This window comes from Siniperca chuatsi, linkage group LG2 (assembly GCF_020085105.1).
Source record: "Siniperca chuatsi isolate FFG_IHB_CAS linkage group LG2, ASM2008510v1, whole genome shotgun sequence".
NCBI lineage: Eukaryota > Metazoa > Chordata > Actinopteri > Centrarchiformes > Sinipercidae > Siniperca > Siniperca chuatsi.
Genome location: NC_058043.1, coordinates 1,160,136 through 1,232,224, shown reverse-complemented (window position 1 = coordinate 1,232,224; position 72,089 = coordinate 1,160,136). Strand labels below are relative to the sequence as shown.

At 42.0% G+C, this 72,089-nt stretch overlaps 2 protein-coding genes across 3 annotated transcripts; one reads left to right on the top strand and one right to left on the bottom strand.

The window, feature by feature from the left end:
• Positions 1-41,538: 41,538 nt before the first annotated feature.
• LOC122866179 (nuclear factor 7, brain-like) lies at positions 41,539-43,973 on the top strand. Its single transcript, XM_044175503.1, has 2 exons — positions 41,539-41,656; positions 41,886-43,973. The coding sequence occupies exon 2, from the start codon at positions 41,903-41,905 to the stop codon at positions 43,289-43,291; it is 1,389 nt and encodes a 462-aa protein (XP_044031438.1). The 5' UTR covers positions 41,539-41,656; positions 41,886-41,902; the 3' UTR covers positions 43,292-43,973.
• A 24,451-nt stretch (positions 43,974-68,424) lies between these two features.
• On the bottom strand, positions 68,425-70,631 carry LOC122886514 (nuclear factor 7, brain-like). 2 transcript variants are annotated; one of them, XM_044218824.1, is made up of 2 exons: positions 70,477-70,631; positions 68,425-70,383 (listed from the first exon to the last, which is right to left on the bottom strand). In XM_044218824.1, exon 2 carries the CDS (start codon positions 70,364-70,366, stop codon positions 68,978-68,980), a length of 1,389 nt encoding a protein of 462 aa, XP_044074759.1. In that variant the 5' UTR covers positions 70,367-70,383; positions 70,477-70,631; the 3' UTR covers positions 68,425-68,977. The 2 variants fall into 2 exon arrangements, with proteins under 2 accessions (XP_044074759.1, XP_044074768.1); XM_044218833.1 differs by having other exon boundaries at positions 70,595-70,617.
• Positions 70,632-72,089: the final 1,458 nt, after the last annotated feature.

The window sequence follows — 72,089 nt, the reverse complement described above, 5'->3', positions numbered from 1 at the left end:
CCACAGCTGACTCACTGATACCCGAATCTGTCCTTTTTGTAAAAAAAACCCCCAACATACAGTTTTTTGACATTAAGATGTAGACAGGAAGGACTTGTAGCGTGGCATTCGATAGCTGTAATGCAGCCTGTTGTCTCCTGCAGTATTTTCGTATATTTGTTTGTTTCACTCAAATTGGAAACAAAATCACACCAGAGGTGCCAGTGTTGCGGGAACACATCTGTGAATTTTCAATATGTCAGAGCTTCTGTTTATGCTTATGCTTTTCTTCTGTTGTTGTTATACCATCGGAGTGATTTGTTAACTCTTCTGTCTCAGTACCTGTGATTCAGAGATGGTGGCAAACACAGGAAACACAAACTGCATCCCCCCTTCTTTCACCGTCTCTCTACACAGAAGCTATGTGATGTTGCGAGGCCCCCAGAGATTCACCACAGTTATGCAAAGAGGACATATTTTTAGACTGGTTGTATGAATTTCAAATGCTGCATCCATCCGGTGGCTGGTTGATGATGATGATCAGCCTGGTGTGATGACTGATTTAGAGACTGGACAGGGCTTTGGACGTGACACAGTTTCTAAAAGCTTGTCACCCGATACAACAGCAGTGCTTCCAAATCGAAGCGCAGATGTAGCAGTGAAGTGGAGATATGTGTAAGTTAGTGTGCAACCTTCGTTAATGTTCCTCCTTTTTCCTCCATGACAAATTAATGAAGCGGATTTCTGACAGCTGGGAATGTAGTCACCTACAGCTGATGGAGGAAGCACCCAAGTACATAAGAAATGTAAAGTTCAGTGAAAGCAGTTACAGCAGTTTCCCATGATCTGAGATGCATTTAGCAGCGATTTATTACTCTTAAAGGGCAAGGTGAACTGTGATCAACCATTCAACCTGAAGTGACATATCTATCTTGAAGGAAGTGGTTTGTGACAGCATGAAAAAGCCCCAACTAATTTAACACCACTGACTTCTTTGATGAGCATCAGAACAATGGAAACAAACTGCAGTCTTTTTCTGAAGCACCAGAATCAATGTCAACACTCAGATTCAGGAGGTTCAGGAGAACGTCCAATGACAGGATTTCATACACGTTTTTTTCACACATATTTTGTGTGTGGACGCCTTGTATTATGCTGGTGCCCCCTTTGTTTCCAAAGGTACTGATAGTAATTGAAGATAGGTTAGGAACCAAGCATGGCATTTTATTAATCATCATTTATCACCTCATGTGTCAGGGAGGTGGTATTTTGAGATAAACAATACGGTCGGTCGCTGTGCGACATACAGACCCAGATGGCTGTTCTGGGAAATGGTAAATGGACTGCATTTATATAACTTGTAGCTTCTACCTTAATGGACAAAGCACATTACAGTCTTTGCCTCTCTTTCACTTATCCAGCTGCGATCAGTGGCTGACCTGCTCCGCCTCCTGAGCCTCAGCCGCCCCAGTAGGGAGGCCGCTGTGCGCTGCTCTTTAATGGAAGTGGGCCGGTTAACCAGACGTGCATTTGTCAAACCAACCGGTCAGTCTTCATCCTAGAGGTTTTAATGCTTTTAAAACTGAAAAATACTGTTTGAAAACTCGTCCGATAAAGCAAAAATCTCACCTTTATGTCGCTTGTCAAAGTTTGTTTTGTGGAATTGAATACTTTTTGTCTTTTATGCTTGACGTCTTATTATGTTTTATATGCTGCACATGTTAGATATTTCTCTTGTGTCTTGTTCATTTTACTTTGGTCTCCTACAGAACCTGAAGGAAATATCTGACTCTTAAAGCTGTGAGGGCGGGTGCTGAGCAGGTTGGGAGGGCTGAGACTGTGAGACCACATGGAGAAGCTGGCGTTGGTGATATTTCTCTGTGGGTTTGTCGCTGTGACTGACCCCTTTCGCATTACACGTGGTCATTTGATCCATTGTAAATGTAGAAACATGCAAAAGTGCAGCTTTAAATTAGGCTTATATCCATAGCTGTAGTCTATGTGATATGCAGGTATTTGCAATATGCCCACATCGTTATGCGGATGACACTCGGTTGTACCTCCCTGTCGAGCCCACTGACCTCAGTACGCTGAGTTCTCTGCAGGACTTCCTGTCTGACATAAAACACTGGATGTCGATAAATCTTCTTCAGCTCAACTCAAATAAAACTGAAATCCTTGTTATTGGGCCCCAACACATCGCTAAACAAATACTGCCATCTACTGGTAACATATCAATATTGTTGTGAAGCACTTTGTACTTTGTTTTGATAAATGCTCTATAAATAAAGTTTTATTTATTTATTTATTTAAGAATTTTCCATATGCCAGCTACATAATAAACTTTTTTTTTCAACATATTGTGAAGTGTGGGACAGTGTAAGGTGTTCAGAAAGTGTTGCCAGATGTCATGAGTAACAAGTGACACAGATCTCCATTTTGGTGCCGTGCACAAGAACTACATGCCATCCGTCACAGAGGCGACTGCTTGCGAGTTCGTGGCTCCATGATGCAGAAACAGCAGAGTGTTTTAATAAACGTCCTGCGGGGTAGGACGCCGAGGCTGGCAGCAAAGACGGAGGATCAACAGTGTGGGGAGAGCAGGTGTGTGAGTCAGCAGAAACATCTGAACCGCGGAAATGTCACAAAGTCACGCAGTCGGGGGAGGCGGGAGGACCAGCTGAGCTGACTTACTGCTGGAGAAGGAACCCACATCTGGCCACTGTGTCACTGTTGGTTAGATAACGCTGCCGAGGGCAAAAGGAAATGTGACATTTTGGACAACGTTCTTAGACAAACATTTGGGAGACAAGTTTCATCAAGTTAGTTTTAAGAATAGCAAACAGCCTAAAATATGGACTAAAACTAATTTCATCAGTGAAAATCTGTGTGACGGCACGAAGGACCCTCGACACTTTTATCTGTATTTCCTGTTTCAGACGTTCTAAAGCGGTTTGGCTGTAAGCAGTTCAGTGTTTGCGTCGTTAACTCGTCATCCCCCTCTCTCTTCACCTCGCTTGTTGTTGTGTGTTGATGCTCAGGTTAATGGCACCCTGTCAGTTCTTTAGCACGAATAAACTTTTAAACTGCTTTTTGTTTCTTGCTGGGTTGAACTTGGTGAAGCTGCTCTGTAGTGTTTTCCCTTCTGGTCATTAGGAGCTCATTCAAGTCAAACGCTTTATGTCTGTGAACTATCTTTGAACTGTGTGTCATTTGTGTGTGTTGCCATAGCAACCTACACCCCGTGGCTTAAATCTTCCTCATTTTATCTACCGCTAGTGAACTATTATAATGTCCTGTCATCTGAACTTAAAAACTGGAGAAAAATCATAAAAATCACTGGTGACTTTTATTGGTACATCACATGTACGTGTCGATATGGAAGAGACAGGAGTCTTTGTCAAGTGTCCTGTAACTTAAAAAACACGAACCTTTAATGGAGAGCAATCATTCGCGTCTTTCTGTATGTTCTGAACCTCTCTGCACTCCTTTTCTTTCACTCTTTTATATTCCCGTCTGTCTCTCCCACTCCCTCACACACACAGCCAATTCACAGCACATTGTCTCCTATAATTATAACTGAATTATCGTCACAATCAAAGGCTCCATTATCACTGTTGATGACTTTGGCCTCTTAATTTCTCCCTGTCGCCTTCCCTCTCTCACTCCCACTCTCTTTCAGCTATTATCAGCTCAGAGTGATACTCGGTGGTGGGAAAGACGGACGGATACAAAGATGGACGGAGGGGGAGAGGAACAGAGAGACACCCCCGCCCCTCGTGTCCTTGCCTGGCAGACTGTGGCAGTAATGAATGTATGTGATTCCACGGCACTCGGCACTCCTGGCACTTTAATTGAATTTTTTATTTCTGTACTTCAAGAGGACTGGGAGGGACAGGGACAAGGATGAGTCAGAGTGTGTGTGTGTGTGTGTGTGTGTGCAGGCAGGTGTGTGTGTGTGTGTGTGTGTGTGTGCAGGCATGTGCCTGCTTCTGTTGAATAAAAATCTTAAGTCTGAAATTCATAGAGGAGGAGTGACGGATGAGTCAGTGTGTGTTTGCAGTGTACACGACTCCCCGGCTGTGCTTTGTCCAACTAATTGAACGTTTGCTGAGTCCCTCCCCCGAAAAGTGATTATCCAATCACAGCTTAACAACCATAACTAGTCGGCACAGCAGGCCTGTCAGCGTTCGGTTTCTCCACGTTGAAGCGACGTACATGGAGCAGATTCCCTGCTTTTAAACAACCAACAGTCCGAAACCCAAAGATAATTAATTTAACGATATGAAGCAATGGAGACCATTCAATGAAAAGGTGGAACCAGCGAATGGAACAATCAATTGATTATCAAAATAGTTAGCAATTAATTTTCTGTTGATCAACTAATTGATTAACTGATTAATTGCTCCAGCTCTACTTTGGTTTATGACCAGATGGATGGATACATGGATAGACAGATACTTTATTTATCCCTGGGGGGAAATTCTCGTGTCACAGCTCCACGAACGAACCACACTGAACAAAGAATAGTGCAAAAAATAAATAAATATATATCAAAAACACAAGTCCTAACATTAAAAAGGGGAGCATATCTATGTTGCCATGGTCCTGTGTTCCCCAGCTCCATATCCTCTTAATATGACAGATAGAGGAGACATTTCAAAGGGTTTTATGTTCTCAGCTATTTTTTCCCCTATGAATGTACCTACAGCTTATAGCCTACTGATGTCATACTCCTTGAAACCTACGCCCTCAAATTTGCTGGCAAGACAGTTTTCTTGACTTTAGACATTGATATCTCCACAGCGGCTGAACAGATTTTTACCCTTCAAACTGCTTTTACACACATGCTGGAAACATCGGACCCTGAGAACAGAAACATCGGACCCTGAGAACAGAAACATCGGACCCTGAGTACAGAAACATCAGACCCTGAGAACAGAAACATCGGACCCTGAGAACAGAAACATCGGACACTGAGAACAGAAACATCGGACCCTGAGAACAGAAACATCGGACACTGAGAACAGAAACATCGGACCCTGAGTACAGAAACATCAGACCCTGAGAACAGAAACATCGGACCCTGAGTACAGAAACATCAGACCCTGAGAACAGAAACATCGGACCCTGAGAACAGAAACATCGGACACTGAGAACAGAAACATCGGACCCTGAGAACAGAAACATCGGACACTGAGAACAGAAACATCGGACCCTGAGAACAGAAACATTGGACACTGAGAACAGAAACATCGGACCCTGAGTACAGAAACATCAACACTGAGAACAGAAACATCGGACCCTGAGAACAGAAACATCGGACACTGAGAACAGAAACATCGGACCCTGAGTACAGAAACATCAACACTGAGAACAGAAACATCGGACCCTGAGAACAGAAACATCAACACTGAGAACAGAAACATCGGACACTGAGAACAGAAACATCAACACTGAGAACAGAAACATCAACACTGAGAACAGAAACATCAACACTGAGAACAGAAACATCGGACCCTGAGTACAGAAACATCAACACTGAGAACAGAAACATCGGACCCTGAGAACAGAAACATCGGACCCTGAGAACAGAAACATCGGACACTGAGTACAGAAACATCAACACTGAGAACAGAAACATCGGACCCTGAGAACAGAAACATCGGACCCTGAGTACAGAAACATCAACACTGAGAACAGAAACATCGGACCCTGAGAACAGAAACATCACTGGACCCATGAGAGAACAGAAACATCAACACTGAGAACAGAAACATCGGACCCTGAGAGAAACATCAACACTGAAACATCGGACCCAGAAACATGAGAACAGAAACATTGGACACTGAGAACAGAAACATCGGACCCTGAGTACAGAAACATCAGACCCTGAGAACAGAAACATCGGACCCTGAGAACAGAAACATCGGACACTGAGAACTGAGAACAGAAACATCGGACCCTGAGTACAGAAACATCAGACCCTGAGAACAGAAACATCAGACCCTGAGTACAGAAACATCGGACCCTGAGAACAGAAACATCGGACCCTGAGAACAGAAACATCGGACCCTGAGAACAGAAACATCGGACACTGAGTACAGAAACATCAGACCCTGAGAACAGAAACATCGGACCCCGAGAACAGAAACATCGGACCCTGATTAAACATGTGCATGCAGTGTGCAAAAATACCTGCAAAACTAGTGACATTCCCATCAGCCTCAGCTGTACTTTGTGTTTAGTGCTAATTAGCTAATGTTAGCATGCTAACATGCTAAACTAAGACGGCAACATGGTAAACATTATACCTGCTAACTGCTGATAACATCTGCATGTTAGCATTGTCATTGTCATATTAGCAGGCCAGTATTAGCATTTAGCTCAGCCTCACAGAGCAGCTAGCGTGGCTGGTTTTAGTCTTGTGTGTGAGGTGTCTTTGTAGGTTTCGATAATCTCATGTGCAGGGTCCATGTGCATGCATTCGCAGGTACAGGTGTGTGTGTGTGTGTGTATCTTGTCTCCAGTGTTGGGCAGTAGCGGCGCTACAAGTAGCGGCGTTACTAGTTTAACTACATTTCTCAGTAGCGTATTGGTAGCGTCGCTGTTTTCGGAATCAAATAGCTTTTCAGTAGCTTAGCTCTTTTATTGATCAAGTAGTGCGGTAGCGTCCACACAAGCTAACGTTACATCTCCCCAAGCGTTTCTGAAGCTCAAGCACAGCGGAGCTTTCTGCTGCGCTCTGAAATCAAACTGCTAAGGATCAGAATCAAAATCAGAAATACTTTATTGATCCCCGAGGGGAAACTCTTCGTTACAGCAGCTCACTGTCAGTCAGTGCACACAGGAACAGAAGTGCTAAACAAATCAAAATACACTAAATACAGGTCAGATAAATTAAGTACAAAGTGGATAGAAAGTATAAAATGAAATTAAGTGTAAAGTACAAAGTGGATTTACCGGTTGATGATAAGTATGTACGGTATAATAATAAAATGTAATAATATAAGTAATAGGTAATAGTCGTAGAAAAGGTTTCAGTCGTAGTCATCTGGACACTGTTTTCAGAATCAGGTAGGTAATAGGTAATAGTGCAATAATGACTACTGTCAAGTTAAGTGTAGCTTATTAAGATGATTATGAGATGGTGGATTTTGCACAGCAGTAATAGAAGTATGAATAAATATCAATAAATTCAACTGAAAACAGAGTATATTGCACCGGAGTATTAAACACAGAATATTGCCCAGTTATTTATTATTATAAGTATTGCAGGTAGTCTACAATCCAGGACATGAGGGGGGCCTCCACCTGCATCGCTGCCAGCTTCTCCCCCAGCAGGGCAGGCCAGGTGGTGTTGAAAGCACTGGAGAAGTCAAAAAACATGATCCTCTCCGTGCTCGCCGGCTTGTGCAGGTGGGTGTGGACGCGGTTCAGCAGGAAGATGACGGCGTCCTCAACTCCCAGCAGCACCGCCGTCTATACGGACGACAGAAGCACTTCTGTATGAGGGTGACATCACGTACCAATCCTTGGGCTGATGCCATGTTGCAGTAGCTTAGCTTGCTACGTTTCTCTGGGGGCAGCTTCAACTTCCAAGCAGCTTGCCCAACACTGCTCGTCTCTGCATGTGTGTTTGTGAAATACTTAGGTTAATAAAGCAATAAGACAACAGCTGCTTGAGAAGCTTGAGGGTTATGCTCTGACCAGTAAATCCCACCTCTAATTTTCCATATTCATGTCTTTGTTTATTAATGCTGCTCGGCTTCAGACTAATTTGATGTGTGTATGGCAGAAGGAGAGTGGCAGAACAGGTACGCTCCTCTTCATTTTCGTACTTTCATTTGATTCTCGTCGAGCTCCCGTCTCTGACTGACAGACTCTTTCGATCTGGGAGGCGATGAACAGAGTTGTTTTTCACTTTTCCTTTCAGTGTGCTCTGCAGGGCGTCGGGGAGTTTGCATGCGTGTGTCTCTTTATCCGTGTTTTACTGGGAATAGCTGTTTGTGCCTGTACCTTTATGTCCCTGCATGCGCTGGCTCAGTTAATTCATCTCTGTATTTATGTGTGCCTAAGCGTGTGTGTGTGTGTGCTCGGCTATTAAGTGATAGTTTACACACTCAATCGATGCTGATCAGTTGGACTTTACCCCTCCTTTCACATTCACGCAGAATTACAAATACATCTCTGTGTGTGCGCTCTGAGTGTGAACATGCATCCCCTGGTAAAGATCTGACTTTAAGGGTGGAGATAAACACGCATGTGGTGTTATTTGTGTTATAAGCCAGATAGGGAATCCAGTCCCACAAGACAACAAACACAGTTAGAGACCCTGCGTGAGAAGCCCAATGTTTCTTGCTCATTTCCTTCACTACAAATAACAGGGAGGAAGTAAAAAGGAGAATAAGAAATAGGTAGCGAGAGAATTAAAGCCTGGAGAGACAGGCATTAAAGCAAAGAGAGCAAAGATGGAGGGGAGAGTATGATTGCAGTGAGGAGGTTTAGGTGGAGCATGCAGCAGCTAAAGAGCCAGATGTTTCCCTCAGGAGCCGCTGAAAGCCAAACACAGAGCTGACGGAGAGAAGACCGGACTGATGTCCATCAGGAGACACAGACACGCCTCCTGATGAAGGATCATGCTGCTCTGTAGCTGCTGGGTGTCTGACATATCAACTTTGTATTGTGATAATCTGTCTGTTATTGCTGCACTGACCCTAAGTGACCACAGTGCACGACATAGAGTCAGATCACACACAGAGGCTCACACACTGTAAGCTGCGCTGGGGAAACCGTAGCAATCATTATTCTGTGCGACTCTTTCACTACACACACGATGGATAATATATCGGTGTGAAACCACCCACTGTGTGAAACCTTATAATGAATGTTTACCATATTACAAAACATTGTTAGTGTTACAGTGATTTCAGAACTTTTTTATGCACATTTGTAGCCGTGCTGCAACACGCCTCTACGGATGGCAGCCGGTCCGTAGACTGAAATATCTCAACAGCTACTGGATGGATAGTCGTCAGTTTTTGTACAGATATTTGTGGTTCCCAGAGGATGAGCCCTTCTGACCTTTCATCTGCTGCCACCAGCAGCTTCCCATTAGTGGCCTTCAGTAAAACTGTGATGAAACTTCATCGTTCATGCTCCCCTCAGGATGAACTGGAATCACTCTGCTGATCCTCTGACTTTCCATCTAGCGCCACCATCAGGTCGACGTGTTAACGTGTCCGACACTTTGGTTTCTGACCAAATACCTGCAGAGCTGCTGACGCTCCCATCAGCCTCGGCTGCACTCTGTGTTTACTGCTAACCAGCTAATGTTAGCATGCTAACACATTAAGCTAAGATGGTGAACATGGTAAACATTATACCTGCTAAACATCAGCATGTTAGCACTGTCACTGTGAGCATGTTAGCATGCTGACTTTAGCATTTAGCTCAAAGCCGGTATCGCTGTAGATTGTAATGAAGTTAGCCGGTGCGGCTACTACTGACCAACTACACAGTTTGTAAGCCCTGTAGCAGTATGACGGACGACAGCGGTACAGTTAGTGTCTAAGTGACTCACTGAAATATCTGCAAAACCATGTCCTCTTACTGGCCAGTCATGCAGGGTGGGGGTGGGGTCGCATGCTTGCTTGTGTGTTGTCATCTGCAGCATCGACACAGTACTAAGCTTGTTCGCGAAGGAGAACAAAAACGCAACACACAAGTCAGCCAGGAAAAAGACATTTGTAGGCATAAGCACAGAGGTACTTTTGAATTAAAATAGTGAAATACGGTGCCATAAGCAGTTGTCCTCAACACATCCATGGTTAGAACATACAGGCCATTAAAATGATCTCGAGAAGACGAGTCAGAGATGGTGTGGAGGGAAGTGAGAGAAGGGAAAAGGCGATGGAAAGCTGAAGGTACCCGGAGGAGAAGTAAAAGAGGAGAGGAGGAGGCGAAGAAACAACCCCACAGAGTAAAAAAAGATCGGAGAGTGAAAGAGTGAAAGAGTGTGAGAGCAGACAAAGAGAGATTGGTTTTTGCAGGGGTTTTAAAATTCCTGGCTGTTTGGGGGCTCCGTGGATCAAAACTGCACCCAGGTGAAATTTCAGTGGGTTGATTCTCAAACCCTGAAGACTGTTGAAGATCCAGGTAATTTTTTCCAGCATATTAAATTGAATTGCATGTCCAAAATGACTCCTGCAGGGAAATTCCATGACCTCAAACTACTGTGTTAAAAGTGTGTTGAGTCCTATTATGCTCCCACTGTGTGCGCATCGGAGACAGTGGTGTGTGATTGTGTGTTTGCATGTGTTTCTATTCGTTTGTGCCCACGTGTCTGTCTGAGGATACACGAATCCCACTGCGTTTGTGTTTATTAAGCCCTTTTCAGACACGTAATATGTAACATTGCTGACTTCATCGCACTTCAGACACATCTCAGGATCAACTCTTGTACTAGAACACTGACAACATTTGTCTCCCAACAAGAAAACTTCTCACTCAGAACACAGTGACCTAAAAACAAGTAACAACCGAGAGCATTACAATACCTATCTTTTTTATTTTTCGCATAAACCAAGACCCCATTACAAGAAAAAGAATGGCACGTCTTTATTGCGTGGATTGTGTTACCTTACAGTGTATGTTACAGAAATCAGAAATGCTGTAATATGCTTCGGTGGGCTTTATTTTCCTGAACTAAAGTAATTCCTGCAATACAAAACACATATACAGTACAGTGTATATTCACTAGACATACTTGTATAGGAGAGCCAGAGATATAGAAATACAACAGTGCTAGCAGGTAGGCCGGTGCCACATCCAGTCAGTGTGATTTAATGCAGAAGTGAAGGTATCAAAAAGGAATTCCTACTTTGCAGTTAAATATTTAACAATTATTGTATTGTAACATAAAATAAAGCAGTAAAAAACGCCTTGACAAACATCAGTGCATCTTATTCTGGTGAACACAGGCGAATTCAGTATAATATAAAGCATGTAATGGTGTAAAATGTGTATTTCTGGTTTTGTTGGGGAAACCAGGTGAAGATCAGGAGGCGTAAACATGAAGTGCAGTTAGTGCCGTTAAGCTGCTATCAGACACTTGAATGGACATAAGCACTGAGTCAGGTGCTCTGAGGTGCAGAGAGAGTAAACGGACTGTACTTAAACGCCTTTCTAGTCTTTCTGACTACTCAAAGCACTTCAACATATCACATTCACCCACTGATGGCAGGTGCCAACTGCTCATCAGTTGAAAGAAACTAATCATTCACACACACTCACACACCGAGGGGGGCGCAGCCCTCGGGGGCAATTTGGGATTTGAGGTCCTTGCCCAAGGACACTTGGACATGTGGAGTAAACTCCTCAAACTTGAATTGTACTCAAAAATAAACCGACAACCCTGATAACCAAAACAAAACAAGAGGAAATACCCAAAATAAGAACATAAACTATGCTGTAAATATCAACTGACGTCTCACACGTGGAATCATTTGAGATTTGTTTTAAAATGTCAGCTATGCAGATCGCTGTTACTGTTGATGTAGCTTAGCACAAGCAGCACCTGGCAGTGGGCGGAAATGTCAGTCGTCTCGTCTGCTTGTATGCCGACAAAATCAGCGCTCTTTACTTCCTCCAGAATATAATCCTTCAGCACTGACAGCATGCAGTCCAACAGCTCGGTTTGTACCGTCTTTGACCGCCTTTAAAACGGTAAGTTAGCCGTCAAGCTGCTCCTCCAGCACGCTGTCTAGGGAGGGAACAAAATCCACCAGTCCCCTGAAAGCGGCAGGGTTGTCCGAGGAGTCAGTCTCGTCATGCCCTCGCAAGGCCCGACTCAAAAGCCCCGCAAAACTTCACACAATCACTTATTTTGGATAAAAAGTGCTTGTTCTTATGCACCTCCTCACTGTGTTTCCTCACCGCGAGGCTGCGTAGCGATGTTCACTCTGCCTAATGTGGCTAACGTTAGCTTGACAGAATTATCCACGTGTGCCCTGGTGTTCTCATGCTTCCTTACTTTCTCAGACAGGGAACCGAGTCGTACTAGGAGAGAACCGGTCTTTTTATCTTTGTGCCCAGATTTCTCTGCCTGCCCTAAACCCACCCCCCTTCACGTGAACTGTGTACCAGCAACATTACCACTCTAGTCACAAACTGTCTGCAACAGTGGGTCCACTCGATTACTATCCCTGGCGTCACATCCGTTGAGTTAAAGAGTTTTCTAATATTAAGTGTTGCATGAATTGCTTTCAAGGCAAGGCAACATTATTCACATAACACATTTCATACAGAAAATTCAAAGCAGTAAATTCACTGACAAAGCAGAGGGACATGGTGTCAGCTTCTGTAATGTTCACAATGCAGATCGTTGACATCAGGTCTGGCAATATGAGTAATTTAGTGCTGCTAACCCTAGTCAACACATGCAAAATACAATTATATTGGTGGGATGTCTAAGTTTGAATCTGATCCAAATCATTATCCCAGTGATTATTTCGCAGATAAACATAGTGACCCCCGCCCCCTAAAAAGAAAGAACGGCTCTCTGAAAGGAAGGGAGCCATAATTCCCATCATTTCGCCTGATCCAACCCTGCCAACCTTATGCAAGTTTGTCAGGCGATCAAGACAAGCTGTTATTTTCTCTCTGTGACGTTAACCTCGTGCCGCTGCAGCCTTTACGTTGTGTTAATCTGACAGCGTTTAATTCAGACTCGTGCTGAAAGAAATGTTACCGGTCCGGGCGCTTATTCAAACTTTAGACTAAGAGGTAAAGTTATGTTATGTCATTTATGTCATGAGGTGCACGTGTGACAGTGTTGCAGTGCCTGTTTGTGTGTGTGTTTACGTGTATGTATGCATTTACATTTTTTTGGATGAGTGTATCTGCATTTGTGGGACACAGATGTGTGTCAGCAAATTAGCACCTTTGTGTGTGTCAGTGCATTAAAGCATTAAAGTCCATTAGTACTGTATGTGTGTGTGTGTGTGTGTGCACAAGTTGACCTCTACTGTATGCATGGATGTGTGTTTATATATATATATATATGTATATCTATGTAGTGTATTTGTGTCTCTTAATACTGTACATGCCTCTGTGTGTGTGTGTGTGTGTGTGTGAATAACCTTACTAACCAAGTGCAGGAATAGCACTAAACAGAGGCAGGACTCGCTGTACTCGACTGTAGCCATAGCAACGTGGGTTAAGGTGAATCTCATTGTTGCCGCGGTAATGATTTGAATAGCTCAGAGGTTCGTGCCTGCGCTGTATCCATCGGGGAATATGGGACGTATTGATGCTTACACAGAGCAATAGATCTCAGATTGTTATGTTGGTAGCAGGAGATCAGCAGGCTCGAGTGTTAAAGTAGGAAGTTTAATGGGAAAGTTTGGCCCTCCACTGTAAGCCATCGTTTTGCAGCATGTGCTGACTCTCCGTTAGCAACATGATGGAGCCTGAGAGACACGTTTGCCAGAAATAAAGCACTTTTATTCACATCACTGTCAAAGGGTCAGCAAGACGTGAGCAATGATATAGTGAATTAAAATAAGTAACACTTGAATAAGTTGGCTGAAGGTTTGAGACAGCAAAGGCCACAGACACATTTTAGAGCGGTGTTAATGGGTCGGTTGGACTCTTGAAACTGTATGCTAGCATTGTTTTATTTCCATCATGCCTGTTTTATTAAGACTTCATGTTATGATTAATGACAGACAGACAGGATGAAAAAGAGTCTGTGTATTTAGGCAGTTAAAGAGTAAGTGAAGTGTAGCAGCCACACAGAGTGGGACACACCTCTAACTCCTTTTCACTCTCTGATTGATGGGGGAATGTGCATATGTGTTACCACAGTTACCAAATGCTTTGCATAAATATATAGTTGCTTCCTTGAAAGCGCATGTGCAGCAGATGGATTGAAAAAGAGTTAATCTTTTGTATTCTTGCTAAAATCACACATCTATCATCATAACATCCTGTTTTGTTTTCTCGCCACAAACAAACAGCTGAGCTGCAAACAGGGATTACCTGTTCAGGTAATCTCGCTCCGGCTGTTTGGTCCGCAGCAGAGTCTGACTGGCATGTTTCACACCAACCCCATGCTAACACGCTGATGTTTAGTAGGTGTGCTGTTTAGCATGTTAGCATGCTAACATTAGCTAATTAGCACGGAGCGCAGCTGAGGCTGATGGGAACGCCATCAGCTCTGCAGGTGTTTGGTCAGAAACCAAAGTGTCGGACACGTTAACATGTCGGCCTGATGGTGGCGCTATTTCTAAAATAGTACATGTGACAGCCTTAAGACAGAAATATTCATTTTCTTTAGCTTTCGTGTTATTGAAGTGATTACGTTTTCACTAACTGTTTTAAGTTATAATGTCTAACAGAGTGTAAGCAAATCGGGATTATAAATAGTTTCATTTGTTGACGATTTTCACTGAAAAATATCCAGATTTGAGAGATCGATTGGCAGAAACTGATTTTCACTTGGATTTTACATCCTCAACCATTAGTTGTTTGTCCCGCTGCAAGAAAAAACTTCATTTTACAGTAAACGGGATCCTCTTGTGATGAGGGCAGCTCCAAATATTCGTCTGTCAATAGAGAGAGAGAGAAAAATGTGAAGAAAAGACGAACAAGCTGCTGCTAATGCTGCAGATCAGCCAGAGCCCCTCGAGCCATCAACGTCTTTTTACTGATTTGTTTCCTTTAAGTGGAACGAGCACAAACAATGACAAAGTAATTAAGAGGTAGACTGTGAAAGAGAGACGGGGGAGAAAAGGATGGAAGGAAAAGAGCGAGATGCAGAGTGAACCTGTATGAAGTGATGATGGACACATCGCGTCTCAGGCCCTCATCTTTTATTTAACTTGGGGGAAGAGAGACAAAGAAAGAGGAAACAGAGCAGGAGACAGAAAAGAAGAGATAAAGATTTAAAAAACAAAAGAAGGCAGGAGGTAACACGAGCAAGGAGGAAATGAGAGAGGAAGAGGAAGTAGAAAGATAGGTGGAAAGAGAGCAGAAGAGGAAGTGAGAGAGAGGGGCTATATTAACGTGAGGCTCTTCCATAGTGGGAGGCAGGTGTGCCGAGCCGGTGCGTGCCTGCTTTCCACCGCACAGCACAGCTAGCTGAAGTTGTTAACCTCGCTGAGGTGTTGGAACCACAGCGGCAGTCGCCTGCAGCTCTTCGTCTGACGGATCGCTGACCAAATACTGCAGAATATGTCCAAATCCGGTTGAGTAGACCTGTTTTATTAAAGAATGGCGCCGCTAATGAAGCTCCTCTAACTAGGCGACAAACGCAGTGCATTTCCTATAACCTTCGTCACAATAAAAGCATCCCACCGGAACGTTTTTAATGTGAAGCAGCAACGGCAGGAAAGGTTCAGTTTGCATCAGCAGTAACTTAACACGGCGGAAAGTGATCAGTAAACAGTAAAATAAGGTGACATCTGAAAGTACAAAGAGACTTTTATAAACCCAGGTGGGCCCTGCTAACGTCACAGCGGGGCCACAGGTGCAACCCCATAAGGCCGGAGCCGTGACAGTGTCACTGCAGCCCGTTGATGAGCTCCCACGTTCCAGTTTCCTGTGGCTGCCATTGGTTTGTTACAGACCCGCCTGCTTTTCTTTCAGGAATATAACAACTTATATGCAAAGACAGTTACATTACGATGCATTCAGTTAAATGAGTTATATGACCCATGTTGGAGAAAAAGCAGTACATTAAACGGTAGAAACGATGGATACAGCGGCAGCGTTCGGACAGTTTGGTATTTTCCTGAGCTTGAAATGCTCTTTGTCCGTCTGCGCGGAGGCAAAACACTGCTGTTCAACTTTTGTATTTATTTTAAAAAATGTATTCTGTTTTATTCTTGAGGTGCACACACTGTTGTGTCACATAAATCGCGATATGACGGGATCATTTACGACGTGGAATCCAGCAGAATTATGACTGAAACAGCGTCGGATTGATGCAATCGTGCAAATGTCAACAAACGTTTTTATTCTTCTGTCATCGCTGAACTAACAAACTGTTAAGAAACCACACGCCTGCAGCCTTCTCATAAGATCTATCAACATGCTGAAGGGATGAACTTCTTATCTGTTCTTTCCCCGTTTCGATCGTTGTCGTCTTCACTCAGCTCAGTGGATTTTTGTTTCTCTGTGGAAAGAAGTTTTTCTTCTGTATCTTGAGCCGATCTACTCGATCAATATGGAGGCACAGCCGGCTCACTTTAAGAAACGCTGTGACAAATTCACCAACAGGTGTTTTTGTGTGGAATTAAGATGTAGATCTACATAAACTGGTGGCTTTCACAGTCTCTGGTGAAATGACTGAATGAATAGCTGTCGCATGTGTGTGGGAGTCAGGTGTAATAAGAGGGCAGCAGAGTGTTTTTGTGTGAGTTTGGTAATTTTATCAATTAAAAATGTTGCATCCTGCCTGTGACACGGCATGTAAGAAACATCTCCCTTTACTCTGCTTTTTCTTACTGTTTCGGGGGAGCACAGCAGCAGATGTGGCTGACAGGAGTGAAGTTATAGCCTGAGACGGAGTATGTGACACGTCACCTCCAGACATTCTCACGTATACAGATCCAGTCACACCGAGGTAAGAGAAGGTCTGTCTGTTTGACTTTCAAAAGCTGTTTTTCCGTGAAACCAGAGGATGACATGAGCTGAAGAAGGGAGCTGGACTTAAATGTGCTCACATGCCGCTCTCATATCTGCAGACTTCCTCCATCCTTTCCTTTCTCGCTCACAGAGAACAACAGTGAAGCCGCAGGCCGGAAAAACCAAAACAATGAGCTGGAAGATCCTAAAACGCTCTGTAGAGCTGCAGTCGGGGGGAAGATTCACTGTTTGTTGACACCTTTCGCTCATTTCATCCATTGTCAATATAAAAGTATCGGTTGGAGCAGCTTCGGGTGTGAGCCTCAGGGTCAGGCGAGGGAATGACAGTGGCCGTGGTTAAAAATAGGTTTGAGGTAGTCTGGGCCATTAGAGGGGCAATTTCAAAACTTAGTTTTCTTATTTTGCATGCCAGCATTCAGCAATCCAAAAATACAAATATGATATTGTAATATTGTATTGTGCTGTCTAAATCTTTTAAATATGATACCTTATATTTCATGCACTGACAGTCAAAAAAACATTTCCCTCAAAAACTACTCATTTATAATATATATAAAATACACTTGGCACAGTTGGACTTGCCCGAATTGCGCATTGGGATTTGTTAGGTTTGGGTAAACTGCTCTGGCTTCCTCATCACCAGTAGAGAGCTGGTTTCCTAAAAAAAGACCTTTCACAATAAAGCCTCTGCTCATTTACTTTCAAAGAGCCAGACAGTGTAATGAGGCAGGCTAAGCCGGCATCATTGAAGTTCCTTCAATAGGGCCGGACTGCTTAACTGGAGAGAGAAAGTTCAAGAAATCCTACACATGGGCAGGCAGACTCTCCACAGGCTACAGTGCAAGCATGGTTTACTTTCTTAATGATCTTTGTTGGTTTAGAAGTGATGTGTTGTTTTAGAGGCAGGGACTGTTAAACTGCTCTGGGCACAGCTGAACGTGTTTTGACTAAAAATCTTGAGCTTTCAGTATGTTCTACAGCCGTGATTCCCAACCAGGAGCTACTTCACGGTGCGTGGAAAGCTTGCAGAGTACCTCAACTAATTTGACAAAATAGAAATTAGGATTTGATTAAAAATATAAATCCACATATTGAACTAGCTGTAACACCTGAGCGATATGTTGTGATTGAAAGTGCATGAAAACTAGTTGAAATAGTTAGCTAAAAGTAAAAATGCTGAAAGTAATGGATCAGTGTCCAACAGGACCAAGCTGAACTAAACATCGGCAGTTCACTTGTATGAAAACAATACTGTAACAATATCCACGTTTTTATCATTAACAATTAATGTTAATACCATCCAATTTAAATCAATTCAAATGACTATGTTTGGAACGTGACAGGTGGCGTCAATGGAGACTTTGGATCATGTGACAGGCCTGTGAAAAACCACTGTTCTTCGGCAGTGTCATTGTTCAAAATGTTAGAAGAAAGGCTCAGATACTAAGCTGCTGTCTTTCAAACAAGTGTTACCTAATGATTTCCTCCACACAAAATCAAATGCTACACACATGCATTTAAGGAAAGTGCATATTCTTGCACGTGAACAACACGTGTCGCATTTTGCTGTAAGCAAAAGCCTTGCCAGATATGTTTTAACAATGGACTTGTTGAGAGTTGAGAGCCAGTCTCCTCAAATAATGTCTTACACAATACTCCCATCCCATTTGCTTCAAAGAGCCAGACAGTGTAATGAGGGTCCCGAAATTCTTTCAACAGAGCCGGAGAGGTAGTCCTGTGAGAGAGAGTTCCACATGATGAAACAAATCCTCCAAAATAAGGGAGACAGCAAACCTTAAGGGAAGACTACAACCATGGAGATCATTTTTTATGGTTGATGCATTTGGATGGAATGACTATAAATAGCAGCATGCTTGTCTTTGTGTTGGGAGTTAATCAGACGGTTGTCAAATTCAAAGTGCTGAATTGTCTCAGAGAGTGAAAGGTATTGGTTTGCGTAAAGATAACAGAAATGAACAGTCGGCGCAGCACACTGGTGGAATTGATAGTGTGATCGTTTAATTAGTGGAGACCGACGCTTGAGAAGAGATGAGCTGAAGCGACACGTGTGAAATGATACACAGTAAGCACCTGAGCGGCTCATATGGGATCAATCAAACAAAACCGTGGACCATTTCGTGCCCGTGTCCTGTAATTGCTCAGCTGGTCGCCTGACAAGTGCTGAGAGCCAAGAAACAGTTCGCCACATAAACCCCCGTAAACAGAGAATTGTTGTTTTTGCAGTTCGGTTTCTGTAGTGATTAAACAAACGCGATATAATCACTTGACAGAGCCAGACCAGCTGTTTCCAGGCTTCATGCTAAGATAAGCTAACCGGCTACTGGCTGTGGCCTTATATTTAAAGGACAGTTATGAGAGTGGTATCGATCTCCTCACTGAATTTTCTGCCAGGAAGCGAAAAGTGTATTTCCCAAAACGACGAACTGTTCCTTAAAGGGTGCACTCACTTTCAGTTTGCCTGTGTTTCCTCTTCTGAATGCTATCCTACACACTGTAAAAGTATGTAGGATTCCTCCTCTGGGGAACATGAATGTCTGTGTCTGATTTCATAGCAATCCGTCCAACAGTTGTTGAGATATTGACCTCAAAACTGTAAATGTGAACCGCGTGTTGGTGCTGGAGGAAAAGCACTGGTTGTCCTTTTGCTTTAATGCAAGAAAAAGTTTAGCAACTCATTGGCATATCTGACCAGATGTTGCCTCAAAAGACTTTAATAAATAAGTAATAAATCCTGCTCTTTGTAATGTCATTTGCTGTTTGAACGATGATGCCTTTGCTTCCACAGATTCATGGAGCCGTGCCTTTGACAGCCGTCCTGATGTCGCCTGTTCCTGAAAACAGATTGCAAAGCCTCTACAACCCGTTCTCATTCCCAGGGCGTCACGCCCCTCTGCGCTGTGTACAGACCCACATGGTACCCTTTAGCGTCTGTAGGAGACGCCCTCAGAAACGACTTGGTAAGGTAGTGGGAAGTCACGTGACATAACTCACAAACTTTTAATAACTCAACGTTAACTTTTGGTTTCACACGGGACACGGACCTGGTCTCCTGGGTGAAAGTCCTGTTTGTTTGACCCGCCCGTCCACCCCACTTCCTCGCTCTTTATGTCACCTGACTTCCTTCAGGCTTTCTGGCAGCCCTGTGCGTCCCATACAAACGCTAAAGGGTACCTCGTGCATCTGTGTCCAACGGCGAGGGCCGTGACGAAACGTCGCTGCATGGGAATGAAGACGGGCTGGAAAAATGGTATCCCAACTTGTTGGGTGTTACATAAGTGGCTTACGCTGACTTTAATTGGCTCACAAGGTAGAATACGCAATTTAATTTAAAGTTCTTGCTGAGATATTTATGTGGATGTCAGTTAAATTGGGTGGAGTAATCTGGATTAGAATAGCAAGCAATTAAACAAATGAGGCCCTGAAAACACTTTATTCCCCTCATTTAAACTGAGAAGCAGAGAAGTTCTTAAAACTGAAATACACACGAAAGGTTGAGCTGTGTGAAATGGAAATGGCTGCCCAGATACTCACCTAGAATTTGCATGTTGCTTGCTTTTATTATTCATCATAAAACTGCACCAGAGTGGTTTCACCCATGCCAGCACAGAGCGGCTCAGATTAAGTGCAATAATGATGAAATGTCATCTCTGCAATCAGAAGCGTTTGTATCTTCCAAGCTGAGTGATTACATTTGTGTTTTACATTTTAAGAAATCTAGCTGACTTTCTCATTCAGAACAAGTGAATGTCCAGACAACGACGTGTGATGCGAGATGTACGGACGGCTGTTTGATGAGGACTGCCACTATCCGGTCTAGATCATCGTTCAGTACTGTTGACATTTAGTTCACAGTTACCTCTATCATTCTGCAAGGCATGTAATTCAATTCTACAGCATCAGACACAAATGTGACAAACTATGTAAGAAAACGTGTTTTTGGTGGAGACCAGTATTTTCCTGTGGGTGTCAGGAGATTTACACTAAACAAAGAACACGCTTCTATAATGGACGATCGCTGTCTCTGTCGGCTCACTTAAAGGAACAGTTTGACATTTTGGGAAATACACTTTTTTGGCTCTCTGGCAGAGAGTTAGATAAGAGGAGTGAATCCACTCTCATGTCTGTGTGGTAAATAGGAAGCGACCCAAAGTAGTTAGCTTAGCTTAGCTTAAAGACAGGGGGAAACAGCTAGCCCCGCCCCACCTGCCAGCAACTGGAAAGATGGCTGATTATCACGTTATGTCTTGTTTGTTTAATCTGTATAAAACCCGAAGTGTAGAAATGACGATGTGCTGTCGTACAGGGGGGTTATGTGCCAGACTACTTCTTGCTTCTGAGCAGTTGCCAGGCAACCAGTGGGGACTTTACTGGGAAGTTACTGCTCCCAGCCAAGAAATGGGACAGACATGAGAGTGGTATCAATCTTCTCATCAAACTCTCTGCCAGAAAGTGAATAAGCGTATTTCCCAAAAGGTTGAATTACTCCTGAATTAAGAGCCCACTCACTTTCACGCTGCCTTTGTTTTCTCTTCTGAATAACTTTTGGGTTTGTGTGAACACTGTATACTCATCTGACAGGACAGGAATACGGTCCAAGCTGTAATAAACCAGAATTATCCCTAAACTTCCTTCTAGCAGTGGAGATGTTGCCGTAGTGGGTGGTGTTGAAGCAAACTGTCAGTGAAGTCAAACAGAATGACAAGTAAATGTCAAGATAGCATTCATCTACAGCATATTGTTTAATAATGTTGCTGTGTGTATCTGTGTGTGTGTGTGTATGTGTGTGTGTGTGTGTTTAGGGACCTGCCTTGTCAAGTTTTAAATTGAACTCTGAGATGTCACAGCTTGTTCAGAGCCTGGCTCCAAAATCCAATGTGGTGTTTGACAAACGACGCCGCTGAAACGCTGGAGCAACCAAACAGGAGAAGAAAACAATCAAAGGATAAAGTAAAACAAGCAGGAAATAGATATGCTCATAAATCTCCTCCGGAGTTACGGATTAAACAAACAAGATATAACATGTTAATCAGTGAGCTCTGGAGGTGCTGCTAGGTGGATTTGTTTACCTTTGGACAGAGCTAGGCTCGCGGTTTCTAGTCTTTATGCTAAGCTATGCTAACTGTCTGCAACTTCTCTTCTAACTACCTGCCAGAAAGTGAATAAGCATATTTCCCAAAATGAAAAAACTATTCCTTTAAACTAAGCAATGAGAAAATCGGCGTATCTAGTGTGTCCCTAATTGGTTATATATTTAATTTCAGTAATTACAGACTGCTTGTACTTCTGATTATTGTATCAGGACTGGCAAAAATACCATGTTACAATAATACAACTGCTTCCATGCTACTGATTAGTGACTGTGGGAGGTGGAGAGCAACACATTGAAACCGTATCAATCATTCCCACCACCCCGTCACAACTTGTAGTCGTGGTGGGATTTGATGTTTCTCACATGCATTTTCCCCTCGAGTGTTGCAGAGCTGCGACTCACAAAGCGTGAAGGCTGTAATTAAAGAAAGTAGATTTGACACTTTTAGTGCTTTACCGTCCAGCATCTAAAAACTCAGACTTTTGATTTTATGACGTATGCGCGACTAAAACCTACTGCATATTCCTGAACAATAGTAACCACAGTAGAACTGTGAAGTCCCAATGTGATGGAACAAAACAAAGCAAGCCAATAATCAACAAGAGTAAAGGGAGACTTGTGCAGCTGGCTCATTAACAGTCACAGCTCATTTGGGCCGGCTTAATCAAAATCCAGAAACCATACTGCGCTCCCAACAAATTACTAATATTGTGAAAGCATAATGAGAGCAAAAACAAGGTGTCAGTTTAAAGCGAGTTCTAAACAAAGAGCTTTAGTCGTGTCCGTGAAGCTGAAGTGTAGAGCGGCGTCGTATTGAGGCGCCCTCCTCCACCACCCGTGATAGTCTGTCAGTGGTGGAGCATCTTGCCTGAAGCTGAGCGAACCAGTAACCACAGGCACTGCGGAGGAACGCTCAATGCAGCCAATGTGCACTTTTAAATTAGCACTGCTGGTTTTTAACTAATTTCTTCTTTTTTTCTTCCTGCTCTCTGCCAGTGTACAGCGGCTGTTGCTCTGCGTGACTTCCCTCCACCACAAATGTATTGCACCAAAAAAACACCTTCCGAACAACACTGGAAGGACAATTCAGCCAAACAGGTGAGTCAGGCTGCTGTGACACATTAAGCAAAACTCATCATATTTCCCATTGATTTGTTGTTATTAGTATTAACGAGACTAAATGTCTAAAATCACGCTAGCAGCTCCATGACGCTGTACTAAATGCTAACATCAGCATGCTAACATGTTCACAGTGACAATGTGAACATGCTGATGTTAAGGTATAATCTTTACCATGTTCACCATCTTAGTTTAGCGTATTAGCATGCTAAAATTTGCTAATTAGAGCTAAATACAAAGCTGCTGAGGCTGATGGGAACGCCATCAGCTCTGCAGGTATTTGGTCAGAAACCAAAGTGTCGGACACGTTAACATGTCGACCTGATGGTGGCGCTAGATGGAAAGTCAGAGGATCACCAAAGTCATGGCATTCATCCTCTGGGGACAATGAATATCTGTACAAAATGTAACGCTAATTATGCAATTTTGCATAATATATCTTTAAACAAGATATTAATGAGCGTAGTATATCGCTAAGAGAAATGTCAGAAGGTGTAAACAAATTTTTACTTTACTGGAAGTAAACAGTCATAAGTTTGATTCTAGTGAAGGAAATTACATTGCACTTATCTGTACACAGCTGTGGATGATAGTGTCAGCTCTGCTCATTAAGTATCACCATAGACGCACATAATTTTTCAGCTTGGCCTGAATAAAGGCAAAAATGTGTTCACATGCCAGCAATGGAGTGGGGGTTAATGGAGGGTCTGTAGAGACTAGAGCTGCACAACCAGTTAGCTGAAAACACAAAAACCTTCCAGCTCTGCGTGGTGATCTGTGTTAAAATGCAGCCAATAATATTCATAGATGGTTCGGGGGAACTGCAAAGCCAAACACAATACCACTCGGTTTATCCTGACAAGGACACGCATACACAGCTACAGCAAATACAAGCAAACATAAATCCCAGCAGACAAAAAGAAAGGTCATCCTTGTTTTAAGAGAAAAGAGGGTGTTTTCTGAATTTACAGTAAGCTACACAAATCAAAAGGGCTGTGTGATGTTGCTGTGGTTATAGTTGCAGAGACAAAGATCCCAAAGAGATCGCCCGAGATCTGGAGGGCAGATCCTCCTCTTGGAGTTTTCTCTCTGTGTTTATCGCACACACTCAGCCCTGTGGGAGGCCGAGGTCCGTCTTGGGATGGCAGCAGAGTCCCCCTCTCTGCTTCTTGGAGACAATAGCCGGGCTATTATATTATGTAAATTTCAGATCCGTCTGTCGGACTGCTGGCGATGATTAATTGCCATCTAACCGCGAGCCACAGAGGGACAGGGAGCTTTTTTATTTCTTTCTTTCTTCCGGCAATAGCGGGTGAAGTGGCAGTGATACATAAACAGTATACACATACTTTGTACATGAATGTCATGGTGATTGAAATGTTAAAATACGTATATATATATACACAAAGTAGTTTTAGATTATTATTATTATTATTTCTGTATTTTGCTGACATACTCAAATGATGCATTTCAAAGCAATAATTAAGGACATTAGACGACACCAGCGCTCAGCATCTAAGGATGCTTCCACACTGAACCAGTCTGGCTTGGTTTAATTGAACTCTCGTGCGTTTGCCCTCTGAGTTCGGTTTGTTTGTGGAGGTGTGAAAGCTGTCACTCAAACTCTAGTGTGGACTAAACAATCGCACCGAAGAGGACGGTCTTTGTTTGCTTCCAGCTGAACTCTGGTGCTTCGTGTTCTGAAAGCAAAGCAGAGCGACCGCAGGATTTCAGCAGAACTTCAAAAGCGAAACTACTATTTAATCCATCCAATATCACTCAAACAATCATCACCATAAAACCGACATAATACCTAAATTAAGACAAATGAAACAGGTTCTTTCAGACTTCTTGTCCATTTAAACCAGTTTGTTTAAGAAAATCAACTTTATTTTGATTTGCAGTTTGTAGTTAATCAAAATAAAACAAATCCCAGTTTTTGTGTTTCTGTTCATCGTAGTTAATATTTATGTTGAAATCAATATAGTGAATTAATTTACAAAGTAATACATTTAAATATGTGATTTAAAGGTAACTTAACCACACCAAGTCACTAACACAAAATTAGTCAATAGATGATTTAAGCTAAAATATATATTTTTTTACTATCAGTTATTTTTGTTTGTATTGAAGTGTATTTTATATGTACAGACAAAATACCGGTGTACAGGTGTTTCTGCGAGACTGAAAATGGCTGCCTGATGCTGGAAACTGGGCTGGTGAGAGCTGGGAGACTCAACCATACAGTAAACATGATTGTAGAGCTGCAAAGTTAGGTATTAATTCTCTGTGGGTTTGTCATGACAAGCGACCCCTTTCACATTAAATGCAGTTATTTTACTCAATGTTTATATAAAAATAATGTCAATACAGTTGATATTTAAAGTCTCTCCCTTTGCATTTTTCCTTTGTTTGAGAGGAGCAGATTTGTTCTCACCGAAGGGAACTACTGAGCGCACTTTCTCACCAAATTTAAAAGATTGCTTATTTCCATGGCAAATTATCTATGTGCATTCAAGTGTGTGGTTTCCAAATTACTGACTGATGTTCACAGCCGGCAAGCCCTGGTGTCGCGGCCTGCATACAGACAACCAACCAGAGGAGGGATTCAATCTGCACTGAATGTAAATGGAGGGAAATCACCTGCCTAATAGCCCTGCTGGAGACGATCTCTGTCTTAACACAAACGTTCAGACAGTGAACTGAAGATGGGATATAACTATACCTTTCTGTGAAGAAGGTTTTAGCAGGTGATTTTGAAGCATTGGCAGAGTTGGAGAAAATGCACTGTTGCTAAAATAGCACGAGCCTTTCAGTTAGACAGTCAATCCTACCAACCTGTTCCTAAGTCTGTAGATAAGACTGCAACAAAGAAACCAATTCTTTGTCAGCTACAAAGAGGGATGATACGGCCAGTATTAAGACTTTGGTTGCAACCGGCTGCTGTCGGTCATTGATTGATGGAGAAGTTAAGCAAAAAGTTAAGGGGAAAAAAGACATTCAGACATGTTTTAAAGAAACTGGTATGTGATGCATCTGGGACAAAGCCAAAGCCAGCACAGCTAAATCTTAGGCCATGTATCTCTACCAGAAATCACTGACCCTGCTAAAGAGGGGGAAAGCTGCTTTCAGGTGCATCAGGCTTTTATTCACAACTGAGAGTAAGGTGGTAAGAAAGTTGATTAATGAACGGAAGGTCATTCATTTCAGACAGAAAATAACAAGATAAAATTGCCGTTGTAGAGACTAGAAAGTAGTTATACTAATGTATAAGGTGTTACTAACAGCAGTTTGTGAACCTTCATGAAGTGTCGTTCACACATGCAGCGTGTCAGAAATAACTTTAGCCATTAACCTCATAAACAGCTCTTGTATAGACCTAGATTTGCACTGAACTGAATGTAACGGTGGAGCAGCAACAGACTGAACTGAAGACTGAACGCTGCGGCCGTATGAACGGTGAAGCGTTCACTTACTGTTGTATGTCCTGAAATGCATTTGAACAGTGACGCGATAATGTAGCTTAGAAAAAAGTGAACACACCACACAGTCAGTGACTAAGTGACTAAATCTAATTGGTTTGGCCACCTATTGAAATCTACTTTTAAAGTTATGAATATCAGTAAAAACAACTTATATGCGTGGATAAATCTCAGCCTTACCGATCAATGAAGCCAGTTTACTGCAGATGCAGACTAGAAACATATATACAAAAAATATATCAAGTAGGAGCGTTAGCAAGACTTTGGTTTAGCAGAGAGGCGGAAATGCAGACACACTTATCAATGGCGTTAAATAGCAGATATATACTGTAGGTATCAGTGAATATGTTGTTCCAAAAGATCAAGAAATTACAGTACAGAAATGTCCAACTAGGTCTGAGATAATTTACTGTGGCTCCATTACAGAGTTTAGTGCACCAGGGAGCGCTGACGAGTTTAGTTATTTTTGGTCACAATTTTTAAAAAAGGGGGGGGAGGAGAACAATTCGTGTTGTTTATGTTATCGAATTTTTTCAACTCCCAATTATCAGTATCTGTGGTAGTTTAAGGTTTTTCATCTCCTGTTTTATTTTGAAGTATTCTCCTTCCCTGGTGTGTCTTGTGGTTTTACTTCCTGTCTTTGTTTTCCCTCCAGTTTTGATTGTTGGCCCTTCCTTGATTGTTCGCACCTGTGTCTCGTTGTCTCACCTCCCCTAGGGTATTTAATCCGTGTCTCTGGCTCTGTCTCAGTTTTTGGATTCTTTGTCTCCCTTGGACCTTGGATGGATCCTGGATTTTGTAACTTGCCTGCTCCCTATTTGAACTGTTTTGCCACCTTGGACTCACTTCCCTGCTTCCACCACTACCAGCCAATAACCTATCTGCCTTTTGCCTGTTTGTTGCACGGTCTGCCTACCGGTCTGCCTGTACCTGCCTGTACCTGCCTGTAAACCATCAACCCCAATAAACACTGTAGCCATCTGGCTACTTCACCTCATACCACTTCCTGGTCATCTGCATTTGGGTCCACATACAACTACACAACCCATACGACAGTATCGGCCTCAAAAATCCAGTTTCAGTCAGGTTATACTAATCATGCACACTATAATTGGCATCACTGTAAAATTAAACCCATTATGTGACGGTGAAGGAAGCATCAGCACTTATTCAGTTCCAAACAGCTGATTTCTTCAGACGTGGCCCAAAACATACCTGAAAATATCTGATCTGACCCTTAAACCCAGAACCCTGAAATCTGATCTTTAACATGAGGTCGATCAGTGTCCTGAACAACACTGTGAAGACGAATCCCTCTTCTTTCTTTATCTTTCCTGAAATCAATACTTCTGATGAAAGACAGAAAGGTGCAGGTGTAACAAAGCTCTGTATGCTCTGTAATTCTGCTGACCACATAGCTTGATTTGGTAGACCGGCTGCATGAAGTTCACAGCTGCATTCACACTAAGAAGTACAACATGTATCCCCCACAGTTATTAGGCATGATACCTACACACACAAAAAAATCACACTCATTATTTTCATATTCAGATCCAGTAAAAAAAATCCATCAGCAGGGCTTTATTTCATGTAGACTGATGGACTACTATTTGATTTATTACCACAGTCGTTATTCTTTCATTTGTCTGAAGGCGGAGATTTATGCTTCTGTAAGTCTTTGACCATATTTTCACTTATAACTTCTAGCGTAAAGGATAGCTTCTTTTGGAATCATGCTAATGTGTTATATCACACAGCATTAGCTCCGCAATAAAAGACAGAATGGATTATTTTCAGTCCAATTTCTAACATATGTCACTAATAATACTGTGCAGTGAAGGGCGAAAAAATAAGTCTCATCACTCTGAAGTGTTATAGTGTATAGTGTTTTAGATTATTATTATTATTTCTGTATTTTGCTGTCATACTCAAATGATGAATTTCAAAGCAATAATTGATTCTCGTTACTCCATGGAATAACTGGGGGGTTAAAAGATCAACACAACTTGTCCCCGGACATTAGACGACACCAGCGCTCAGCATCTAAGGATGCTTCCACACTGAACCAGTCTGGCTTGGTTTAATTGAACTCTCGTGCGTTTGCCCTCTGAGTTCGGTTTGTTTGTGGAGGTGTGAAAGCTGTCACTCAAACTCTAGTGTGGACTAAACAATCGCACCGAAGAGGACGGTCTTTGTTTGCTTCCAGCTGAACTCTGGTGCTTCGTGTTCTGAAAGCAAAGCAGAGTGACCGCAGGATTTCAGCAGAACTTCAAAAGCGAAACTACTATTTAATCCATCTGCTGGTTGTGTAGGAAGTGATTTTATAATAAGCGATCTGTAGAAGCAGCAAAGCGTCGGCTCTGTACCAGCAGCCTGATTTCCAGTATAGTGACGTCATCTCAGACTGGAAATGAGCGTTTACAGTATATATACTATTTACCATGACCACACTCTTTCTCTAACCTTAACCAAGTGGTTTTAGTTAACTTAACCGTACTGATGAGAGAGAGAGAAAAGGCCGCAGTAAAAGAAGTGAAAGGCAAATGAAGGTATTATTTTTATTAGCTTGTTTTCTTGTTTGCAATGTACAAAACCAAGTTAATAGTTAATAGTTGAATGTTCAGCGAAGCAAAACTTCAGACTTTTGGAGGCTCCTTCCTGTTGGTCTCAGTTGTAGGCGGACTTTGGATGGATTCAGCGTTCGACTTACACTGTCGGGGGTCTGTTTCCTCGGTCCGGACCAAATGAACCGAACTGCAGGGGTGGGAGCACCTTAAACCTTTTCAGGTCCCGTATCCTGAGCACAGCGGTTTCCGTACGTCTGAGCTCCACCTGAATGTTGTCATGGAGCTGTCAAGTGACGTCACTCACATCGCAGTTTGGAGCGAGTGTCCTCGGCTACCTTCATGTCGGCTCAACAGTATCGACAGTGGGCATGATGGTGGGCTCAGCAGCCATCTGCTTCCTGCTTTAGAGGGGCCCTCTGCAGCCCTGATGGACCTCAGCTGAATGTTAATTAGGAAGGAAGCAAATTGTTGCCTGCGAAATGGTCACAGATGGGAGCTGCAAAATCAAGTGGAAGTCCAGCTGATATAATGGACTGGAATAATTACTGTCTCTTCTTCTCCCATGTTGGTGGAAATGACATTTTCTTGCAATTCTACCCAGTTTTATTTGTTGTTCATAACCTCCCACATTTTTACTCCACAATAAAGATGAATCTAAAACTGCTATTTTGTCTCAGGAGCTAGACATTTGCAGTTAATGTGTAGTTAAAGCGATAGAGCTGCATATTTCAGCAGCTCTGTCTAAGCCCCTCTGCTGTTGAAGCACATGGTGTTGGTTTGAGTGGGTGAAACTGGGTGGGTAATTATTTTCTTTCGGTCGTGGACACAGAGAGCTTTGGTTGAAGGTTGTTCTCTCACCGAGCTGCCGGCCGTTTCTGTGTGTTTGTCTGTTTCTTGACAAGATGAGTGGACCAAAATAATACCGAAGGAAAAAAAACAAGATACAACACACGAACAAACACTATGATTCAAAAACAAAACAACCATTTCATTATTTAACTACATAAGAGTGGAAGGGGAAACATTCCTTTCCACAGGAGGATATGAATGATAACGTGATATCCACTGGAAGAGAAGGGAATTGAATTGCACCTGCTGAATCTTAAAAATATAAAACAAAATGAAAAACATGCCAAGAGCTGCCTGAACAGATATGAGGTAGCAGACTCAACTTCAAACTCAATTTTTGCCCAGACTTCCTCTCATCAGACCTAATAAATCAAAATAGGTTTTTGTGTGTAGGCTGATGGAAACTAATACGGTTTAGTTATGCCGATGGTAAATTCATGTGCAGGTATATGAACTATAATCAGGTCCAGGAGCCGTTTTCACAAAACATCCTGAGGCTGAAAGAGCTCCCGGTGGCTGAGAAACTCCTGGTTTTGGTTGCAGTGGAATTAAGGAGGCTGTATTTACAGCAAAGTGTAAGAGAAACATGTACGAGCAACTCTCAAGTGATCACATGATTAATCACATGTATGCTCTGAGCAGGAACAGCCAATCAGAGACAAGGATTTGCCCAACATCTAAATGAAATCCTTAGATTTTAAAGCATGTGCATGCAAAAACATGTTTGTTTGTTTTTTAAAGTTTCTTAATATCTCCAGTAGCAATTAAATGCGAACTTAAAAACAATCCAATATATTTCTAAGACATAAACAGAGAGGTGCAGCTGGTGGAAGAGGTAAGAACGTGTTACCAAAACATGAAAAGAAATCATGTTACAGAGAGAATCTAGTACCACAGTGACAGGTGCTGACATTAAAGATGCACTGAAAGTGACTGCAAGCAAAGTCTCTTTATCACTCGAAGAAAACGGTGTAACATCTTACTAAATGTTCAAATCAATAATGCCGTTTTACACAAGGTGAGTGGAGTTTGTCTTCATGCATATCCCAACCAGACCAACACAAAAACAACAATCCTTCACACAAACGGATGCTTTTAGAAAAACTCAACACACTTTTTAAACAAGCCACCAGGGGACTTTGGGGCTCCTGAGAGTTCTGGTGGGCGACGTGGATGTAACACCAGCCGGCGTCTCCTCACCGGCTGATTATTTGGTGCCAGCAGCCAAGCCATCGACCTCTCACCCGTCTCTAACCAGGCCGCTTCTGGTGTCGGCTAATTATTCAAATTATTCCACGTCCTTAAAGCAGCAATCATAATGCAATCTTTGATTTAGTTTTATCCGACTGCTGTTCCTCCTCCAGCTGTATATTTCAACGCAATGACAGCGAGAAGACTTGTGACTCAGGCTGCTTGGCTAATATCGTCAGCGGTAAAATGAACTCTGCCTTTTCACATGGGCGCTTCGGGCAACAGATACGGTAGATTAAGTAAGAAAATATCCGTTGCATAAATGGAAATAATAAATCATAAACTATTGCTTCAGCCCTTACAGACAATGGCGAAAGCAATCCACATGCTAAGCGAGATGCAGCCCAGAGCCCTGCAATTAACTGAAATGGGCCGTGTGCATTTAATAATGTATTTAAACAGCCACTCTTCCACCCTCAGCTACTGAGCACGGGTCTTATTTACTTCACACTGATGTTTAATGTCATAATGTTAAGGCTGCCGCCACTCACTCCACTTACCCTGGAGGAAAAGGGAGATACTGTTAGAACGTCTCAGAAGAGAGTTGATTTGCATGAGTCGGTCTGAGCAGAATGAGTAATAACGATGGTTTTTAAAACGATTAAGAACAGCAGCAGTGGGAGTCTGTGATTCAGACTCTGCTCAGGCACAGAGTGGTAGAGTTTCACTGTTTGTGCTTTTGTTGTTTATCAAACTGCTAAAAAAAAGGGTGAGATAAAACATAAAGATGCAGATAAAACATTTGACTTAAGAATAAAAGCGATTTATCAAATGTCTTTTGAGTAATCGAACTTCTGATCATGTTTTGTTGTTATTGTAAATATCGTTGATCCTGATGATAAAACATTACAGAAGTTTTAGCCGAATATTCGCTTTGGCTTTGAACGTTCGACAGGATGTTACACCATTTTTACTGCAAACAACAATAATAAATATATTGTATGTTTATTTGCAATGTGTTACTCAGTGTAATGTTGTATATATATATATATATATATATATATATAACATTTTTAAACTTCATTTTATTTGTGTGAAATGTACCTTTATGAGATACATCAGAGAGAACAGATAGGGGAAATTTAGTACCACACTGTTGACTGCAGGCAATGAGGTTGTATGGAAACGCAGTCAGTGCAGCTTCATTCTTGATCCACAAAAACGTGATGTAACATCTGATCAAACGTTCAAATTAAATAATAGGCTCAAACTAATCTTCAGCTAATGCATTAGTCTAAAATCTGTCTCAGAAGGTGTTTCTGCACTGCAGTGATCTCGGATTAACTTTAAATCAATTTAAGAGAGAATTTTAAAGTCAGAAGAAATTGGATGAATAGCTTTTATTCACTTAAGTCCAAAATGTAACTTTCAGCAGTTTGATAAATATTAGCCCTGATCAAGTAAGGTTTCACTCCTAGCTAGGCTAATATGAGACTTTTTATTGTAAAATTCCCTCAGTGTTTCCTCGCTGGGTGCTTTTGATCCCAATAAAACAAATTAAAACAGAAACAGAAAACAATGATAGTGAAAGTCATCAGGAACAAATTAAAGTCATGAAAAACTGGAACAATAAAATAAAGCACCTGTGAGACAAAACGTTCACCTCTGGGGTCTGCGGGTACCAGATGAAGGTTCAGCACGAGTTGAAACACACAATAACAACAAACGCTGGACGGAGATCAGATCGCAGTTTGCATTTCGGTGAGCACACAGGAGCTGTGTCATGTAGTCTGTCAGGAACGGGAAGTGGATTCCATCTAACCAACAGCAGCTATCGGTGTGTATTTGTGACGACATGCGTGACCATCCGTGTCCTAATCCGTGTGTGTGTGTGTGTGTGTGTGTCAGCTAGATAAGATTGCAGATCCAATCATCATCTCTCTCTGTTGTCTGTTGTCCCGTGTCCAAAGTGAAATGCTGCCAAGTTTTCTTCAGTTTGACTGAATAAACACAAAATGTCAAAAACGTTGCACCTGAAGAAACTTTTCATTCTACTATTCTGTTTTTTTCTGAGACTGATTGGTAGCCATCAACAGGTGGTGTGTGTGTGTGTGTGTGTGTGTGTGTGTGTGTGTGACAGCAAGGATTGTGGGAAGTCACAAATGAGACACCTGTTCTGTCCTGCATGGTATCAGTGTAGAACAGAACTGGGGGGAGAGTAAAGTGTTAATCAGTCACTGCAGCCCCCAGCTGGACCCCCCAATGGCAAAGTGTAGTTAGAACTGTGTGAGGGAGTGAAAGGAAGACACAAAGACACCAGAATGGGAATTTGTTTTGTCTTCATTCTCATTGAAATCACAAAAAGTGTGTGTGTGTGTGTGTGTGTGCCATTGAGCTGCACACTGTAAGCTAATGCGTTGATGTTGTGGTGTAAATCCTGTATGACAGAAGATATCTGCAGGTGTTGATATCGTCCCTCAGGTTATGATCATAGTCTGTAGCCTGTCAGTGTAAATTAGGGCTGCACGATCTGGTAAAAACAAAAATCATATTGCGATTATTTTGACAGATATTAACGATGGCGTTCTGATTCACGATTAGTGGGAATGATCATTTCTGCATCACAGTTTTCCTTTTCTCTGAAAACAGTATTCAGATCCTGATGATGTGACTTTTGTTTGGTCGGTACCAAACAGACATGTTTCCGTCTGTCGGCCGCGGCGTCGCTGCAGCTCTGCAGCAGGTCATCGTAACGCTGCTTTGTCTCACATCTCACCTTCATCTGAAAACTGCAGCTTCTGCATTTGGATATTGCACTTGGCCACATTGCGATTTCGATAATATTTCGATGAATTGTGTAAATCCTGAATAAGCTACAGGTGTTTCAACAGATAGATTGGGGGTGTTTGGTCTGACCGTGTCCTGGATGTTGGATGGGCCTGAGCCATTCGCAGCACAGTAGGCAAGTACCAGCGTCTTGAATCTGATTGGAGCCAGAGCAGGGGGCGGAGGAGCGGTGTAGTGTGGGAGAACTTGGGGGGGTTGAAGCAGCCGGGAGAGAGGGGCTCTCGCCTGCCAGCTCGCTCCCTCACAGTGTTAAATGTCCATTTAAGCTACATATACGAGACGTTTTTAACAGCTCGTCTTCAGACGCTGTCTCCACAGATATCACCAAAAACTGTTCCTCTCTGGGAAAAACATGATGCACAATAGCTGCAGTAACATTTTAGATTATATTTCCGAACACAAAAAGTAGAAGGATAATTCAAATTTCACTTTGAAAAGCGAAAATGATCCAATTTCCTCACTTCCTGGTTTCTTTTCTGACTCTCGTGAAGGAAAATTCAAGCTTATCACAACCCATTTTCACACTATTCTAATAACCGCTGACAGATTGACAGTCAAGATTTGTGAAATCAGTCGGATGTAGAACGAGAACAAAACTTTCTTGGCAGCCATCAGGAGACACATCTGTGTCAGGTGGGAACGGACTGTGAACACACTGACGGCAGCACGGGTGAGTGTTTCACTGTCAGCAGCTGCAGCACGATGACGTCCATTTGCATGTAAAAAAACCTCTAACTAATTTATTAAATCTTCGTCAGGGGAGCAGGTCTAGATTTTCCTCGTGTTATGCTGACAAACGTTTAATATAATGTGACAACAGATCTGTTGTTGCAGCCAAAGGTCGTGCTTTTTATATCATTTTGCTGCCACAATAATCATCAACATCTATAGCTTAAGCTAAGCTAAGTCTTACATGTGTTGTTGCCTTTTCGTAACGTGGACATGTTGGTCCAAGCTCTTCCACAGTTGTTGATTTTTGATCATCTACATGTTCTCTAGGCAGAGAGTCAGTGAGCCTGAACCCCGCTGAGGCTTGTGACCGAGTCAATACTGTAACTGGACGACATAAAGCGATTCCCTCTCCATTAATGGACTGCCACTGATCTTTAAACCTTTATCTGAGTTGTCTTTATTTATTACCGTGCGCTCGCAGCAATTAGGCTTAACCAGCAGCGAGTGACTATGTTTGCCCTGGGTTTTGCCTCTCAGGCAAGTAGAGGTTGCCATATCTTCATACCTTTGTCATATAGTGTTCCCTGGTTTTATGTCATTCGACTCCCTCTTATTTGATATATTTTATTTAGTTGTTTTAACACCAACTTGTCTTTTTTTACTCTGTTATGCTGGGTTTTTTTTGTTGCTTTATTTTGATATTGCATTTATGTTGTAAAGCACTTTGTAATCTTTGTTTAGAAAAATAAGATTTGCTGTTATTGTTAGTATTGTCTTCATGGTGGAGGTTGTTGGGGCCCTTTGCAGCCCAAAGCAACTATATCACTTTGTCTCTGAAGAAGAGATAACAAATATCAAACCCCGGTCTCCCTCCCCGGTCGGGTCTGAACCCACCGGGTCGGTCTGGGTCTCGGTTTTAGGCCCGTGCAGAACTCTGCTTTGTTGTCTGCATAGCCCTCCATTTGACTGACTTTGACGTGATTTTTTTTTTTAAAGACGATACAAATTAAAATAGCCACTGATTATTAATTTGTATCTGAACAGATTCAAACTGAGTCTTGGATTAACACAACTAATTTCAAACAAACTAGATCCATTTCAGTTCAGCTTTCAAGAGCTAAAAGAAAAATGTATGCATGCTTGGCACAATGCTTCTGGTGTATTTTTAATTTTGTTTTGTTTATTCTCTTTTTAAGTTAGGGGATACATTTTCCAATAAATACAGAACACACAGTTACGTTAACAGTAGACATGATCTCGGGGGGAAAGCTTAAATCTGTCCGCTTTCCTACTGGAGGGCCCAATTACTCGACTTCACTGAGCGATGGCTCCGATCTGAGAGTCATCACATCCAGCTGACCTTCAGATCGTGCCTTCAATCTGCTTCTCAAAGTTTCCCACAGTCCCAGGGGTTTGGGTTTGTATCAGTACACTGACTCACATGAGCCTTGGGAAGTCCCAGTTAGCGCACAGACAGAGCAGCCGGTCTGATGATTTGCAAGGAGTCAATAAACTATCTACGACCACAAGGCTTGTTCTGAAAAGCTGGATGGGTTAGCGTGTGGTAAAACTGGATTCCAGCAGTCAGGGTCTCAGTGTAATGCAGTCACATACTGTAGCACTAAATCAGCAGACTGCTGCTCAGACGTAAACACAGACAAACCTTGACAGTCAGTCCTAGTTAATTTCAGTGGAATAATAGAAAGTGACGTTGTTGTATTCTCGTGGTTGGGCTTTTATTGTTGCGGCAGAAAACAATGATGGACTGCAGCAGAAGAAAACTGAAATCTAAAAACAAATATTTGTGAATTGCCTGCAGGACATCTTCATTTAGCTGAACCTTTTTTGCATTAGTCTCAAAAAAATGCCACTTTATTTCATCGGTCAAAATATAAAATTGAACTCTTGTCTTATTTGATCACCACATAACCATTAACCAACATTATTGTTTGTCAGCCTTTGTGCTGCCATAATTATGGATATAAATCACAAAACAAATCAAAGTTTGCTGTATGACTTTAGACTGCAGCATATGTATGTAAAACTTGAAAACCATAATTGCATGTGCTCACACATATTAAGTGCCTTGTGCAAGGGCCAGCTGTTCAGGGAACAGAGCGGACAGATGTGCGAGGAGGGAGGTGGAATTTGTCCTCTGTGAGAAAAATGATGGTTTCATTTCTAAAACGGTGATTATGAAATGTGCCTCCTTCCTGAAAGAGAAAGTGATGTGATGAATGCTGAGTCATCAACATGTGTTGCAATAAACCAATGTTCAGCAAAAAGCTCAGGCGCTGCAGACACAATGCCTCTTGGTTTCCTGTGTGTGTGTGTGTGTGGGTGTGTGTGTGTGTGTAATAATGACAACTTTTAAATTTATCATCATTTATTTGTAAAATGGTAGCGAGGCAGAGGTGTGTCTGAGTTTCACTCAATGAATGTTTGTATTTTAGTTAACTGTAACCGCGATCTTTCCCTAACTGGAACCGTAGTTGCCATGATGTGCAGATATTATAGAAAGCGTGAAGTTGTAAAACATTGTCATTGGATGCAAAAGAACATTGTCATTTATCATTGTCTGGCGTTTCGCAGAATCATCCAATTTTATTATTTTAAGGGGAAGTTTCACAGAGAGGATCGCCCTGAATGCACTCCCACCTGGAAGCTGCCCAGCGCCACTCGAGCGGTCGGGGTTAAGGGCCTTGGTGGTGATGAGGGAAGGGCAAGCGCTGCTTTTTCACTTTCCCCTCCCAGATTTATCTGGCCGGTCCGGGGATCGAACTGCCAACCTTCCAAACACAACCCCGCTTCGCAAACCTTGAGGCCAATATCGCCGTTCGTGTCTGGCAGTAGGTTTGGATGTGTGGGTATTGAAGTTGATAGTTTTTAAATTATGTTGCGTCCTGCTCCCATCTCAGTTCCAGTGCTACCAGCGGTGCAGATTACATATTTAATATACTGTAAATTTTCTGACCAGTCAGCATCAATGAAGTTCATCTAATCTATATTTCAACAGTCGTCCATTATCCGTCTTCAATCCGTCTAAAAGTAATTTCGGCACCATCGGTGAAGCGGTAGGTGTTTGGTTTGTGATCATCTTACTCCTGATGATCGTTTCGTTAAAGTCTTAATGTCACCACTCACTGTTTCCAACCGGTACTTCCTCAGTGGAAGTATGTCCATGTTTAAGGCTTTGGTATCATCTGTGGATGGGGAAGTGTTTTGAACTTTATTAAATGGGCTTGTGCTTGTGTGTGTGTCTGAGAGGAAAACAAGATGCTCAACATGATTCAGAGAATGTGTGAAGGTTCAGTTCCCAACACGTATCATTAAGTCGGTCATACCCCTTTAAGCCTAACGTGGAATGAAGCTGATGTGAGTGCTGCTGCTCTTCACAGCTCCGCAGGGCTGAGATAGCTCCACTGCATTTCATGCTTTCAAAGTATATCCACTTATAGAACCATTCTTACCCAAAGAGATAGCCAGTAGAATGGTTCTTAACAGGTTTCTGAAGAACAATTAAATTTATAGAGCTAATAGTTTTTATTTTATTAATCAACAATTATAACGATTTTAATCCAAACTCAGGTAGATGTTATTGATTTGTGTACACATTTCCAGTCAGGGCTGTTATGATATGACAGATATGGATTCTTTTTCTACAAAAACACCAGGGAACTTGAGGAAAACTTTGAGTTTAATGTTCACTGTACATGAGTATATGTTTTGTGCAACTTCAAACGCAAACACCGAGAAGTTAAATTCCAAGTGAAGGACTTTGTTTTAGTTTCAAAGAACAACTCTTTTCCAAAGACAGTTCTGCTATAACACTTTCTGCTTGGAAAAGCCTTTTCAAAAAGTCTCCTTTTCACGCGGCTCTCAGTCACTGTGTGCTTGTTAGAAGAGTCAGAGCGATGTCTCCCAGTCGTAATGATTTTTCTGCAACAGAGGAAGGATTTACTGGATCATCTATCCAATGAAAACAGGCAACAAACAGCAGCAGGCTGATCTCTTCATGTTGTGGCATTCATTCTGCTTCTGTCTCTGTTTCATCCACTGTGTTCTTTTCACATTTATTTCCCATCATTCTTAGTCTCCATGTATCTGCATGTCTATTTTTTAAATTATGTACACCCCCACTGTTACTCTCTCACTCCATCTCTGTCTCTTTATGCCTCTCTACATTTACTTTACAATGTCTTAATGAATAATGGAGCCAGCTATTGTCCTGCTGTTATTGGTGCCTCGTCATTTGCTGACAGAAAGTAAGACAGTATATTGTCTCTATTAGAACATTTATTCATTCTCAGTAAATGGGAAGAACCCTAACAACTGAATTATAAGAAAGAATTAATAATCTCGTTTTTGCTAATCACTGCACATGGCGAGGGAAATTTAATTACCTTCTGTGTAATTAGAGCAGGACATCCCGGTGCAGCCTGTCTCCTGTTCAGATCACTGAGATTCGCAGTTAACGACTCAATGCTTTTGGCATTAAAGAGCTCTTTGAACAAAGGAACCTGCTCAGAAATGTCCTCTCCTTAAACTATAAACTATGTTGTAATAGTTGAGTAGGGATGAAACAGAAACAAGCCACTTTATTTTACCAAGCTGTTTGCATATACTGAGGATGTTTTATGAGTCTGTGGTGGCCGGTGCTGTCCTGTATGCTGTTGCATGCTGGGGCAGCAGGCTGAGGGTAGTGGACGCTAAGAGGCTCAACAAACTGATCCGTAAGGCCGGTGGCATTGTGGGGGTGGAGCTGGACTCTCTGGCGGTGGTGTCAGAGAGGAGGATGCTGGGTAAACTACACGCCATCTTGGACAGCGTCTCCCACCCGCTCCATGACGTGCTGGTCAAACAAAGGAGCACCTTCAGCGGAAGACTCATCCCCCCACAATGCACCACAGAGCGCCACAGGAAGTCATTCCTGCCTGTGGCCATCAGACTCTTTAACTCCTCCCTCTAAGTGTCAGTCTGTTTGACCCAAAGTCAATGAACTGGACATTGATCATTAACATCTCTGCAATACTTGATTAATTGTGCAATATTCTCTGTGTACTACTCCTGTGTAATATTTAGTTTTCCTATGTTAGTTTTTCCTATTTATTGATATTGATATTATTCATACCTCCATTACTGCTGTGCAATATCTTAATAATCTCAATAAGCTACACTTAACTCGACAGTACATGCACCACTGCTTATTACTTATATTATTACATTGTATTATTATACTGTATTATCATCATCAACCGGTAAACCCACTTGGTACTTCACACTTATTTTATCTCATACTTAAACCCACCTGGTACTAAATTTATTTTCTGACCTGTATTATAGTGTATCATATCGTTTGCTAGTACTTTCTCCTGTGTGTGCTGACGTAAAGAGTTTCCCTTCGGGGATCAATAAAGGATTTCTGATTCTGATATACTGGCTTTTATTGGGAGCATATCGCTCAACACTCAGTGGCCACTTTATTAGGTACACCTGCACACTCTCATGCGGTCCGATACAACTGTTTTTCCTGAAACTTTTGATGCCTATAATTTTCAGCTTTTGTTGACACTGTCGTAGAGGTGTTAATTCGGTTATCTTTGTTTTAGCATTGAGGTCATAGTTTCAAAGTTTTGTCCTTCTCATTTGCATTCATGAGGGGGGCAGAATATTAGGAGCACTCCTCAATAAAACATAATCCAGTACAACATCACCAAAACATCCCAGGTGAATCTGCCAGATACGTCTTCTGTTGCTTCCCGCCTCAAATGTTTTCAGAAACACATTTTAGTGTACCGTTGAGCTGTGATTTGAAAAAGTTCGTGACCAGGCCGCCATTTTTTTTCCTGCGGACCAAGCAGCGCCCCAACTTGCATGTGTCGCTCAGCGCTACGTCACACGTTTCGTTGCTCTGATGATGCCAGGCCGCCAAAACTGAACAGAAACTTAGTAAAGGTAGAATTATGGCAGAGCTGTTGTATTGGATTGCAACAGATTGTACAGGCGTACCAAATAAAGTGGCCACTGAGTGCATATCTACACAGTGCTGCAGTACTCCAAGCAGTAATACAGGAGAGGAAGAACCATTGCCACGTGTTTTGATCTGTCAGTTTCACATATTGAAATAATCGTGATTGTAATCGGTCTTTTGAACCTACAAGAGAAACTTCCAGTATTTGTAGACTATAGTATAGTTGAGTCTAAATGGAGCCATCGTTAATATTATTAGTTATTAGTGGGCAGCCTAGTGGGCAGCCCCTCCCGTCTCTGCCCGGGCCGTGTGTGCGTGATGCCTTCAGGAACGTCTCCGGAGCTCGTAAATAGAAAAATGAACAGATTCAAAGTAAACAAACAGAAAACCTTATTAATCCAACAGGCACCACAGAAAACGTTATTAGTTCATTACAATAGAACTGAGAAATATGACTCGAAGAATAAGGAATTGATAACATTTCATTAAATTAAGGCTGTAAATAATTACACAAACGATTTGGGATAAACAAAGAACCAAAAAAGTTAATTACTACAAACAAAACAACACAGCGTGAAGGTTTTCTCCAGAGTGAAAAGTTGTACCGATCATTTTTACATTAAACAACGTGTCAAAAATTAACTAAACATTTTAAAAGTTACTTCACATTTTTAAACTGTCGGACAGAACTAACATTTTTTTAAAATATGTTTTAAATATTAGTAAAATATCCGCAAAGCATCTTGTAGGAAGTTAAATAGGAGATACCATTTTTGAAAATACTCCAAAATGTTAATAAAATATAAAAAAATATATAGAAATATCTGAAAACCATTCGTAAATTATCAGAAAAATGTAACGAGAACATCCAAAAGATATTAGTGAAATGTAACTTTGACTTGACTTTTATTTAGTTTAGTTGTTGTTTTATTTATTTTCTTATTTATTTACATGATTTTAATAAAGAATCACAGAAATAACTGAAAATGAATTTGTGTTTTCTTACTGCTCTTTCCATGAAAGTCATGTTGACAAAATGACGCGTTCTCAAAGCGGTGTGATGGATCATATTCATCATATTTATCATCTGTTCCCTTTAAGATGAAACAGTGGTCTGACAGAGCTCCACCCCCCACCTGACTCACCTGAGACAAACCAGGAGACAGTCAGTTCCTGTTCAGTTCTCAGTGAGAAGAGACGCAGCGACAGACAGACGGTAAGATTCACCTTCATTACAAAGCTGTGACTTCAGCTGAGGGAGGACAGTTACAGGGGGGAGTACTGAAGAACTGAAGCACTGAAGTAGAGAAATACTTCAACTGCAACCTGCTGCTGACTGAAAAACACTCAGAGACTCAAAGTGAAAGTAACTGAGGCAACTTTCTACAGCAGGGAGGGGAACACAACTGACTTCCTGTTGTAACGTGCTGTCTGCTGTGTTTCAGCTTCACTCAGAGACAAAATGGCTTCCAGATCAGAGGAGGAACTCTGCTGTCCGGTCTGTCATGAGGTCTTCAGAGATCCTGTTCTTCTGTCATGTAGCCACAGCTTCTGTAAAGACTGTCTGAAGAGCTGGTGGAGAGAGAATCCAGCACACGAGTGTCCAGTTTGTAAGAGAAGGTCTTCAAGGTCAGAACCACCTTTAAACCGGGTGTTAAAGAACCTGTGTGAGGCCGTCTTACAGGACAGAGATCAGAGAGCTTCAGAGGCTCTCTGCAGTCTGCACTCTGAGAAACTCAAACTCTTCTGTCTGGACCATCAGCAGCCAGTGTGTGTCGTCTGCAGAGATTCAGAAAAACACAGCGACCACAGATTCAGACCCATCGATGAAGCTGCACGACAACACAAGAAGGAACTTCAGGAAACTCTGGAGCCCTTAAAGAAGAAGTTACAGGTTTCTGAACAAGTTAAAGTGAAGTTTGGTCAAACAGCAGAACACCTGAAGGTCCAGGCCCGACACACAGAGAGGCAGATTAAGGAGCAGTTTAAGAAGCTTCACCAGTTTCTAGAGGAGGAAGAGGAGGCCAGGATGGCTGCACTGAGGGAGGAAGAGGAGCAGAAGAGTCAGGTGCTGAAGGAGAAGATGGAGGCTCTGAGCAGAGAGATAGCAGCTCTTTCAGACAAAGTCAGAACCAGAGAAGAGCAGCTGAGAGCTGAAGACGTCTCATTCCTGCTCAACTACAAGGCTGCAGTGGAAAGAGTCCAGCAGCGCCCCCTGCTGGAGGATCCACAGCTGCCCTCAGGAGCTCTGATAGACCAGGCCAAACACCTGGGCAACCTGACCTTCAACATCTGGAACAAGATGAAGGACATGGTCTCCTACACTCCTGTGATTCTGGACTCAAACACTGCGGATCCAAACCTCATCCTGTCTGAAGATCTGACCAGTGTGAGAGGAGGAGAGAAGCAGCAGCTTCCTGACAATCCAGAGAGGTTTGGTTCTTACTGGTCTGTCCTGGGCTCTGAGGGCTTCAACTCAGGGACTCACAGCTGGGAGGTCGAGGTTGGAGACAGTACAGACTGGAGACTGGGTGTGTTAGCAGAGTCTGCCCATAGAAGGGGACTCATACTGTCTGAATTATGGGGAATATTGTTATATAAAGGTCAATACTCAGCACGCTCACCATCAGCTCCATCCACTGCTCTCCGAGTGCAGAAGAAGCTCCAGAGGATCAGAGTGAATCTGGACTGGAACAGAGGAACGCTGTCGTTCTCTGATCCTGATACTAAAAGACACATACACACCTTCAGACACACTTTCACTCAGAGGATGTTTCCATACATTATGACTGGGGCTGAACTGCAGATATCAGCAGAGAAGGTCTGTGTGACAGTGGAACAGAGCAGTTAGAGATAAAGAGGATGATTATATTTATGATGATGTTTATTTCTTAAAGGGAAAAGTCTCTGAATTGAACCTGTGAAGCTGCACCTGTCCTCCTGCTGCCTCATTATTCCAAACGTATGTTGATCTTTGTTTCACTTACTGTTTTTCATTGGTTTTATTTCTTTTTCTTGTTATTTAGTTCGACACTTTTAGTTTCTGTTGTCGACCTTTTCATATGTGAAATGATTTCACTGTTTCTATATGTTTGCTTCGTTTAGCCTTTTCTTTTTTATGGATACTGTATCATTTGAAATAATTGTCCATGTTTTATTATTTGGACTGGTGTGTGTGGAGCCATGAAGAGCAGCAGCCACTCTGTGAAGCTGATGAGGATCCAGATAAAGAAACAACAATCAGTTTATCAATAGCTGCATGTTTGAGCGGCCAATCATTGTTCAGATCCAACAGCCTTCATTTTAAATTCTCGTCCAGATTATAAAGTTTCCAACATTAAAATCAATGTTTAATTACATGTATGAGATGTTGACAATATATAAAATATAAGTTTCATAGGTGGACGTCGCAGTTTGGGTTCAGACTTTATGTAATGTTGGTGATTTAAGAACATAAATTAACATTAATACTGAATGTACATGAATTTCTATATTTCTATCTTTTTCATTTTATTATGGCATATTTTCTCCTTATTACTAGATATGAAATTATTCCATTCTTATAAGAAACTTTTCTTGTTATTACAACATATCACTTTGTCTTGTTATGTCACAAAAATGCTGGGGGTTTTTTTTCTCAAAACCAACGTATCTCAGTAAAACAAACTTTTCATGTAATAACATGATAAGCTGAAAATGTTCAAGAAACTGAGTGTGACATAATTTCTAAAGATTTCTCATCAGTAGAACGGCACTCAGTACCTGGAGGAAGAGATACTCAGATCCTTTACTTAAAGTGGTGTGAAAAAGTGTTTGCCCCCTTCCTGATTTCTTTTTTTTTTTTGCATGTTTGTCAAACTTAAATGTTTCAGATCATCAAACAAATATGAATAATAGTCAAAGATAACACAAGTAAACACATAATGCAGTTTTTAAATGAAGGTTGTTATTATTAAGGGAAAACAAAATCCAAACCTACATGGCCCTGTGTGAAAAAGTGATTGCCCCCTAAACCCAATAACTGGTTGGGCCACCCTTAACAGCAACAACTGCAACCAAGCGTTTGCGATAACTTGCAATGAGTCTTTTACAGCACTGTGGAGGAATTTTGGGCCACTCATCTTTGCAGAATTGTTGTAATTCAGCCACATTGGAGGGTTTTTGAGCATGAACTGCTTTTTTAAGATCATGCCACGGCATCTCAATAGGATTCAGGTCAGGACTTTGACTAGGCCACTCCAAAGTCTTCATTTTGTTCTGCTTCAACCATTCAGAGACCCCACAACAACATCCAAAGAACTGCAGGCCTCACTTGCCTCAGTTAAGGTCAGTGTTCATGACTCCACCCTAAGAAAGAGACAAAAATGGCCTGCATGGCAGAGTTCCAAGACGAAAACCACTGCTGAGCAAAAAGAACATTAAGGCTCGTCTAATTTCTGCCAGAAAACATCTTGATGATCCCCAAGACTTTTGGGAAAATACTCTGTGGACTGACGAGACAAAAGTTGAACTTTTTGGAAGGTGTGTGTCCCATTACATCTGGCGTAAAAGTAACACATAATAAATGAATCCGATTGAGATGCTGTGGCATGACCTTAAAAAGGCAGTTCATGCTCGAAAACCCTCCAATGTGGATGAATTACAACAATTCTGCAAAGACCCTAACCCCACAGCACTGTAAAAGACTCATTGCAAGTTATCGCAAACGCTTGATTGCAGTTGTTGCTGCTAAGGGTGGCCCAACCAGTTATTAGGTTTAGGGGGCAATCACTTTTTCACACAGGGCCATGTAGGTTTGGATTTTGTTTTCCCTTAATAATAACAACCTTCATTTAAAAACTACATTTTGTGTTTACTTGTGTTATCTTTGACTAATATTTAAATTTGTTTGATGATCTGAAACATTTAAGTTTGACAAACATGCAAAAAATAAGAAATCAGGAAGGGGGCAAACACTTTCTCATACAACTGTGTGTAAAGGATTTGAGTATTAATGTAAAGCAGGATGTTGCTGCTGCAGCTGGTTGAACTGGAGCTCATGTTGAACTGGTTTGGATTGCAGCTGATGATGCTTTTCGTTCTGGATCCATCTGCTGATTCTTTTCTCCATCGATCGATCGATCGTTTGGTTTGTAAAACTTGTGAAAATAGTGAGAAACGCCGTCATGACAACCCAGAGCCCAAAGCGACGCCTTCACCATGTCGTTGTGTCCGACCGACAGTCCAAAGCTCGACATTATTAACAAACATTACAGTTATTACAGTCATTCAGAGGAAAAGCAGCAAATCTGTACATCTGAGAAGCTGCAACCGGGAAATGTTGGTATTTTTCTGGCAAAAATCCCAAACATTTCATGATCATCAAAACCGTTGCCAATTCATGTTCTTTAAATAAATTCATCGACTAATTTTTGTCTAATTTATAAAGTAACTAGTAACTAAAGCTGTCAAATAATTGCAATGGTGTAAAGTACAATATTTCCCTCTGAGATGTAGTCAGTACAAGCAGAAAATGGCATGAGAAGAAAATACTCAAGTAAAGTATTAGTACTTTTAAAATTGGTACCAAAGTTCAGTACTTCAGTAAATTTTTTTAGTTACTTTCCACCTCTACCTGTTTTGCTTTCTGTGTGTCTCGTAGGATTTAAGAAATTCCTATCACTCTTTCTCTGGAGCTCTTGTTCACTCACTCACTAATGCTTTCTGTTGCTCTCTCGCTCTTTCTGTCTCAGGGATTTTTCACTCCCCTTTTCTCTTTATCTATTTCATGATTACACTCTCTCTCACTTTTCTCATCTCGTTGCAGTCCAAAGATCAAATGTTTTATCAGACTTGTGCAACCGTTGGGGAGGCCTGTAGGTCTGCAGCCGACGGTAGTGAGTGGGGGAAGTAATACGGGCAAACCATTGTTTTCCACATGACCCCCCCATGACTTTCTCTGTGTCTCCCTCATCCTGTCTCCCTCTCTCCATTGTTTTGCTTTTCCTTTTCATTTCTCTGTCTGTCTGCCACCCACTCTTCTCATTGCTCCTGACCTCTCCTGCTCTCAGATAGGACTGGGTCCCGCGGGTACAAAGCCAAGTAGTCTCTTCCATTACAAGTCCAGGACCTGACGTACATCATCACTTTGCCTTCCTTCTTTGCAACCTTTAACTCTCCCTCAGCCTCCTCTGTGCCTCAGTTCCAGGATTGGAGACACATCTCCCAGGAATTACACCATTTTCTCGCTCAGTGTCCATCTTTTTACTTCTCACTCTCATGAAACATTTTGGGCCAGATTTACTGCTGCTCTTGTGCTGTTTTTTCAGGCGCAGATATGAAACATTGTGCCCCAAAAATGTGGTGTATTTAACAGACGCAGCAGGCTGGAGTCACAGTCTGTGTGTGATTTCAGCGAGTGTTTGCAGGGTGTGTCTCACTCCTTGTTGCAAATGCATTCAAGGGCACAAATAACACACATTTCTTAACAGCATATAAAGATCAGAATGTGAAAAAAGTCCAAAGCACCCATCCCTCCTGTTTCTCATACTTTCGTCCTACTTTTCTCCCTTTTCACATACACTCAGATTATTTATACGAAAAAAGGAGGATGGGACATGCAGAGGTTGGTTAGGTATTTGGATGGATTTACTGATTGGCTAGTGCAGCACCTTGGTGGATGATTGTCTTTTTCTTTGTAAATCTGGTTTCACGTCTTTACTTCCTTCATCTACACAGTGGTGCTCTAACCATATTTCCTCTTCTCTCCTAGTCTTCGTACTTCCTTGTTTTTGTCCCTTTCTCCTGTAGTGGCTCCTTTGCTGTGTCCAGCTAGCTGTGATAGAGATGATGAGCAAGGTTTTGACAGCAGTGAATGTGAAATCAGTGTGCCACATCCACATTTGCATCTTCTGTTTTAGTGACTGGAGCTTGTTGCTTTCTGTCCCTCAGTTCCTGCCCTGCCAGAGGGGTAAAGGCAGCGACACCTCGTTAGATACATATCCCTCACTCTGCTTCGAAAATCTACAATACAGAGACACAGATTCCCATTTGGAGAAGTCATTGCAATTCATTGAGGCCTGAAATTAATTTCATATGTCTTTACAAGAGAATCCAGCGGGGCAAAGAGGGGGAGAGCAGAGCTGAGAGAAACTAGAGGCAAGAAATTCACTGACGTACACGCATGGATAAGCATGCATATTCATAATCAGGATAATAGTACTGCACTGTACTGTGTGTTGGAACAATATCATCTCGGAATAACAAAAAACATGCCGGACCAAAACTTTGTAGAGGCAACACAATTACCTCCACAGAAAGGCAGCACTGATGCAATTTGGTTACATCACATGAGCTGAACCGACTACAGCTCCAACAGGGCGTCCTGGTTCCCTGGGGGTTCGAAACGCTGATCATGTAATCACAATGTCTACTGTCATAGAAATGCTCACAAAAAGTAGTCAAAAGATGTCATGATGACAGAGGTTTGGTAGAGTCTACAGCCATGCTGTTAATCAGTACAGAATGGAGCAGAAGATGGCAGCCAGGAACATTTAGTTAGATGTCACACCATAACTTATTTCAGAGACCTGTCACACACGCCTGTAAGGCGTCAATAGGTACAAGTGTTAGCATCACATTAACAAAGCTACATATAAGCGTACCACATCACCTACACTTGATCTCAGCGCTCTTGGACAGGAAGACTGAATCTGTACAATACTGCACATGGCATCCAATTATTTACTGTGTAGCAAATACTCAGATGCTAGCAATGTATGCAAACTCTGCTGAAACTTTTTTTGAATGGAAACGCTGCTCTGCGGGGCTGTGGATGATGTATCCCTATCAGATCCACTAGTTCTGACTCTCTGCCAGTATTTCCTTCTGAGCACTAATCAATTGTGTAATTAATTAACGAGACAGTGCAATGTTAAAATATACTGTATGTATGTATAGTGAATAATGACAAAAGACAGAGAGTGATAAATGAAATGTAACCTTTAATATTTCCCACAAAGACACAGGAAGTGTTTTTACAGCAGAACTGCCAGTAGAAATGTAATTCCTGGCGATGTGGGGCTGTTTTGCTTTGTTTCCATTTGCAGCACTGTAATTCCACTAATTTCATTATTAAAACTTCTGCACAGTCAAATCAGAACCCGTTTTAAGTTGGGGCTTTGTGTTGATTAGTTTCAGTCGATTTTCACTTATTTTGGTTTGTTCAATTTTTTCACTTGCAAGTGTACAAGTGTAGTGAGGCAGATTGTTTTTCTAAATCTTGTTCTGTAGTATTTGCACTTGTGTTATGGCGTATTGAAAAGAAGACACTTCTATAATCCAGCTTGCAGTGTTTTGTCTTTTCTCCATCTTGTCAAATTGAGAAAACTCTTAAACTGTTGAAATCAACTCACCAGATCTGTTCTGTTCCCCCCGAGCTGTCTTGTTTCACTGCTTCCTTTGTTGCTGTTCAAACTGGTGAGACCAAATTTTCTGTTTTTGAAATGCTTGTTCTTGGCAGTCGCTGAATAGAACAGACAAATAATTCAGTCAGAGGGAGAAGCCAGCCTTCAACTGGGAGGAACAGGAACAGGAACACCACAGAGAAGATTGAAAAGATGGCCGAGTGAGGAGCACCTACACAGATGATCAGTGACAGGACAGAAAGATTGACTAGACAGAGTAGAAAGAAATGTAGCAAAGAGATAAGAGTGACAGACATGAGGTGACAAAGGGCAACTACAGATTCTGTATTCTGACTTGATGAGTTATCACTGTAGTTTAATGCCATTTTAGCTGTGACACGATTACTTTAAATTGCGTGTAAATTCTTGTAATTCAGAAAACAACATGTGTCCATAGATATTGCAGTATACAGTATTAATTAGCAACAGTACATGCAAACTAATAGATTCCCTAAATCAGTTCTGAAATCACTTGATAGAAACTCATGTGAATACACAGGATTATAATGTGTTACAGTCAAAGTAACAAGACAAAGAGACTACAGCCATGCTAGCAGCTCTAACAGCAGCAGCTTTGTGCTAAATGCTAATATTAGCATGCTAACATGCAGAACTTTTAACCTGATGATGGCTATAGATGAAAGGTCAGGGGATATATCTTTTTATTCATCTTCTGTGTGTACCGACATTCAGGGGCAATCCATCCAATAATATTTCATCCAAAACCAAAAATGACAACCTGCTGGTGGCACTAGATACAAAGTCAGGCGATCATGAAAGTCATTCAGATTCATCCTCTGCGTAGTTATCTGTACCAAATGTGGTGGAAATCCATCCTTTAGTGACGGACCGACCAACCGACAGACCACCTTTGCCATCCATAAAGCATTTATGATTTATGGCTAAAAATACCCTCCAAAATGACCTGGACACAATCTGTAGTGGCCAGGTAAAGTGTCTTCACTTCTGTTTGGCTAAATCTTGATAAGATGTTAAAGGAGTGAAGAGGTAGAGAAAAGAGAGAGACAAGATCCGAGAAGAAGGGTCGTAGAGAGAAATCAGTTCCTGACGACGTGCACGTGCGAGGGCTCATCGTTTCATCAGGTTACCACTACAAGCAGAGCTCCATCATCAGCATCTGTAGCAGGACTGGGCAACAAATTATTCTCCGTTAGACATTTCAAAAAGGTTTTTTCTCAGAAGTAAATCAGAAGTGATAGTTTATTCAGATCAGAGTCTTGGTTGGTTATATAGAGAGATAATTACTGATAAATAGTATCAAAAACAGGGTTTGATTTCATGAAAATCTGACGCATTATAACTTGAATAAAACTAACTTTCTTGTTTGCAGAGCTCTGTCTCAGCCGGACATGTGTTTGCTTTTCATCCCCAGGAGACTCGATGTTTTGAGAACAGCTTGTCCCTGTTTTTATGCTGCAGTTACAATCCAGGTATCACCTGTAGATGCGTGCATTTTAATTACAATATAATCTGACCAGGAGATCTCACTGTATATTATAGTAATAATGCTTTGTGCGCTCACAGCAAATCTATACAGCCTCAGTTAAAACTCTGCTCGACAACATTTACTACTACAACAACTCAACCCGCTGCACAGAAACGTCTTCCATTCCCTGGAGCCCCCGTCTGATGCATGTCAGTCGCACATCATTACACCCCCCACCCTCAGATCCAGCTCTCCCAGAATGTCATTGGTTAAAATAACCCCTGTGTGTGTTTGAACAGTCAGTGTGATCCAGTGTACCTCCGCCCTTTACACAAAATATCATAACCAAACATTTAGTCGAGGCAGCTTTGTGAAAACTGTAAAAGTTGCAGCTTAGCTGTGGCCCGGCCCTCGACCTGCAGTTGGGAATCGTATTATGTGAAGCCATTTTCAATGTCCTACTTTTCACAGCGTGCACTGCATGAAGCTTGGACTTCCTGTTGCTCTCCTGCTTCTGAATGATTTGGAAAGCTAAAATTCCTTACTCCACAACACCTTGAATTCTTTGGAGCCGTGACTTTTGAGTCAAACTTTAACCACTAGAGAAAGAATAGGATGTATTTGTCACTTTATAAACATCGAGTGTTGATCACTTTATAAGCTTAAGCCAAGAAAGAACCTGTAAATGAAATGTTCAGCTTCACTAGAGGCCTGAAAATGATGATGACGGGTTTATGGTCTTCTCTCCCACATATTCAATCCTACTTAAGCAAAAGTACAGAATTGTTATCAGCTAAATGTACTATTTACATATGACATTGTTAGATTAATAGTTGTTAATACGCATGCATTTTTAGTGAAATATTGGATCATTTAAATGAAACCATGTGGATGTTTAGAGGGGAAATGTCTCTTTGGTGAAACTCATAGAAATCCTTTCATCACTGTTGGTCGGTGCAACACTTTGGCCAGATTTTGGCACAATTTTGCTGCAGATATTCAGATGAATCGTAGTATCTTCGATGACCCCCTGATCGCTCTTCTTGTACTACTGTCAGCCCTAAATTTCCATTTGTACACAACAAATATCCAAATCAAATGGGCAGATTGCTGCGACATTTACTAAACAGGGATGTGATGGTTGTGGTGATGTAGCACTACACACTAATCATGGGATTTTACAGAGGAGAGGTTTCCCATAACTGACATGTTAAAGAGCTGAAAATGAATACTTAATGATTTTGAAATGCATTACTGTTTCAGTTTAAATTCTGCATTAAAAACTGATTAATGCGTGACGTTTGTGTGGAGCATTTCTCAGTGAAGGAGTGATCAGGTCGTCGTGAAGACAAGATTAGACTGCAGCTTCAGGGTGTTAGTGTAAAAGCTCAGGTGTCATATGAACGTTGATCCGGGGTCAGCTTTTTAAATCCCTCCTACATCGTCAGGATTAAAGCTGTGGAAACTGAATAAATGTGTCGTCTGCTCTCAAAGGCATCTTCATGACTGAGACTGCATACACACACATTAGGTAGGACAGGAAGCACTGCCATAAAGCGGCTATAATCGATAGTTTAATAATCAATAATATTGATTTCTACGTGGGGATTTCTCCAAAATTGGCATCTCTTTTGTCTTTATATCTTTTTATATCTTATTATATTTTTTATATAAGATCTGTGAGGTTTATAGGTCTATAGATATTAGTTAGATATAGATATCCTTTTTTTTCCGATTCCCAAAAAAGCACAAATTTGTTTTTACTTAAATTTAATGGTCTTTTTTTGCATCAAACTACATCTTAAGTTCAACCATTTCATTTTCAATACCTCATATCATCTCCAGAATAAAATAAAATTGTATCGTCTGCAAACAAAACAAACTGCAATATTTTAATACTTACAAATGTCATTAAAGGAGCTGTAAGCCACTTTCACCACCACTAGATGTTGCACTAGAGCACCAGCATCTCAGACAATAACAAATAGGCGCTACGACCCACCAGACTCCATTGAGAAAAACAAAAATTTTACCTCGCAGATCATCGTAAAACACACTTCATTCACACTGGACAGAAACTAAATAAAACTCACCAAAACCGTTTGTTAGTCTTTCCACCAACAGTCACCGGCTCTGGTTTGGTCAAAACAAATCCTTAACTCACCGAATTGGGTGAGAAAAGAAGCAGCCGTTACATCGCTCTACTCGCAGCAAGCAGCTTCACAGGAGGGACTCGCACGCACCAACATGCACCGGCTACCGAAACAAAGCAACACACATGGAGGGAGTGTGACATCATCCTCTGCTCAGGACGCCATTACTCGGCTTAGTGGTAGAGCGGGTCGGCAGCCAACCGCAAGGTTGGTGGTCGGAAAAGACTAGAAAGGCGCTATATAAGTACAGTCCATTTACTATATCTTTACATAGCAAATAGTTATTCAGTTGTATTAATGTTCAGAATGTCATATACAGAACCTTTAATACATAAACCAATACCGACCCTTGTGGGACTCCACATTTAATCATCATACATTCAGATTTACTGCCAGCAAACTGTACATACTGTTCCTCTAATGCCATATGCCTGCAGAGAGTAATATGTTGTGATTTATAGTATCAAATGCTTTTTTTATATCAATAAATACCATGTACGTCTTCATTTATAATGCTGTTGTGATTTCTTCTATTAGGTACATTAGTGCAAAAGATGTTGACCTTTTTTGATAAATTTGATTTCTATGTCTGGTCTTTTTTTCTGATGAGTTCTTATGTATGAATCAATTTGATTTGTCTGCCTGAAGCAGTCGTATGTGGGCTGAATGGGTTCAAATTCAAGAGAACCACTGGTGTAAGTACTCCCAAGGCTTCTGGCAAAGCTTAATATTATCAGTCTTTCTTACGACTTGAGAAAATAGTTTCTCCCTTAATTGATCATTCTTTGTGAACCCTTCAGTACCCCCCTGAGCTCAGAGCGAGACAGCAATCATTAACCAACACGGCTAATCAGACCAAGAGAGCTGGAGTGCCTTATTATATATGATGTTTTGAAACCAGGTGGAGAGCAGAGATACAGACAGGTAATGATTAGTCTGGTCTGGAGGCAGCAGTACATAAACATCAAGAAGTCAGAAAACACAGAAGAGACGAGAGCATTGCACTATGAGGTGTCTCCAGAATCCATGCTACACATGACAGAGTGAAGTATATTCAAAACAGTCAGCATGCAGGCTTCAGAAGATAGACACTATTCTCCCACAATGCACTGCACAAAGTAAATGGAGGCGCTGCTCACAGCTAGAAAAAATGAAAATAAGTTGTAAACAGTGAACAGCTCCAGAAAGATCCTGATAAACAAAAATATTAAAGTATTAAAAGTTCCAGACATGTTATAATACTCAACTTGCTTTGAATAGTAATTTGTGTATGATTTGGATTTTCTACAAAAAAGTTCAATTAAGTCGTTAAAAACGTTTAAATTAAATCTCCGAATATGTAAATGTTGTTCATTTCTAAAGTTTGACAGCTGGACACGAGACGTCTCCTGCTTCACTGTAGAGTCCGTTCTCAGTGTTTGTGACCGCGAGGCTTCAGGTTTCCACAGCACACACGTGTAAGTTTCATGGAGGACCCTGATTGGCTCCAACCCAGTAGTGATGTCATAAATCCTGCAGGTGCGTCCAGGTGTTAAAATGAGATTTAAGGAGAGCTCAGAGAAACTTTCGTCCTTCAGCAGGTGAAACTCTGAACATCCATCATTCAGTAACGATGAGGGAAACGCATTTTGGAGTGGAGGGCGACTTTAAGAAAACATTTTTTCTGTTTCTGAAGTTTAATCGGCAGAGTCGCAGTTTGATAGACGTCTCATGTTGCATGTATTGTATCATCTGCTGTTAGTATCCAACGGTAAAAGTTAATTTGTAGTATACTAACTCTATACAAACAAGACTTAAGCGAGCAGATACTGTACGTTTAGTTTGAGTTTAATTAATCGCCTGAACGACCAATTATCAAGCTGTTGGGCAATCGGTTGGATTTCTGGCAGGTCCGAAATTTTGCTCGTCTGTCGTCGTCTGTTTGAACCGCTTTCCAACGTGGCTGCTGTCAAAAGATTTGATAGAAACTGAAGTGAGCTTGTTTTAATAGCATATTTTACATGTTGTGGCTAAAACTGTGTCTTGGATGAAAGTTTGCTGTGATATAAAACTGAACTTCAGTGCAAAACACACAGATCAGACTGCTCCTGCTCCATATTAGTCTTTTTATCTTTTTCCTTTCCATTCATAGTAGAATTACAAATAGTTATTAAACCAAATAGCTCTGCAGGTGTTTGGTCAGAAACCAAAGCGTCGGACACGTTAACGTGTCGACCTGATGGTGGCGCTAGATGGAAAGTCAGAGGATCAGCAGAGTTATTACAGTTCATCCTGAGGGGAGCATGAACGATGAAGCACGTCTCATCACAGTCCAGCTGCTGAGATGTTTCACTAAAAAACACGAATGTGAACCTCTTGGTGGCGCTACAGGGAAAGTCAGGGGATCACCAAAGTCTGGAGGATTCATCCGTTTCAGTGCTGGCCCGACTGACGTTAGACAGAGAGCCATGAAGTTAGAAAAGAGTATATGACAGTTAGTATGCAGTATGTGCTGTAAAGGGTTGGTATGTACTGTGGTACACACACACACACACACACACACACACTGACACAACAACTAAAGTTGTAATTTACTGTCTCTGTGTCGGCATCTCCACTAAACTGCTTAGCGGTGTCTAATTACCTCTGCGTGTTTGCCAACTGTGTGAGGGAATTTTATTGTTAATTATTTATTTTTTATAATTCACATAAGCCTTTACAAGTGAACCACTGGGATGTGACATGTAGTCTGGCCCATAATCCTGAAAGAATTGTTTACCTCTGAGAATAAGGAAGCGATTGTCTTGCTAGAGCCGCAGAGCTCATTATTGGTGCGGTTTTAAGAAGAACGGTTGCTAAAAAGAGAAACCTGAACATCAACCATCTGCCTGCCAGTGAAAGCAAAGAGGTTTCCACAGAGAGAGAGAGAAGCTGAGGGAGAAGAAAGAGAGGAAAAGATATATTTAAAGAAAAACACTGTGTAACTACCAAAGTCATTGTGCAGCTGTGCAATTAGGGCAAATGGCCGAACACGCCACGAAAGAGGAAAGAAAACAAACAAAGCAGAAGCCCTCACTGCTCGTGGTGTTGTTAATGCTAGTTGGTCTTCACAGCCAAGAAGAGGAGATTTCACCTCTTCATCATCGCCAATCACCTTTTCGTGCAAACATTACAATAATGCAGCAATAATTCTCATTCTCATCTGGCAAAAAGACAAAGTGATGATGATGCAGAGAGTCAGTGTAACACTTTGAGCAGCGTTGTGATGAAGATGGGGGGATCAGAGCAGAAGCCAGCACGGATCAGACTGCGCTCACAAGTGTATTGCAGGTTTTTGTACATGGAAGTTCAGTAAGTCAATCACCAGAATTATTTACACCTCAAAATAATTCACATTATACCAAAACCTGGTAACAAATGAGCCAAAAATCAACCAAAGTTAAAGGCACTGAAGATATTACTGCATCAACAGTCCGCAGACTGAATCTAACGTGCTACTTCAAAATCAAATACACATGTTCACCCAAGTTCCTTTTTTCCAATCACTACGCCATAAATAACTTTCTGTTTCACACACGATCCATCTCAGAGTCCCAGGCTAAGTTAGTCAGTTAGACACGTGTGGAAGAGATTCATTGCACAGTCCCAGGTAAAGTGCCAGAAGGTGTTTGGATCCGGCCCCGCTGGGAGACGGGGAGGAAGAACAGCAGAATTTATTGTCCATTGCTGGATGATTGCTTCAGTAGTGTCTCCGTTAACCCTGACCTGTTCAGGTGTAAAGATGATAAAACATCACGTCCATAATCACAGTCCGCTCACTGTACAGAGAGCAGTTTGCTGTTTTACTGTTTGACCTGGGTTACATCAGACTTTACCTTTAATCTCATGGTTGTGATGAACAAGCTCCATATTTAATTAGTATCTGTGTGAGAGCTGATGTAGCTCACAAAACTGTACATTAGGTAACTATCAGCCATTATTACAGCAATATGCCTTTTTCTACTATCGGCATGAATAATACGGAAGCACCACTGTCATTGTTAAAGGCTGTAGCTGCAGCGTCTTGGCCTGTTTCCAGTAATGTGTCATCAAAGCTGTTGCATAGAAGTGTGTGTGTGTGTGTGTGAGAGGGGGAGAGAGAGTGCAGTTTATACTATATATAAATACAATAGCATGTTTCCAAGTGTCAGCTTTAGAAACACAATCTAAATAAATCAAAGTTTCATAATCTGCCGATGACTGTCATCACGTAATCTCATCTAATCAGATAAAACGTAATGAAACCTGTGAAGAGTAATTAGCCACAGAAGAACAAAGAAGTTTCACTGTAGTTTGCGTTTAGTCTTTATTGATTTTGTCAATGTATCATAAATTTAAGCCGCATTAAGTTTTCTTTATCAAGTCACACGGTGGGGCTGATTTTCTCAGGCAGACTCAGATGATTTTTCTGCACACTCTTCCATTTGGTATTCTTTAGCATCACAAAGCTAACAGTGCGTGTGCAGTTTACTGACATCATGATGCAGAATTTATGGATATTAAACGTCTAACTGTTTTTAACTGTTGTATCTGCCCTTTGGAACAAGTGTTTGCTTTCAGTCTCCGTGTTTTATCTCTTATGCGCTTCAGCAAAATATGATCTCTATACAACTTAGTCGTCTTTTATTCATTTGCATGTAAAATAAAATATTTAAGCTACACCATGAGGTTTTCAGACTGAGAGGTGCCTCCTCTGGGGGCCACGGGACTGCTTCCTCCTGGAGCTGGGTATCGCCACTGATTTCCAGATTCGATTCGGTTAGGGATATTTTAGGAACAGTACCAATTTTGCTTGGATATCAAAGAGATTCTCAGAGAACTAATGCTGCATTATTAAAAATATTAATGTTTACATTAAGAATGGTCCCTTTAAATCACCTACAACAGAGCTGATGTTTCCACTCAGACGCCCCAGGGTTTCCCCGACCCTTATATTACCAATAAATATAGAGAGATTAAGCAAAACCTAACTTTTAGTATCATTCACGCTTTAATACTGCGTGGTTATGCATCAACATTTTACGCACTGTTGGTGAACTTCCTTGACCTTACGTTCGGCGCATCTATGTGCTGTTTTTAGCTCAGAGAAGCTACATCCCAGCCTCACACATCAGAAAAATCCAGGTAAACACCACTTTCTGACCTGGGTGGGGTTTTTCTTTAGCTACCTAGCTAATGTCAATCTGCTTCTCATGGAGACAAAACCCACGCGCAGCATTTGTCTCTCACCGCACAAGCGCTTCACTCTTGCTAGGCTGTACGGACACAAGCCCTGATGGGATTAAAGCTTCACGCATCCACGGGAAAAGGCATTTAGTAAAAGATCGATCTCAGATTTTATAAATCGATATCGGATAATTCAAATGATTTTTTTTAAAACCCAGCCCTACTTCCTCCATGTGTCAAATCTGAACACACAGACACGATACACATTTTTTAACACTTAGAAATCATAGAAAAACAATGCTCCTTAATAACTGCAGAACCTGCCTGAGAATCATCCTGTTTTTAAGTTTTCTTCAGTATCAAAGCAATACAGTGATAGTTGTCTGTGCATCCATGACAGGAGCTAATGCAGGGTAACAGAACTCTTTATGGAAGAATGTACAGTTTAAAAAGTGTGGTTTTGATGGCTAAAGTGTGGCCTCAGACTCTCTTGCTGCATAGATCTGTGTAGGCCGAGGATAAGGAACATTAATGTGATACTTTATTCATCCCCACAGAGCAAATTCCTCGACCAGCACCAAGCAGATCAGAGCGCAGGGTCAGTCACGGCACCCAGTAGCTGGCAGGGCTTTAATGTCGCGTCCAAGGTCATTTCAGAAGCGCAGATGCTCGCTGACACGAGGTCATGAACGCAGCGCTGCAGTTTAATGGCAGACTCACAGTCCAACAGGCTTTTCCTTCCAAGGAGGACTGTGCTGTTCTAAAAGCTAATGCACCACCAGCTCGATGCACGGAAAACTATTTGGCATGTTCTTATTCTACTGTACGTATGCAGGTGATGTCACTAAACTTACCTGAACACCTGAACATGTGCAACAAAGCTGCCAAGAGTCTGGGAAGCTCAGTACATACGTACACAGCCCACGCAGTCCGGAGAGGAGAGCGGATCTACATGAACACACCTGTGAGAGTGGACCATGAGTGTGTTGGGACTTTAACACAATCACAGGTAGAGAAGCGTGAAATTGTTGAAACCTCAGCATTGTGGATCTCACCCTGGGCTGGGATATTCTGACTGATAGCTTGTGCTGTGCACACCCTGTTTGTAAGATGTTTTTCCCTGTGTAGTCTAACTCGTGCAACTTCTCAGGCCAGCAGCTGGAGCCGCACCAGAGACTGCAACTAACTAACAGTTAGATAAGAGAAAGTGGGGGAAGGTACAAACCAAGGTCAGAGACTAACAGAGGTGCACTGAGAGAATAAGCTGTGGAGTGTTGTGTGACCGGGTGTGGCTTTAACGTATAATCAACTGCTTTGCGCCTTAAACTTCAGACACGACTGGGGAGCCGTAGATTCGAGACGGTGAGCGTGTTGTGTCTCCAGATATATCTGTATTGTTTGTTTGTTTGTGTGTTTTGGGGGAAATAAATACTTGTAAAAGGCATTGGTAGGTCTCGTGTGGATCCCTTCTCATAAACCGACTCGGAGAGAGGTCGGCGTACCTCGACAGCATCCATTACAATAATAAACAGGAAAACAAAATCATCTAAAATCCGATGTCCACTGAGAAATTAGCACATTAAGAAACGGGTTAAAAACTGTTTGCTGCTGAGCAGCTCGTGTTCGGCGGCTTTTCACAGCTTCTTCTTCTCTGGAAGCGACGCTCTGAGCGCTGAGAGCGAACCAGAGCAGCGAAGCTGCAGCCGGACAGACAACAGCGAGCTGAAGGTCTCTATGAAGCTCCGGAGCTGCAGTTTCTCTGTAGCTTCATCACCCAACACTTTAAACATTACTGTTTTTTTTGTCATTTCATACTTTATTATCATGAAAATATTCACTATTGTAGTAGATCTGCCTGTGCGTGTATGGAAAGTTGCTGGGTGGGTCATATGTAGCATAGCAGCGAGTTAGCCTTTCTTCCACGTCTCCCCAGGCTAACATCCAGCCTTTACACTTGACGTACAGCCAGTGTGTGTGGCGTTGCCATGGCATCGGGCTGTAGGATGAAGGGATTCACTCTCCGTTGGTGGAAGTCTCCCTGGAGGCTCCTCAGGATTCTCTCATGCGTCACTCTCCTGCCCTCCCCTTCCCTCGCCTGATGTCTTCTCTCTCTCGTTCGCACCTAGACAGCTCAGAATTTGCTATTTAGCGCAAAATCGGCCATTCCCGTTCAGCATTTGCAGCTCGCACCCCCCCTCCCCCCCTCTGCTTCCCCACTCTCTTTTCTCACGTATCTCTCATTCTGTTCATTCCTCCACCTCTGTTCTGTATCTCACCATCACTGTCACTTTTCCTACTCTCCTTCCTTCCCTTCACCTTTTTCCAAATTTGATTTTCCAAATTTCCGCCCCCTCCACCCCCCATTTAGCTTCCTCCTTTCCTCAGAAGTCACACCTTTCATCAATCCATTCATCCATCCACCATCTGCCCCTGCTTCTTATTCTTTCTTTCTCTCTGCCTCTGCACCCTCCTCCGTTATGCTATTTGTGCTTCCATCCCTCCATCATTTCTTTCCGAGCCTACTCTTTCTCCCCCTCGCTCGCTGTCGCCTCCGGCCTCCTCTCGTCACGGCTAACACCCCGCCGAGGGTAGGAAGGGACTGTCACGCAGCCGAGAGCAAAGTAACAAGCTGCAGGAACAGAGACGTCATGTGAGGAAGAAGAGGGGCAGCATGAGAAAAGCACGGCATCCTCTATCACTTTCCTCCTCTGTGACTCTCTTTGTGCGTCTCTGTTTTCTCCTTTTCTTCTTGTTTTATCTTGGTCCATTTTATTATTTCTTAGTTATAACCCCATCTTTCTGTAGGAGTCTCTTTAGCAGCAGCATGTGCTGTTATCTCAACATGTTGCCTTCCCCCTTTCTAATAAAGTCATGACATTTTTATTTCTACACACTGCCTGGAGAGAAAGGCAAAGGCTTCTGCAGCTGAAGTTATTATTCTCTTGATTTTCAGCCACATGAAAGCTGGATCTATCGTTATGCAGTCGGTGAAGTGTTGAGTAGGATTTGGCTTCTCAGAGTCCTTTATAGGTACGTTCGATGACTCAGGGTCTAAAACCGTGATTAACAAATCTGGTCGTGAAAAAGAGTTTGAAGCTACTATCTGTATCTACTTACGTCACCAAATGTCTGTGTTCAGATTTCTACCAGAAATGGCCATACACTGGGAGTTGTTGGACGTCATGGATGCTGCTTCATTATCTGGGTTAAATTGTTTTCTACTGCCATTTATAATCCTCATACGCAGATTTGGCTGCCGAAAATGTACAAAATAACATAAAATGTAAAGCATGTACCTTAACTAATCAAATAATAAAACAGTTGTGTTTGAGTCCCACTTTTACCAAAGGAAAACAGAAAATGTAACTAAAAACTGTGTAACTGTTAAAGAAGTATAAAGTAGCATAAAATGGAAATACTCAAGTAAAGTACTTGAGAAAATGAACTTACTTTCCACCACTGCCTATTTGTTTCCGCTGTCCTCCAGTTCCTGTTCACACTGTTCCTGTTCACACTGTTCCTGTTCACACTGTTCCTGTTCACACAGTTCCTGTTCACACTGTTCCTGTTCACACTGTTCCTGTTCACACAGTTCCTGTTCACACAGTTCCTGTTGCGCAGACAACAACCTGCTGGATTACTTTTGATCCCGAAGAAGAACCAGATCTGAAGTTATAAGGGCTGCACCTCTTTAGGTTTATGGACGTCTGTTGTTGATGGATATCGAAGATCACAACTGTAAATAGTGAATTCGCTGATTGTAGCAGTGTGTGTGCGCATGTACTTGTACTTGCTACAGAGTGAGGACATTTTGGCCGGTCCTCACGGCTTCAAAGGGCTGGCTGAAGGTTAAGACTCGGATTGAAGGGTTAGGTTAGAACATGGTTACGGTGAGGGTGAGGCATTTAGTTGTGATGGTTAAGGTCAGGGGCTAGGGAACGCATTATGTCAATGACGGTCCTCACAAGGATAGCAGTACACGGATGTGTGAGTTATGAGTGGCGTGACGTTTGTGGCAAATTGAGCAGATCATTGGTTGGAGAGTGTGTGTGAGTGTGAGCACATTATCTGTTCATATCTGAATAATGTATTCGCATTTGGTTCCACAGTTACTGTTTGAACCTTTGAAATCAGCAGTGATGACACAGACAAAGGCTATCACAGAGTTCTATGTTGACAGCATCCTTACAATATGTGTTATTGATTTGGTATTAAAAGGTATTTGTGTCAAAGCTGACACTTTTTCTAAAAGGTGATCTTGGCATTTCAGCCTTTATTAGTGAGTTGCCAGTAGAGATGACGGGGGAGGGGGAGGGGGGGTCAGGGTGACATGCAGTCAACCTTCTCAGGCAGAACTGAACATGTTGCATTACATGTTACGCATGTTATCACTCTGTTTGTGTGACTGTGTCCACCAACACGCTGAAGTAAATACCCTGAAAGAAAAATGCTGCAGTCAGAGGCGTGACTAAAGTGGCTCTCCCGCCTCAGTGCTGCAGGTGGACACAAACACCTGCAACCTGAACGTGACGCAAACAGCTGGAGGCTGCGGACTCCGACCGGATCATAGTAAATAATGTTAGTAATGGAGTCAGATATTTAACGGTTACTTCCAAAAATGGCATTAGTAAAATAAAATAAAAATCAGAATAATGGATTCATAGTAGGAGAAACAAACTTCAGCTGGATACACCTGCTCAATCCACTTTGGGCTGGTACCATTTTGGTTTGATTACTGTGGGCTAACTAACACACAGTGTCCCCTCATGGGCACTCTCTTGTTTCATCTAAATCTCACTTGTGTATAGTTTTGTATATTGGGTATTTTCACCTGGTGCCTTTCTTATTACTTTTCTTACTTACTTATCAATAGTATAAGGATCCCATTATTGTTGTATATTACAACGTATCTATCACATCACTTCCTGCCCTTTTTTCTATTTCTAGAGACACGTCGGCATAAACTTCTTGATGCTGAATCCAAGCAGCTGATCCGAGCACTGTGTTCTTCATGTCATTGCAACACATTCTCACTACCAAGTCGTCAAATACTGAAGTTTGGTCAGTGTCTTTCCGCCTCAAACTATAACGCCGTAGGTACTCCTCTAGTGTCATTTCTGGACGTGCCCGTCTTCAAAGTCAGGTGACATAGTTTAAAGAGCAAAAAAGTCTGCATATGGAGGTGGTGGGCTGGTTTATGGGTCAAACAAGCACAGGACTTTCACCCAGGAGACCGCTGTTCGAGTTGTGCATCATTATAAATGATTTATTTTAAGTAACGTACATAAGTGAACTGTCAGGTAAGTTACATGATGTACAACGTGTGAGGTATGTAACGTAACAATCTTATGCTAAACCTAACCAAGTGGTTTTTGTACCTAAACCTTACCAAAGTGCGACCGTTTCACAACGAACCACACAAGTAATATTTTAAAAGTCTAACCGGACGTAGCATATTTATTGTTGCTAACTTGACCGTGGACCGCTGCCTGGCCAGAAATGGCGATAGAGGCGTACCTACAGCGTCATATTTTGAAGCGGAGGGCCGCTGACCAAGCTGAAAAGTTGAAGTCTTTTGATGTGAAGCAGCAGCAGGAGGAAATGTTGTGTTAGCATGTCAAACAGTAACACTGAATCCAGTGCGGGAATGACGGACTCCACCACTAACAATGAAATCTACTATACAGAGAGGCAATTAAAGAATTAATGTTAATCCACTGGAAGGCTATAGCAGAAACGATGTCAAGCCATAAATAGTACCAAAACTTAACGTTTTTATTACACTCTGTCCCAAACATGGCCTTGTTTCTTCTGTTCCTCTGTTCTACAGCTGTCCATGAGTTTCCTGCTGGTAAGAGAGATTGGATAGTTTGCTGAAAGGTTAAAGTTTCATTCCACCACCACAGCTGTATGATAAATTGGTTTGTCCTTGACTCAGAGACCGCACACCTACCTGCTCACTTATAGTCACCCTGCTGAAGAGTGTCAGCTAAATGTCACGAATTAAATGTTCAGACCAGATCCAACACCACATGCTGCACCACCTTGAAGGTTTCTGGAGACTTGATAGAGCACCATTAAGGATGTAAAGGTCATCATGTGAAACACTCTAGCAGCTCTTGGCCATGGGGGAATATGGGGAAATATTTGCTCTCCCTTTGACATCATCATTGAGGGATCCAGTACTTCACATGAAGGTATTAGTGAGTGCAGCTTTAATAGGACACTGTCTGGTTTACCTCAAATAATGCACATGACATTTGATACTCGGAAGAGATTTTAAAAGCTTGCTGGCTTTTATATCACAGTTTTATATCACAAAGAGCCAAACTTAATTGGAACTAAACAGAGTGCAGGTTAAGCATCAACAGACCAGACGGTGCCCACATTTCCCCCAAAGGCCATACATTTCGCATTTAAGTGATGACCCTTGCATCTGTTATGGAGCCCTGTTTCTGGTGGGCAATGTTTTATATTCAGTTGCCACTTTATTAGGTAGACCTATCTAAAGCTAATTTAGTCTAATAAAACAGTCCAACAGAGAGGTGTGATTCAACTATATGATCTTTTTGGATGATGTAGTTCGTGCTGCTGTTGAACCATATTGTGTTATACTGACAGGTGTTTCTAATACTATTCCATTTATATCAGTGAGGGTAGGCTAAATAACAGACAATATGAATAGGGAATACTAAGCGAGAAGAGGCAGATATTCCAACACTTTGTTACAAATGCAAACATTGTAAAACTATAATTATATGGTGTTTCTGGCATGTAATAAATCCTAAATCACTGCAGTCATGCTTAAAGTGGGATCTCCATTTAAAGGTGGTCAAATTCCTCCAGCTAACCTCATAACATGAGATAACCGCTGATGCAGACTGACCCTTAGGCTGCGTAACATGGACCTTTCCTCTGCTTGGCTCTGATTTACTGCTTATCTGGTCTCCAGTGCACCTTCAGATGCCTGCAAGCTGTCCCGTATCTGTTAGCTAGCTAACAGGCGGTACACGAGGAAGTGAGATAAGATGGATAGCACCCTGGGGAGTGACCTAATCGGCGTGGCTGGCCTTTCGCAGGCCACTTGTGTATTTGTGCATGTGTGTGTGCACGACTCTCGTTTGACCAAATGGCCTTCAGGTGTTGATGCGTTCTGCTGGTGTCATGAAAATTGTATTTCTGTGCACCCTTGTGTGTGTGTGTGTGTGTGTGTGTGTGTGTTTATTGAGCATGGCAGTGTGAGCAGACTGTGTCAGCCCTGCATCAGATATGATTGGCTTCGGGTCAAGGCACCAGCTGATCTCACTGGTTTCACTCGGTTTGTGTCATTTACAGAGACACAGTGTGGACAGTTGTCAGTAACATTGATTTATTACCCATAGTGCAGTGCTTGGCTGCCACACTGCATCCCTTAAACGGGATATCAGTTTATTGTTCCTCTTCTCTATTGGATTTCATGGCATTTTATTTTCCCTACATTCAGTGAATCCACACGGAGAAATAGAGAAAAAATCAATAGGAGAAAGTATCACACCAGAGCTCACACATTCTCAACCATTCTGCTTTATTTTTACAGCAAACTAAATCGGATAAAATAGTTTGATGCTGACCATATGTTACGGAACAGACCAACCCGGAGACACAGGTAAGGTGATTTCGAGGGTTTATTGATTACAGAGATAATTAGAGAGTTTATAAGAGCAGAGAAGATACCGTCCCTTGGATCACTGACGGGAGTGAAGTGCAGGAGCTGGATAGCTGCACACGAGGCGACGGGAACTGGAGTCACACACACTGGAGACAGAAGACACTCCGGAGCCGGGTGAGCACTGTTACCCACAGGAGACTGGAGTCGAGTTGAAGGTTAGTAGCTCTGGATGACTGAGAACAAGGAGTAGCGTCGTAGTAGAGTCCGTGGTAAACTGAAGGTAGGAGGCGTAGCTCTGTCCTTCTAGCGAACGAGACCGGACACTGACTGAGGTGAAGAGTGGAGATTTATAGTGGAGAGGAGTGGCTAATTGCCACCAGGTGTGTGTTGAGTTGAGGTGGAGCCTGGCATGTCTGTGACACCATAATGTATTTAACGCTCTCCACTGTCGACACATGGATGCGATATATAAAAACATCAATTTGCTACGTTGAGCTTTTGATTTACATAAAATAAAGATCTGAACTGCTCCAAAGGTCTGTTTGTGTCATAGCCTATACAGTGGAAAGGTCACGGCAAAGAAGATAACCAATTAAATCCAACAGAAGTTGTGTATCAACCTACGCTGCTGCAAATGTAGTTGGAAGGGGACCTAAATGTTCTCCTCAGGTTATTAAGATAGGTGCTGATGAACTGCTGTGATCCAGCAAACTATTTAAACTCAGTAAAGAAACAACAGTTGGACTAAATGCCAGAATTAAATCCTGAAATAATCAGATAGAAAAATGTAACTTCCTCTTTATGAAACTCAAGCAACCTTCACAGAGACTCGATATGCAGAGCTGGTACAAAGGCAGTCCTGCTTGTTTGGGATCATTAGGGAAGACACGTTTCATGAAAAGTAAAAGTAAAACTCATGTGTTTTTGTTTTTTTGTATGTGTGTTTTCCTATAAAAGTCCCTCATGCTGCAGTACCACTATGAGTAACACTCAAGTAGTGTTTGTTAATGGTAAATGGACTGTACTTATATAGCGCCTTTCTAGTCTTTTCCGACCACTCAAAGCGCTCCAACTACAGTGGTGTGCAAAAGTGTTTGCCCCCTTCCTGATTTCTTATTTTTTTGCATCTTTGTCACACTTAAATGTTTCAGATCATCAAACAAATATAAATATTAGTCAAAGATAACACAAGTAAACACAAAATGCAGTTTTTAAATGAAGGTTGTTATTATTAAGGGAAAACAAAATCCAAACCTACATGGCCCTGTGTGAAATAGTGATTGCTCCCTAAACCTAATAACTGGTTGGGCCACCCTTAGCAGCAACAACTGCAATCAAGCGTTTGCAATAACAAAGCGCTTCAACTACATATTCACACACAGAGGTGTCATCAGTTCAAAGAAAGTAAATTATTCACACACACACCGAAGGCACAGCCTCGGGATTCAGTGTCTTGTCCAAGGAGCCACAGTCAGTGCTTTTCTTTAGGAATACACTGGGTCTGTACCTGTATACATGTGTACATATGCAGTGGAGTGGTGGTGTCTTGGTAGATTGGTATTCTGTGCCAAATATGTGTAGTTTGGACTGCCAAAGCCTTATATTAGCATCTGATAAACTTCTGAATGCATTCTTGCACAGGAGGGGGGCTGTGGATTTTGTCCTCCATCTCTTACATTGAAAGTACTTTAGAATCTTTTAATGTGTATGAACAGGAGGGATTATTACAGCAAGCAAAAACTATTTCAATGTTCATATGGACACCTAACTATTGTTTTAAGGCAGAATAGAAAAACTGTGAACCCTGAAGACTGTAACATGAGTGGCTGTAGAGTTGCTCTGCTACAGGTGCACTGATTAATATCTATTTTTAGGTCGATATTCGGTAAGCCCACCTGCCGTGAGGTGTGCATACACACCACTACACCTCTGTATTTATGTATGAATACGTCCATGTGTAAGTGAAGGCAAATGTGTGTTTACTACTGTGCATCTTTGTGCACATGTTTGGGTGTGTTTTGGTGTTTATTGCCTCCAGGTAAGCATCTAAACAAACATCAGACTTTAATGAGATTCTCAGAGCCCACGTGTACTTACAAGTCATGCATGTTGGCGGCCCGGAGGCTTCTCCTGGGAGATGGAAAGCCAGAGAGTTGAGACCAGGAGGTGGGAATCTGCTGCAGCTCGTCAGAGCGAGAGAGACGCAGCGGTAGGTCGCAGGAGGAAAACTCTCTCTTGCTGCGCTCGTCCTGAAGTCCAGCAATGTAAGCGGAGCAGTGTGCTCCGTGTCAAAGCAGATACATCAAGCCTTGGATTTAGGATTTTCTGGCTCCAGGAACTGACAAAACTAACAAACGTCAGGCTTTAAGGGAGTAGTTCAGCATTTTGGTAAATAGACTTGTTTTCTTTCTCTCCATCAGAAAGCAAATAATTATTCATTATTTAAATAAATCCCAAAATGTCAAACTTTCGCTTTAAAACAGCCTTTTAGAAATGTATGGGTGATGTTACAGGTACTACATCCATATTTCTATAAATCTACTGTATGGCATGTCAGGTGAGCACCTTTGTCTGACACACCTGAAGAACAACATCTAGAGGTAGCAGGTGGAGACTTTAAAAGCATTTGTCATGTTTTCCACATGCCTGATATGACTATGTTTAGGTTTACTTGAGGAGGATCCCTGGCCGCTGAGTGAAATATTCCTCTTGTCTTTCAGGAACAAAGGAGGAAGTAGTGTGACATTCTTATTAGTGCAACAAAACATTGTAGGGAGACAGTGGGTGGATGGACGGGTCAGTGAAGTCTCTGACAGCTGTAAGTTTCCTGTTTTCTACCAACAGTCAACGTTGGTTTCTTTAAATCATGACAACAATTTCTTACTAACCTTAACTGTGTAGTTTTTCTGACCGTAGAAACAGCAGAGAAAGATTCAGTTCTTAAATCACCAACATTACATGAAGTCTGAACCCAAACTGAGACGTCCACCTTAAAACTGAGACGTCCACCTTAAATAAATGACCAACAGCAGAATTCAAGTGATGAAAGTGACAGACAGAATCATCTCGGCTTCATTACATCAAACAGAAAACTGTACAAAGATTTTGGATCATTTAAAACTTTTATTTTATATATTGTCAACATCTCATACATGTAATTAAACATTGATTTTAATGTTGGAAACTTTATAATCTGGACGAGAATTTAAAATGAAGGCTGTTGGATCTGAACAATGATTGGCCGCTCAAACATGCAGCTATTGATAAACTGATTGTTGTTTCTTTATCTGGATCCTCATCAGCTTCACAGAGTGGCTGCTGCTCTTCATGGCTCCACACACACCAGTCCAAATAATAAAACATGGACAACTATTTCAAATGACAGTATCCATAAAAAAGAAAAGGCTAAACGAAGCAAACATAAAGAAACCGAGTGAAAGCATTTCACATATGAAAAGGTCGACAACAGAAACTAAAAGTGTCGAACTAAATAACAAGAAAAAGAAACAAAACCAATGAAAAACAGTAAGTGAAACAAAGATCAACATACGTTTGGAATAATGAGGCAGCAGGAGGACAGGTGCAGCTTCACACGTTCAATTCAGAGACTTTTCCCTTTAAGAAATAAACATCATCATAAATATAATCATCCTCTTTATCTCTAACTGCTCTGCTCCACTGTCACACAGACCTTCACTGCTGATATCTGCAGTTCAGCCCCAGTGCTAATGTATGGAAACATCCTCTGAGTGAAAGTGTGCCTGAAGGTGTGTATGTGTGTGTTAGTATCAGGATCAGAGAACGACAGCGTTCCTCTGTTCCAGTCCAGATTCACTCTGATCCTCTGGAGCTTCTTCTGCACTAGGAGAGCAGTGGATGGAGCTGGTGGTGACCATGCTGAGTATTTACCTTCATTGAACCATATTCCCCAGAATCCAGACCGTATGTCTCCCTTCCTCTGGACAGACTCTGCTAACACACCCAGTGACCAGCCTGTACTGTCTCCAACCTCGACCTCCCAGCTGTGAGTCCCTGAGTTGAAGCCCTCAGAGCCCAGGACAGACCAGGAAGAACCAAACCTCTCTGGATTGTCAGGAAGCTGCTGTCTCTCTCCTCCTCTCACACTGGTCAGATCTTCAGACAGGATGAGTTCTGGACCAGCAGTGTTTGGGTCCAGGATCACAGGAGTGTAGGAGACCATGTCCTTCATCTTGTTCCAGATGTTGAAGGTCAGGTTGCCCAGGTGTTTGGCCTGGTCTATCAGAGCTCCTGAGGGCAGCTGTGGATCCTCCAGCAGGGGTTGCTGCTGGACTCTTTCCACTGCAGCCTTGTAGTTGAGCAGGAATGAGACGTCTTCAGCTCTCAGCTGCTCCTCTGTGGCTCTGACTGTGTCTGAAAGAGCTGCTATCTCTCTGCTCAGAGCCTCCATCTTCTCCTTCAGCATCTGACTCATCTGCTCCTCTTCCTCCCTCAGTGCAGCCATCCTGGCCTCCTCTTCCTCTTCTAGAAACTGGTGAAGCTTCTTAAACTGCTCCTTAATCTGCCTCTCTGTGTGTCGGGCCTGGACCTTCAGGTGTTCTGCTGTTTGACCAAACTCCTCTTTAACTTGTTCAGAAACCTGTAACTTCTTCTTTAAGGGCTCCAGAGTTTCCTGAAGTTCCTTCTTGTGTTGTCGTGCAGCTTCATCGATGGGTCTGAATCTGTGGTCGCTGTGTTTTTCTGAATCTCTGCAGACGACACACACTGGCTGCTGATGGTCCAGACAGAAGAGTTTGAGTTTCTCAGAGTGCAGACTGCAGAGAGCCCCTGAAGGTCTCTGATCTCTGTCCTGTAAGACGGCCTCACACAGGTTCTTTAACGCCCGGTTTAAAGGTGGTTCTTCTCTTGAAGACCTTCTCTTACAAACTGGACACTCGTGTGCTGGTTTCTCTCTCCACCAGCTCTTCAGACAGTCTTTACAGAAGCTGTGGCTACATGACAGAAGAACAGGATCTCTAAAGACGTCATGACAGACCGGACAGCAGAGTTCCTCCTCTGATCTGGAAGCCATTTTGTCTCAGAGTGAAGCTGAAACACAGCAGACAGAAAGTACAGTCAGTCACGGCTCCCTTCCCTCCTCCACTAACTTTCACTGTGAGTCCTGTTTGTAGTCAAACTCACATTGAGTGTGTGGAGTGTCGGCAGGCTGAAGCAGCCGTGTTGGAGTTTTCCATGTTCCTCTCCTGTAGCTGAACTCACTCAGATGAAGCAGTCAGTTTGGTCTGAAGGTAAATCTTACCGTCTGTCTGTCTCTGCGTCTCTTCTCACTGAGATCTGAACAGGAACTGACTGTTTTCTGGTTTGTCTCAGGTGAGTCAGGTGAGGGGTGGAGCTCTGTCAGACCTCCTCTGCTAAATGCTTTCACTTCACCTGTAACACAGGTTGTGTTTCATTCCAAAATCTTGATTCGTTGCTGATAAGTGGACTGATGGTGTGCAGCAGGCTTCTGCAACAGCTGGTTATGTTCAAAGTAGTTTGAACTCAGTGGAGGAGTTCAAATATAACTTAGTAAAGAACAGAGTGAACAGATCAGTGAGGTTTCCACAGATTTTCCATTTAAACTATCCATGCTCTTCAAGACTTCAATATTTGTTTATTACAGCTAATTATTAGTAGGAGCATTTCATTTGCAATGTGAAGGCACATTTCCTGAATATGTATGTGATTTCAAAACCAGGAAGTCACATGAGTAACATGCAAGTACCAAACAACATTTCCTGTTCAAAACCAACTGAAAGGCAGATTTCGATTTTTTTAAAATATTTAATATACAGAGTTCCAATGGTTTCTTTTATTAGAATATAGAGCAGAAAGTGTGTTTGTCTTTGTTATGTTTTGTCAAGGTTTTTATTCTAATATTTAAATTTGTTTGATGATCTGAAACATTTAAGTGTGACAAACATGCAAAAAAATAAGAAATCAGGAAGGGGGCAAACACTTTTTCACACCACTGTATGTTTGAGTGTGGAGGTTTATTCTTGACCTTGGAAACACATATCTGTGTCTCAAGGTTCACTTCTGGGAATCTGCAGAAAGCACTGATGCTGCTGCACTTCTTCAGAGGACAGTCTCCATAATGAACACTATACCTTTGGAATTCTGTTTATACTAAATTTGGTGTTTGCATACTCGGACGTGTCTGTACGTTTGTCTGGGCGTACAGTCCATGGGTACAGTCGCACCTTTGCACCCATGTGGATGAGGAAAGTATGATGTGGGCGTGATGATGGAAAACAAATCAACAGAAATGAGAAGAAACAAACAGGAAGAAGCACTGTCACATAAGCTGAACAGTGGTTTGAAAATAATCAGAGATGTTGATGAAAGTCTTGTGAGGTGTGTGTGAAGGTCCCTGTTGTTGCCCCCACGTCCACACAGTGAAAAACTGCCAAATGCTCCTGATGCCAGGCAACAGCTGGAACAGACCATTATCTTTGCATTATGTTGACACAGTTTTCAAATTAACCTCCGGCAAATGATTCAACAGTCCACAAATTGTGCAGGAAAACTCCATGTTCAAATAATACAACTGTGTTATTGACGTGTTTCTTCTCCACAAACATGAGTGGTTTGAGTTTGTTGTTGAGTTCCCTCCTGAGATCTTAGCTTGAGGTGAAGGGTCAGAGAAAAGGATTTCTTTAAATCCCTTATAGAAAACTCTGCTTAAGGTTAGTTGGTTTAAATAAAATGTGACATCCCAAAAGCTTCCGTCTTTACCGAAGAAAAACAAATGG

Excerpts from the sequence above, each read along its gene's own strand:
- LOC122866179 (XM_044175503.1), top strand. The coding sequence starts at position 41,903 with ATGGCTTCCAGATCAGAGGAGGAACTCTGCTGTCCGGTCTGTCATGAG.
- LOC122886514 (XM_044218824.1), bottom strand. The coding sequence starts at position 70,366 with ATGGCTTCCAGATCAGAGGAGGAACTCTGCTGTCCGGTCTGTCATGAC.